Here is a 56249-nt window from a genome sequence, read left to right on the forward strand (position 1 = left end):
GTGCAGAATTCCTAGTTATAAATATATAATTTTTAAATTTTATGATATAAAAATTTATAACAGATTTAAAAAATTTAAATTTATAGATATGTCATATAAAACTTGCTTGCATGAGGATATAATTATCAATAAGCATGAATATCGGTCATATTTATTTATTTTTTAATTAAAATTAAAAGTCAATCTTCCAAAGTCGGGCCACCCAACATGATAAGAACACTCAATTTTTTCCCAATATCTGTTTACTCCTAGATGAACCTTGATATACACACTTCGTTTATGATTGGATACAGGCTTCAGGAACCATTCATCTTTTTATCTTACAGGCGTGGGTGGCCATGGGCTGGTGGGATTTGTGGGGGATGGGGGGCACATTAAAAAAATATGGCATTTAAGGGGGCACCACAAAAATAATTATCTAAATATACAATGTATAAAAAATTTTCCTTTCTTACATAATAGGGGCCATGTAAAAAAAAAATCAGGTTGGGAAGTTGCCATACACTTTTTATTTACAATTCACAAAATCCCATCAGCCACCCCATATGCCTGTAAAAATTAAAACAGTTCCTTAACCGTAACAATAATTATTGCTGCTTGCAAGCATTTAGTCATAGTCTCATTACAAATAGTATTCAGTGGATATATACAAGAATTATTGTTGTTTATAATTAAATTTTTAATTAAAATTGTTTTTAAAAAATTGATCCAGGGTTGGCGAGGGGTATAACTAGTCACCCTCCCCTTAATATTTAAAGATAAAAAATGCGTTTCTATCTGAAACATTGTCAAAAAATACCCTGTAACAGTCAACACCCCCCCCCCCCCCCCCCCCTTCCTCTCCTTTAAAGATCCAGGATCTTGCCCTGACAAGCATGCAATTTGCAAATACCAATCAAATGTGTCCTGGCATGTCATACATCTTTTACCACAGAAAAGTATGGCAGATCTTCTAATGTTACTTTGAATTTTATCCATTTTCCGTCAGGTGTGCTATCAATTATATCCTTTGTTCCAAACTCTTTCTTCCACTTGCCTGCAGGTAGATACACACTGTGTGTGCCTTTGTTTACTGAATACGGATCCAATACTGGTGCAACTAGATACTGTTCACCAACAAGAAACTCAGTGTCTATAGTCAAGCAGGTTTCATCATGAGGAGAAATCCACCAAAGTGGTCTGATTATTGGAGCATTGAAAATTGAAATATTCTTTGCAGCCTGTATGAGCGTTTTGGATATTGTCATGCGAAGATCTATTAAGCTTTTTGCAATTGCAACTGTTTGGTTGTCATAGAGCCATGGAACAAAAGAAAACTGCATGGCAGGAAGAAAAGTATTCATTTGCATCCATCGTATGTACAGTTCTTTGTCAGGCTTGCTAGTATAGTTTACAGATGAACTTATTTCAACCCCATTACCACCTACCATGTCTGGGAGCACAAATGGATAGCCAAGAATACCAAAGGTAAGAGTCGTAGGAATGACAGATTTCAGACCATTCTCTCTGTTCCATGTTGAAGAACGGTCAAGCATTCTGACAAAAATGGGTAAATGTTGAGTGCGAAATCCAACTCGAACCTCAACTAGGCTTCCAAAGTCAGACGCAAGGCATGCATAGTTTGAGGAATAACAGCTTGGGTTATTGTTAGTCATGTTATACAGATTAAAACCCTTTGGTAGATAGGAGACACTGCCTGCATCAAATTTAAATGAATCAATCTTGTACTTAGACTGGAATGCTTTCAATCGATTGGAAAATAATTGAGTTGACTTTGGAGAAGTGGTATCCAGAACTCCACCAATCCCATTCCACCATTTAACTAAGCCTGGAACCTTTTCATCAGGTCCCCTTACCCAATAATCTATTGCTTCGAGGAATGCTTTAGAGTTAGTGTTAGCAAAGGGGTACATCCAGACAGTTACTCGGAAACCTGAGTTGTGCAAACTGTCAATCATCTTAGTTGCATTTGGAAACTTGTTAGTGTTGAAGTCAAAGTCCCCATAAGCCGTGGAGTACATGTCATCAATTTCAATCTGACTGCAGGAGAGGTTAAACTTTTTGATTTGATTGGCAAAGTCTGTTACATCTTTCTGATTGACAGCTTTGCCATACATTGCCCATGTCGACCATATTGGTTCTTTTATCATTCTCTCATCTGGGATTGTCTTAGGCAAACTTAGTATGCTCCCCATGACATACTGATACAATTCTTTTATATTTAATCCAGTGCATATCCTGTATGTTAGATGCAAAGGGCCATTCCCATAACCCTGCAAATCACTTTTGAGCATCAGCATTGACTTAGAGGATATTCCATTGACTCCCACATGGAGAGGAACACTCTCATCAACAATAACCCCAATGCCATTAGAGCTCATCCAGAGACGCTCTAATGCCGGCCCATATACGGTCTTATTGCTATAATACGCAAGGATGGTATCTTGTGGAAGAAAAGGTTGGGTATCAATACTAGCTAGTTCTAAAGGCCATAGCTGTACATAAAGCTCTGATCCACCATATATATGCACATTATTTAAGCTGAAGGAATCTTGTAGAGACGTCAAACCACTTGATCCTTGAAACCATTTTAACTTGAAACATTTTTCAAACTTTGAATCTTTTTCGATAGTCAGATTAGCATTATTTTCCCACTCATAAAAAAGCTCTTGAGATGTGATTCTTCGTTTATAAATCTTACCACCAACGATTCCCTTCCCGAGATAACCTTCCAATGCATTGTCTTTCCCGGCGTTCTTAATGAGAAGCTTTCCAGTATCTTCGTTAAAGGATAGAGAACCGAGATTGTTAAATCTCTCCGTGATAGTTAAAAGGACAGTGGAAGTGATCACCAACGCTATGATAACAAACCCAAGAAATACAACGAAAACTTTCAATGCTGCAGTCATGTATGCTCTTCTTTGAAGCTCAGAGACATTTTTCAATTCATTGATATTGTGTTTGGTTGGCAATTTGCTTTGATTTTTGTTGTTTTGATACTTTACGTCTTCTTCTTGTTTTTTCTCGACCGCCATCTTGACTTCCGCAGTCCCGATCCTGTAGACACAAGATGATCCCGTAGACTGACGAGTTGCGGGAATAGTGCGGGACTGGCACAGGCAACCCAATATTCAAATGAAATAAGATTCAAAAATTTAAAATGCATCCAGTTTCTAAAAATAGCCCAACCTCTCTTATTTATGTTCTCTTGAGGCTAGTAATGAGCTCCATGAGATTCATTCGAGCTGATTGATACCAAGTAATGCAGTTGATAGCACATGATGGGCATTGTAGGATGGTAATGAGATTCATTCAGCTGATTGATACCAAGCAATAGACCTCTTCGGCTCTGATGTAATGCTTTCCCATTTCAGACCACGTCATTCCCACGGTGTTGAAATGGGATAGCATTACCCCAAGCCGAAGAGGTCTATTTGCAGTGTTTATCTGTCATTTTTAACTTGCAGATACTCGAAGTGTAGAAACAAGTTATTAGGTTGGTAATGAGATTCATTCAAGTGATTGATACCAAGCAATAGAATACTCTCTGGTTTATAGCACATGATTGGCAGTTTTTGCCCTTCATCAAAGGTTAGTAATAAAATGTATAATGTTATGCAACTATCATAGTAAGTTGTTTTCATTAGGTATGAATCCCTAACTAGTAATCTTTTATACATACGCCAAAACAAAAAATAAATATTCAGTGAAAAAAATAAATACTCCACTGAATATTTATTTGCCGTTTTGGCGTACGTATAAAAGATTACTAGTTAGGGATTTATACCTAACGAAAACAACTTACTATGATTACAAAATCTTTTGAAGTCTCGGCTAAAACAATTTCAGAAAGATGTTATGCAACTTATTTGGTTCAAAATAATTTATTGAAAACATCCAGACATACAGTAGAACAGAATTCATAGGATTACAAATGGAAAGATTCATTCATTATTCTTAAGACAATGTAACACTTCTATTTAACATATATATAGTACTATTCACATCTACTTGTGCTACTTCAAGTTTACAATAAAGCTTGCTAAAAATAACTCATTCTTTCCTACGCGCATTTATCGCAGGATAAAAATGGCAATTACTTACATAATATTATGCATATATTAGCAAGTAATGAATGCTTATCTATAACATCTATAACAGTATAAAGAGTATTGGAAAACCATTCCTTGTTCAATATTCAGTACTTTTTATATCATGGCATTTAGAAGTCAAACAAGTATTCCTTCAAATTCAGTCTTCAAATTCTATCCAAGTTTGAAAACTTGAAGACTTAAAATTTGAATTCCTAGTTTTCATGAAGAAAATCTGATATCAATATTATCAAGTACCAAAAAGATTTAGTTGTGATTTACATGAAAGCCTGAGCCAAGACAATGTCAATATCTTTATGTTACCTTGCTAGATTACATAAGCAATTCTTATGTTATCTTAAATATGACAACCTAATGAATGGAAACTTTATTCAATCTATTGTTATATTGTTATAATCTAAAGTTAATTTCCAAAAAAATAAAAGTACATTACAGAAATTGAAGCAAGAATTGATTTTGCAGTGTTTGCTTTTTATTTTTCTGAGAAAAAATAAGTGCTATCTTAATTGGAATAGAAGCTTTGCGCCATTGCATGATGGCAGAAGGCACAACAATAGAGTCTTTCTTCCCTGGGAAACTGAATTCTTTCTCAAGTATCTTAATCGGAATTCTTTCTCATGTATCTTAATCGGAATAGAAGCTTTGCACCAATGCATGATGGCAGAAGGCACAACAATAGAGTCTTTCTTCCCTGGGAAACTGAATTCTTTCTCAAGTATGTTAATCAGAATTCTTTCTCATGTATCTTAATTGGAATAGAAGCTTTGCACCAATGCATGATGGCAGAAGGCACAACAATAGTCTTTCTTCCCTGGGAAACTGAATTCTTTCTCAAGTATCTTAATCAGAATTCTTTCTCATGTATCTTAATCGGAATAGAAGCTTTGCACCAATGCATGATGGCAGAAGGCACAATAAAGTCTTTCTTCGCTGGGAAACCGAATTCTTTCTCAAGTATCTTAATCGGAATTCTTTCTCATGTATCTTAATCGGAATAGAAGCTTTGCACCAATGCATGATGGCAGAACGCACAACAATAGAGTCTTTCTTCCCTGGGATACTGAATTCTTTCTCAAGTATCTTAATTGGAATTCTTTCTCATGTATCTTAATCGGAATAGAAGCTTTGCACCAATGCATGATGGCAGAACGCACAACAATAGAGTCTTTCTTCCCTGGGAAACTGAATTCTTTCTCATGTACATTAGATTAGACCAGATTCAATTGTTCCTGCCTTTCAAACATCCTGTCATGGTGCAAAGCCTCTATCATTACTAAATAAACACATAAACACACTTGTATAAATTATCTACAGTACTTCTATATAATAATTAAAACAAAACTTCCTAGACAGATCATAATACTACTCTTTTTACTTTAATTTCTATTAGGGAGTAGGTAATATTACTGTGATTTTTATCTCATTTTTTCCTGATCAAATTTAGAGCCAAAACCTTTGTTGGTTATAAGTTGAGTATATTGTTCACAGGTAATAGCAACAGTTCTAAAATATCCATTGGTCCAAACTTCATCCCCTCTTTACTGTATTATTCTAAGGCTACAGTGTACAAGTGCTGGGGTACGATAATAGTAGGATTTGTTGTTGTTTTTTTTTTTCATTTTTTTTGGTAAAAATCTGAGACCCTTTCTTCAAAGTATGGATATTGTTTTATGAACTGCATATGCACAAAAAGATGAAGCATTCAAACACCAACTCTGACTTATAAAGTTCTGACTCATTGAGAAGGTTGTTATTATTTCACACTTACTCTCTATTCTAAATCCTCAAAACATGTTGAGAATATGCCAAAGAATACACAATTCAAGAGTTCCAATCACATCTCTATCAATACCATTTTCAAAGTTATGATACAAAGTATAAAATATACAGACAGATTTCATTGTTATGTTTCTTCGTTGCCAGAATCTTCACTGTATTCCATGCAGTCATCATCGTCATCATCAAAATCATTCATATCATCGCCATAATCATCATCATAAAAGTCAGCAAAATCGTCACTTTCTGATTTGGTTGGTTTTGTTTTGATGCAATAATCTTGTATCGTTGTTGGGACGTGGATGCCATCTTTTTCAGCATCAAGTCTTGAACGTTGAACTTGTTTTCTTTGAAAAGAGCAAAAAGAGTCAAAGGGGTCCAGATACTGGATTGAATATGAGGTCAAAAGGGTCCAGATACTGAATGAATGGAACATGAGGTCAAAGGGGGTCCAGATACTGAATGAATGGAACATGAGGTCAAAGGGGGTCCAGATACTGAATGAATGGAACATGAGGTCAAAGGGGGTCCAGATACTGAATGAATGGAACATGAGGTCAAAGGGGGTCCATATACTGAATGAATGGAACATGAGGTCAAAGGGGGTCCAGATACTGAATGAATGGAACATGAGGTCAAAGGGGGTCCAGATACTAAATAGATGGCACATATGATTAAAGGACAATGATATACAATTTAAGCAAGCTGCTTATGTGGATGGCACCAGCACTATGTGGTCTGTTTACAATACAGCACAGTTCTTGACCAATTAGAGCCTACATAGCAAGGTTTATGGTACCTAATGATTTTTTCATATTCGCCATCTTTTCCCTTTGAGTCTCTCCACTTCCGGAACATCACTGATGCGTCAACATTAGCGGGAGAAAATGTATTGGGCTCATTCAAAAGTGAAATAACACTGAGTAATATGGTTCTGAAAGTAAAAAAGTGAGGTTAAGAATAGTAGACAAAAAGGTACTCTCAATTGACTGAAATCCTATAATAATAATCCATGATTACAACTCAAACAATATTGAGCAATTCAATCTGGGAGTTAGCCTTGACCTGACTTAGATCAGCCCAGAGGTTGTTTCAGGGTTTGATCTGTGAGTTAGCCATGCCCTGACTTAGATCAGCCCAGAGGTTGTTTCAGGGTTTGATCTGTGAGTTAGCCATGCCCTGACTTAGATCAGCCCAGAGGTTGTTTCAGGGTTCAATCTGTGAGTTAGCCTTGACCTGACTTAGATCAGCCCAGAGGTTGTTTCAGGGTTCAATCTGTGAGTTAGCCTTGCCCTGACTTAGATCAGCCCAGAGGTTGTTTCAGGGTTCAATCTGTGAGTTAGCCGTGCCCTGACTTAGATCAGCCCAGAGGTTGTTTCAGGGTTCAATCTACAAGTTAGCCTTGCCCTGACTTAGATCAGCCAAGAGGTTGTTTCAGGGTTCAATCTGTGAGTTATCTGTGATGGTATTTTGAGTTCTAGTAGCTCAGTGGTTAGATTTATTCATGTTCATTGTTTGTGTATCTCATTAATAGCAGGGACCGCGGAGCATATTTTGTATTAGGGGGGGGGGAGCTATTGACCGATGAAGGCTGGAACAACTAGGGGGTTTGGGGGCATGCCCCCCTGAAAATATTGAAATCACGACTCTCGTAAATGCGATTTCCAGCATTTTGAGGGACATTGGGAACATATTTTTCTGCACTAAATTTATAGAAATATTGTGCCAAATTCAAAATGGCGGCAAAATCATTGGGGGTCTATAGCCCCAAACCCCCTGCTCCATGGTCCCTGAATAGATCTATCCAACTCCAGGAATTACAGCCAAAAGTAATCATTTGAATATTTTGTATAAAGAAATCCTCTAAAGGCAACCTTTGAGCACAATTTATACTTCCCAAACAGTTAGGTAAAAAATGAGAAAAAAATTTTCAATTAAAAAATATTTAAAACAAGATAAATGTTATATTAAAATTTTGAAGAAAGAAAGAAAATAGGAATGAAAACTTATGTTGGAAAAGGTTTTTGGTTATATTTTTATAGGTTATGGTTGAAGAAAGATGGGTTTTATTGTTGATATAACATGAGTATAACATACTGAAGTCACCTGAAAACGTTTACAGTGATTTCAAAAGTTTTTCCTTTTGGGAAAGAAAAAATATTCCATAGATACTAAATGATACTTATAAGCAGTCAACACTGAAGGTTAGAACTTAAGATAAATGGAAGAAATAATGGGTTTTTTACTCAATGATATTCTTAAACATCATAAAATAACTCATGAATAACACATAAGGAATTATTTTTCAATGTTTTATTTATTGTTAGTCAAATGAATCGAGTCTGGCACGTTGTGAGTATATAAGAGAGAAAATTTATATTATATTTTCATGTTTATATATGACGAATTATCTACAAGTTTTTCTAATTTTCTTACTAAAAATAAAAATATACTAAAATTCAAAATAGAGAAAACGGGGAAAAGAGAAGATCTAAGCTTCGATATTCTGCCAATTCTTTGTTGTCACTAATAAAAAAGCCCAAGCGAAAAACTTTGAATTTCAGGGGTTTTAATCAAGAAAAATGAACCCAATTCGAATATTTATGTCAATTTTATCTTATCTTACTTACATTTGGTGTTTTTTTCTAATTGATTATTAGAATTTTTTGTGAAAAGATGGTTTTTTACCTGACATTTTGAGTAGGATTCCATCTTTCTGACGGAAGTTCGCCACTTTGTGGATCGTCAACCGGAGGATGTAAGATAGAAATACAGACATCTCCTGACTAGAAAACACGAAAAACACTTCATTATTCCATGAACTATCCTTTAGATAAAAGAACTTATCAATCAAATCGAATCAATCCACAAACCTCGTATATATTTGGATGGTACATCTTGGTTATAAAGCGAAATGTTGGAGGCGAATATGGATAGTCTTGAGGAAACGACATATGTGCCTAGAAAAAGGAAGAAAAAAAACATATCAAAACGAGGTGAATTTGAAAGAACATTGCGTTAGGTTGTGCTACATGGACTAACCTTGAAGTATCCTCCCTCATAGTGTGTTTTTGGAGGTCCGAATATTGCTACATCCCATTCGAAAAGATTACTCTCATCAGGAACCTTAACTCGAAATCCTTCGACTGGCTCCTCTGTTAGCTTCTTTAACTCTAAATGTAAAGCCCGAACGGCTGAAGAATTAGGCACTGATGCCATTGAACAGCTTGTTATGTTTGTGATGAACAAGATATGAGGTTTTAGGGCCTTACAAAGAGTATTTTAGAGAGAAAATCGAAGAAAATCGAGAGGTTTTTTTTTCTTTTTTTCTGTGAGCAAAACTTAGTTTTGTTGTGTATTTACTCGTCACCAGACCCTACTCCGCTATGTGACGTCACAATCTTGTTACATATTTGGACAAACCACAGGCAATCCACAGCTAGTGAGAATGATATCATCATTGGAAGAAGGTGCAGGCTAAAATCCTTTTTAATGTCATGCATAAAACCCTAAACCACTTTAAAAACCTAAATTTTTGATTGGTTAAAAGTGGCAAATTATGGTGGATTAAAAAAAATTTCCACTTAGTCAAAATTTTCACTGAAAACTAACGAAGAAATATTTTTCTTGCCTAATAAGACTTGCGCACATTTGAGGCTTGTACGCACGCATCTGAAATACAATGTGAATACTGACAAATGGATAGCTGGACGGATGGACGGACGGACGGAAGAATAGATAATAACAATAATAATCAACTTTGATTTATTTAGACACGAAAGCTCTAGTGCTCGGACTAATGGATGGATTTATAAAGAGATGGACAGACAATAGACAAACCCACATGTGCTTAGGCTATTTTTCCCTCAGGCTATATGTGCATCTGACTATTAGCATCAGACGGATATAAAGACTATATGCATAAGGATGACAGATCTAATTGATGTATTTCAAACAATAAGAAACAAATGAGAAAGTTAAAGCGAAACTAACGCGAACATGCACGCATTTGTCTCAGAGAGTGGCTATTGGCGAACGTACAGCACTGAGTAGCCAATAATCAATCTTAGCCCCAAGCACTGATGGATGATTCCTCACTGAGTTTTTAAACCGTCTAATTCTCACCAAACGTTTAACTTAGTCTCATACGTGCCATTTTCTCATTCTATATTGTCTTGTCACGACAGTATACTAGCTCTTGTTCTCGCACAGGGTTTACAAATCTTATCGAAACAACCTGAGATATACATTGTGTAAACAATTAATTAATATTCGCCAGGTCATTATGAGATGTTTTCTCAAATGATATTCTGGTGAAAATAAGTCACTTAGTAAATATATTTTCCAGGCATATCTTAACAAAACACCGGAAAAAATCCGCTTAAATTTTTTCACTTTAATAAACGGTATTAATATTATTTGCAAACCATGTCACTACTTCTAAAACTAAGATTGATGTTATTGGCAGTTAAGGTAAGCGACAAGATGTTATGATTTCGTTAGTGTAATATTGGCTCGTTTATATGTAGAGCTTATGTCTTTTTTGCATTAAATCAATCAATCAACTTTTTAAAAGACCTAACGCTATTAAACATCTTTAATTTCGCCTCCCCATATGTGCTATAAAAAGAACGCACGCTATTGGTTAATGCGTTCATCATTTTAGTGCTTTTCGAAAAAATATTATTAAAACTTCAAGTAATTATTCACAAACAGAGGAAGAACTGATAATACATGGTGAACGTTGGCTTGCATATTAAATGAGTACTCGTTGTTTTAAACAGCGTAAATGAAGTTAGGAAAGAGCTATTTAAGTTTCGTGTTGGCTGTCGGTTTTGTTTTGTCAGGAAACTGGAAGGAAAGTCGTGCAAGGCAAGTCAAACTTGGTGTTTTACTGCCTTGGTCCGGAAGTTGGCCACTTGCTCAGAGAATGGCTGAAGTCATCCCGAGAACTATTGAGGATATTAACAGAAATAAGAGCCTTCTTGGCAACAATAATCTGACTTTTGTATGGAGAGACACGAGGAACCAAGCAAGCCAAGGATTGTGGGCTATGGTGGATTTGTGGAAGAACGAGAATCTTTTGGTAGATGCCTTCATTGGACCGGTGTTCAGTGTTATTTGCGAGCCTTGTGGGCTTTTAGCAGAACGATTAAACCTTCCAATGATTTCCTGGGGATGTTCAAGTCAAAGGCTCTCAAATAAAAATTTGTATCCAACGTTCGCGAGAACGAAGACTTATGGTCGTACTAACCTTTTAAACACATCTCGTGCAATGGCAAGCGTGTTAAGACATTTTAAATGGAAGCGTGTGTCTTTATTTCATTCTTCTGAAAGCGTGTGGACTGATCTGGCCCTAAAGATGAATAGTGAACTTGAAAGGAGCGATATAAAAGCCAATAAGCTGATGTTTTCACCATTTTTGCCACAAACTTATGATTGTCTTTTAAAAGACGCAAGGGAAAAAGCTAGAGGTATTCAAAAGTTCAGAATTCAAAAGTTATCAATTTGGAATATGAGTTGTACTGAGTTCCTTTTGTTTTGTCACTGTTAAACTTTTTTTTTTGTTATTGTCACTGTCATTGCCGTTGTCGTTGTTTTTGTCACTTTTTTCATAGCTCAGTTACAGTTTTTTTCAATTGCTCTTCCCGCATTGCGCCGGCTTTTGTTCTACTATCGTTCTCTTCGCTTGTAGAGGATCATTCCCAGTCCTGCATGTTTAAGTATTCAAGCCCGATCCGACAACACATTTCATTAAGCTAACAAAATAATAGCAAAATCGACAACGCAAAAACCAAAATAGCTATATGACACAGATCAAGCATAAACTATGCAACTTAGCCGATAGCCATTTTTATTGGGAATCCGAGCGACGCGGGTAACGAACTGTGCTCTATGTCGTATCTAGTTGGTCTGTTGGTTCTCTCCTGTTACTAGTGATTTTTTTTCGGTTGCCGTCACCAGTGTTCGTCCCTCCGCAACAGTCAACTTCTAAATTTCAATTGATCATTAAACGAGTGCAAAAAGATTTGTTAGCCCGCCACTGGCGGTTGTGCTACCCACGCAAAACGAGGTGATAACAAAAGATAGATCAGAATATTGCATTATTGTTAGAGTCTAAGCTTACAGCAAACATTCCGGGATTGAAGTCAAACGAAAGCCAGTATCTCCGGTGATGTGGTGCGCCAGGTTTTATTGAATTCTCTGTTGGACGGGAAGTTGGCGATCCTATTTCAATAAGAGTTGTTTGCATTCGCTGGACTAAAAACACTTAGAAATATAATCGTTCTTTTTCCCCAGCTTGTTGTTTTACTGATGTACCAAGATGGTAGGGTCTGAAAAACATGGAATAGCTATAAATAGAGAATAGCAGCAAGTGAATTTGATTATTCGAATTAGGAATGGCCTTTGTGTATAAGCTTCTTAAAACAAAAACAAAAAAACACACACAAAAAAAAAAAAACACAAAAAAAAAGAGAGCTAGGGAAAAGAAATGACGAAGCAAATAGAAACGATAAAAACCAGTACAAAAAAAAAAAAAAAAAAAAAAAGCACACACAATAATATATATAACAAAAAAGGTTTTTTTTACGAAATAATAGAATTATAGATGGAAACCAGAATAATTACCAGCTCAAACAAGTTATATGCTCGACGCATCTCATCGATAATTCGATAGAACATCTTTGAAATTGCTATAATTATGAATATTTCACTAATAAAATTCTTGACTTTAAAGTATTGCGGCCATTTGGGGTGAATGTTTTTTCCTCTAACTCATGTTCTAACCACTAAAACTAATTATTGAACAATACCCTGGGGTACAGAAATTATTTACTATCGCTCCCCAGCGATTGCTGTTTTGACGGGTCGCGCTTGCATCGATCCTTAATTAAACCCCCGAAGCGAAACCAGAGCTTTTGGAGCTCAGAGCAATATTCTAACGTACGAATGTAACATAGCACTTAGAGTTTCTAATTTAGCATTAGAAAGAGGATGTATGGTGGCAGAAAGCCACAGGGTCACCGTAGGGGAGTCTGGCTCAATAACATTTGTCATAATATCGATGAGCTCTAGGAACAATTCATCAGGTGTTGCTGCTGTTACTACTTATCTCTTATTAGAAATGTGGTGGACCTCATTTGATGATAAGGCGAGAGGTTTTATGGTAGTATAAATGAGCACTACACTTGATGCTCGTGAAGTGTTTATAAAGTGTTATCATCTTTCTCATCTTCTTCCCGTTTTTCTTTTTTTTGTTTCATCTTTTAATAATTAATGGTATAATTCAGTGATTAAGACGGCGTAGATTCTAGATAGTTTTGGGGTATTCAAATGTCCCTTAGAAAAACATAGCTTGCATGCAGCCCCTATTAAGAGCAGCATGATGTATGCTGATAAATATCGTAGAAGTTATGAAGATAGATGCTTAATTAGAGAATCCACCCATCCATCCATCCATCCATCCATTCTCATTAATCTTTATTCTCATTTCCCATTTTTCCACCAGTGTTCATTCTGCTATGCTACATGAAACAGGTAAAACAAATCATCATGGCTGCCAAGAATCTCAACATGACCAACGGTGATTACGTATTCGTGACGTCAGACTTCACCATGGATACCACGCATAGCAACCTAAGTGCCTTGGAGTATTACCATGCACACAGTGACGTGTTGGATGGAATCATTGATGTCAGTGTCAATCTAGCAGATAACGTTGAATTTCAGCTGAATGCGCAAGCTATTGAGCGTGCAATGCAAACACCGGGGTCAGCGTTTTACAGTAATGAAACACGTGTCCACGAGGTAAGTTTGTAATAAGCCTTTTCATAGTTTAAGAACCGATTCCACTGCGCATGCGATTTTATCCCGAATTTCTCACCTTCTTTTGTTTAATTAAGAACAAAAGAAGGTTTAGACAAAAGAAGGTAGAAATTCGGGATAAAATCGCATGCGCAGTGGAATCGATTCTTAAACTGTGAAAAGGCTTATTGGTCAAGTACGTGTACCAGAACAAACTGGAGTAATTTCAATTGATCCGTGCAGAAACAAAGTTTCATAGTTTAGAGTGACGAGACGCTCTTAAAACTACTTTCTCATGTGTAATATATAATATACATGGCAGTGCTGTTAACCAGAAAGCAGAAAAGAGTCACGATTTGCACTGCAGTACAAATTCAAATATTGTTTGTACATTGTTCATGTATATTATTAAGTTAATATAAAATTGAAAATAAATTAACTTCGTTTATAGAGGATAAAACTTGACAGTAATTCAACTGATAAACTTGTCGGGTCCTCTGTTAACTCTCTAGTTCATTAGGGACGGGACCGCCATTAACGTGATCATCCGAGCCACGTGAAGGTCTAACCATTTGCAGATGTAATTACAAAGGCAGCACCTTGTCCTCAGTTATTTTAAGACCCTGAGTGTTGGTCCGGCCGAGGCTTGAGCAACGACCTCCCGCACAACAGACCGACGCTCTTACCAACTGAGCTAACCGGGTGGCGGTTTTCGGTTTTGGTTTTGGTTTGATTTGGAATCAATATATATAATTGCTTTTACTAATAATCAAATCAAGTCACAAGTAAAACAGTCCAATTAAGATTTCCTAATTAGCAATTAGTCCACGAGCACGAATGGACTATTGACTCATACGCCTCGAAGGCGAGAGGACTAAATGCTTGAGTCAAATCCAACTAGCCAATCAAATATTTAGATGCAAACAAGTTTTGAATTAAAATTAAATTTAATGTTTTGGTTTTCCCTACTAGTAGGATATAACTTATGGCCTAGTAGTAGCTCATCCAATCAGAGTGCAGCATTGATGATACTGGCCGACACTGGATGTGTTATGCTTACTATTATTATTTCACTGGTCAAGCAAAAGTCCAAAACTAGAAGTAGCAGGTTTTTTTTGCATTTTTGTATACAAACGGGATGGAACGAACCATAAATTCTTTGCAATTTTCCATAAAACGATAAAGTTTCTATTTAGCTTTTTTTTAAAAAAAAAAAAAAAAAGAAAGAAAACTTATTTCCTTAACGGAGGAATACAATCACTCAAAATTACCATATTTATTCCACGATGCTTATGTTTGTAACATAAGTACTTTTTTATGATTTATCAAATTTCTTCCGCAGGTATCGCACTTTTTCGCATATGCCGCTGATGCCATCACTTTGTATGCGTTAGCGTTGAACGACACCCTTGCACAAGGTGGAAATATCACCGATGGACGTCATATCGCTAAAAACATGTTTGGCAAAACATTCAATGGTAAAATATATGCATCGGATATGACTATATAGTCTCTTATCTAAAGAGGATAACGTTTGAAGAGTAATGTTTATCAATTTTCAACCATGTGTCATTCTATTTAGTGACATTCATTTCCGTGTTTTGAAGAAGTCTTAAATTCAATATTAATATGACTCAACAGAATAGTTTATAATACCTAAAGTGGAACCCTCGGGTTCGTTGTTGAATCAATCTTTTAAATTCTCAATTCATTCCATTCTCTTGTATTTTTCTACCCATTTTTATTTTGCATTCTCTTCATTGACGGTTATTTCCGCTTTTGGAAGAAGTAAATACAGATAGGAGTCAACAAAAAAAGTATTCTACCTAAAAGGGTTTATCGTGGTTTTTTGTTGAATAAATCTAGTTAAAGACGTTCTCAATTGATTCTAACTTTACCTATATTTTTCCCTAAAAGAGTTTATCGTGGTTCGTTGGTGGAATAAATCTATTCATATTCTCTTGATCTATTTAAAGACGTTCTCAATTGATTCTAACTTATGACTTTACCTATATTTTTCCCCATTTTAATTTTCTTCTCAATTCATTATCTCTTTTTCATATTTCCCTGTCTATAGGTTTATCAGGTGTAGTGTCAATAGATGATAATGGAGATCGCATTCCATTCTACGAATTGCGTAATTTGAATAACAACTCATTCATTAAAATTGCATCGATTCTGACGAGTGGTTTGCAGGTTGTTGAGGATCGAAAGGTAGTTTGGTTTGGCGGTCAAAAAGAGGTTCCTCTAGATGAGCCTGTGTGTGGATTCAATAATGAACACTGTGGTAAGATTATTATCTTCATCACCAACATCACCATTATACATCATTAGCATCATCATCATCACCATTATCATCATCCCCATTATCATCATCACCATTATCATCATCACCATTACTGTAATTGTAAATGAATTTTTGTCAAAGCCAGTAACTACTGGAGTTGTATGAGCTTTGATATTTTAGCCAAGTAGTTACTGTGACTGTAAATGAATTTTCTTAAGCCAATAACGTTAACTACGATCATAGTTATCATCATCTTTTTCTTCATCATCATCATCATCATCCTCGTCATCATGCATCATCATCATAGTCATCATCATCGTCGCCATTATCAGGAGAGGAATTACTGTCACAATAATAATGGTGTCCAATGATCACATATCTGTTCTATCACATGCTTGTCATGTTTTTATTACAGACGATTCCTCAAAACTCGACAAGAAATTATGGATAGCTATTCCTATCGTTAGTCTTGTCCTTGTACTCGCTATGATTGTTATTCTACTTTCATATAAACGGTAAGTAACAGAATTCTCCTGATCCGATCCAGATTCTACAATTGATCATTTGCTCACACGTGTGTAACAATTAAATGTGAGATTACGTAATCTCACATTTAATACGGATAAAACGCGCAGAGTTTTTTTCAAAGGTGACGTTTTGGCTATAACTATTGATAGCTTTCATCACAATGATGATGAAATTGTGTGAAGCGAGTATGTGCAAACACAGCGTGGGAAGAGGCAATTAAGCGTTGAATGAATCGTTCTGTTTCTCCCTTGATTCGAGGGTTTTTCTCCAGCTTCTCCAATTTTCGTTCCTCTGTAAAAGGTTTCAATCGAACTGTGAATCAGACGAGCCCTTAAATACGCTATGGTTCAAACTGATCTCGTCTGTGAATTTTTACAAAATCAAGATCTTATTTATTTATTTATTTATTTAGCTTCGCCATTCAAACACTCATACATGAACCCACTCACACACACACACACACACACACACACACACACACACACACACACACACACACACACACACACACACACACGAAAATAATTACATGCATACATAACATAATGGCTGGGAAACCACTACAGCATGTGCCAATTACAATGGTCCCTCACATATTAACATTAATTTAAGAAAGGTTCGTTTGAAACAAAGTTATTTAAGTTATCTCAACATCAAATAATCTGTTTCACAGAAGAAACAAGATCAGAAGTCTATCGAGTGTTCTTATCAGATACGAGGATATTGATATGATAGGATGTATTGGGACAGATAACAAGGGAACCTCTTCTATTATGGTAAGTCAGGTAACACTAGGGGGAAACGCTTGCGTATGCGTGCATTTCAGCACGTTTTCTAAGAATTTTGAAGAGTTTGAGTAAGAAAATAAATGTTTGTTTTCTCCAACTATACAAAACATTTCGCGGGTAAACTCTTGTGAGACCAAGATACTGTATTAATGAAGACAATATGAAAGAGGAAGCCTTAAGTTTCAAGCAATGACTCTAAGTTTTGGCATTTTGTGATGTCCGTTTGTCAGACATGTTTGAAAGTTATTCTACTCTACTCTATTTAGCTTTCGCTGTTGTATCACGGGGTGGGCCATGGGATAATCACAGCAGAGCTAGGCTCCAACTAAGTGAAAGCCCAAAGATCGAATTGGAATTTAGAAGTTGATTTTTGAGGAGGGAGGAAAAAAGTCTCGAACCCAGAGTCCTTATTTCTTAATGCGCATTCTCGACAAGCATGCGCAGTAAGAATTAAAGGCCTGGGTACAAGATTGCATGAAGACTTTTCGACTAATTTGGATAGGGACTTGGAACATGCGCATACGTTTCCTCCTCGTGTCAGTCACCGCAATAAGCCTTTTCATAGTTTAAGAATCGATTCCACTGCGCATGCGATTTTATCCAGAATTTCTCACCTTCTTTTGTTTAATTAAGAACAAGAGAAGGTTTAGACAAAAGAAGGTGAGAAATTCGGGATAAAATCGCATGCGCAGTGGAATCGATTCTTAAACTATGAAAAGGCTTATACTCTACCAAGGGGTTGGGAGAATATACCTTCATTACAAAAGATACATACACTCAATTGAAAAATCGTTGTCGGGTTCAGAAACATAGAACATAAAAGCTGAGACCAAAATGGCACATGGGAAATGACATGATTATATTATGATTTATTCATTTGCGCCATCCATGCAGTCGGTTTAGAATGCCAAACGCGTATTAAAAACAGTGGATGATGACACGGATCGCCGGTCACAGCATGCATCTAATTAACGTACTTTCCGTGTGCCATTTCGGTCTCAGCGTCTATGTTTTATGTTTCTGAACCCGACAACGATTCTTCCATTGAGTGTATATCTAAACCTAACTTTTGCACACCAATAGCATAGCCTGGTTGATTTCTCTACTCGATCAGACCGATCTTCACTTCATGTCCCATCAGAAAGCTATGCGTTTATTGGAAGATACAAGGTAGATATTTAGAACACTAGTTATAGTTCTTTTATAAATCCAGGATTTCCCAGGATTTTTCATCATTATTCGGCGTAGTAGAAATCTTTACCCTGGGCGTAATGTTTTCCCATTTCAGGCGCGTGTCATTCTCTAGAGTATCATTTCTTTGTTTAAGGGTTGCGCACGAGAAGAGTTCTGATCTATTCTTACGAGCATGCAGGGATTTGGGGAGGTGGGAGGGCAGGGATGAGGGAAGGGAGTGTTTGCCTTCATGGGCCTTCCCCCTTAGATGAGATCTAACGATAAACACGAAAGATCTTAGCATAATTTTTCTTCTTTTTTTTCTTTCTTCTTCTTCTTTTTTTATTTTCTTTTTTTCTTTTTTTTAGAACAGGCAAGTCTACGTAAGGAAGTTAGCACTGCAGAATCTAAACTTAAATCATCAAATTGTGAAAGAACTTTTCCAGGTAAGTCAAAGAATATTACTATATATTTTCAAGATGATGCGCCCACGAAGGTGGTATAGAACTGAGTGACGGGAATATATCAGTAATATGAATGAGTGAGAGGAGAGGAGCTGAGAGAACCATGGATCTTTAGCACACGGCGCCATCTTTATTCCCATGAGCATCAAACATTTGTTTAGCCACGCGTAAGCCTTATTCTCAAGCGCTTAAATGCGAGGCCAAGCAGGGAAAAGCCTATTGATTCAGTCAACATGGCTGCCCCGTGATTAAGGTCCACATTCAAAATCCCATTTAAAAACATTAAGATTTAATCGAGTTTTTTGGTTTGTTTTTAGGTTCAACGAATACTACACGTTAATATTAATCCTATTCTTGGTGTTTGTATGACAACACCGAACATGTGTATTGTATCCGAGGCTTGCAGCAGAGGAAGTTTACTGGTATGTAAATCTTTCTGGTAATGGCATGGAATGGGAAGGGAGTGAGAAGGAATGGGAAAGGATGAGAAGGGTTGGTATGGGATGGGATGGAATGGGAAGGGAGTGAGAAGGAATGGGAGAGGATGAGAAGGGATGGGAAGGGATGGAATGGAATTGGAAAGGAGTGAGAAGGAATGGAAAAGGATGGGAAGTGATGGGATGGGAAGGGATGGGATGGGAAGGGATGGGAAGGGAATGGATATCATGATCACAGGAAGGGAATGGAGGGAAAACGAATGAAGAGAAGAGATAAAGGCACTCCACACCGGAGATAATGTTATATTTAACAGTAAAAAAAAAGAGGTTTATCGCTCATCCTCACCACGAGTACAGCAGCGGAGCAGCTTACCGGGGTCGAACTGCAAGCATGGGTTGTACAAAACAAGTGTTTTCAGGTGCAAGAATGAGAAGCCAAGCTCAGTAGCTTTGACTCTATTTTATAGGATATTTTGTCCAACGAGGACATCAAGCTCGACTTAACTTTCAAAATGTCTTTTGCTACTGATATAGCATCTGTAAGTATAAGTAGTTATCGATTCATGAAAATTTATAACATGTGAATTGCGCAGTCAAAGATTGCCCTAAAATTGTCAAAAAGGTTATTCAAACTATTTGTTGTTGAATCTTATAGGGAATGAAGGCGTTACACGCCAGCGATATACGTTACCATGGCAGCCTGACGTCATCAAACTGTTTGATAGACCGTACGTGGGGATGTAGGATTGGTGATTACGGGTTACGTCACCTTAGAACACAAGAGAAGAAGTTCGAGGGAAACTATGCATCACCTGAATACAAAGGTATACTTTGAGGGGTAGGGGGGTAGGGGGAAGAGTCATTATCTCCTTGTCCACGACCCCTCCCTACTGCGGGGGCCGTTCTCTTCTGAACTTTGCGTTGTCATTGTAGTTATTCTGTGGACGGCACCTGAACACATCTTGGAAAGAAAGCAAGGCTTCTTTACTGGGTCACAAGCAGGAGACGTGTACAGTTATGGTATAATCTTAAACGAGGTGTTCACTCGAAAAGAACCGTTTGCGCAACTACGCACCCTCGTTTCCATACAGGGTAGGTGACGTGATGATAGTCTGACCCATCCATGCATGCATCTACCCACTCATGCATGCATGCATGTATCCATGCATTTATCCATCCATCCAACCCATCCAATTTCATCGATTCTGTTCCATTCTATTCGACATATCACCCCATCGACTCAATTCCAACCATTCCATTCATCAGTCAATTCAACCCATCCTTCCATCCATTTTCTCATTGTTTTAATCCATTTTTTGCTTCAAGAAATTGTCCGTCGCATCCTATCATCAGAAAAGCCTAATTGTCTACGACCTCCCACAAACAACGACATCTGTGAAAAACTCATTCATCGATGCTGGGAAGGTGACCCATCGACCAGACCACAATTCAGCTCAATAAAAAACACACTGAGAAAACTCAATGGAGGCAGGTGAGAGCAGATCGATGATAAAGATGGACGTCCTAATAAAAATTACTGACGGTGATGATAAGGCTAGACCATAGTGATGACAGATGATGATGATGATAATGCGATTTGATGTGATGATGCCAATGCTGTTCATGAAGATGATGGTAACTGGTGATTATGGTGGTGATGATGATGATGATGTTAATGATGATGATGATAACTGGTTATGACTGATGATAGTAGTGGTGGTGATTATGGTGATGCGGTGATGATGTAACGATGCTGATGCTATTAACGATGATGTTGATGACGACGAATATGTTGGTGATAACTGATGCCGTTAAATAAAACAATGATCAAGAAGATGATGATATTTCAGATCTCATCGTCTAGTCGACACCATGTTACGTAAGATGGAGATATACAGCAACAACCTTGAAGAACTCGTGGAGGAAAGAACACGACAACTCGAAGCAGAAAAAGCCAGAACCGACGAACTTCTATTTGAAATGCTCCCAAGGTAAGTAGTAGAATGACCGTAGGAACACATGCTTCTCGCACTGAACTGTGTGGTAACTAATTCAAACTGGTTTAGCTGTGTTACGGGATCATAAATAGACTGTATAGCAGCTGCCAGAGGCGCCTTCACAAGCTTTCAGTTCCACCCAGTTGAGCTGCGCCATTGCTGCACTTTGCGGTGACAAGATGACAAGTTTTGATGACAATCGTGAACGCTTATCACTTTCAAAATCATCCTCAGACCTGTTGCCGAGCAGCTGAAGGCAGGCAAGAGTGTTCAAGCCGAGTGCTTTGATCAAGTGACGGTCTTCTTCAGCGATATCGTGGGATTTACACAACTCGCTTCTTCAAGCACTGCTTTCGAGGTAAAAGACATGGCCGCCATGTTGGTTCATACTTATAAGCAGATAAATAGTTCCGCGCAGATACTGTTTAGTTACTAGATGATAAATAAGAAACCATTCTAAAGGGCGATTTCCTTTTCGAAAAGTGTTAATCCATATGATATAGGAATAATTATTAAATACTTCGTATTTTAGATTATTTAATTTAATGGGGGAAAATGTGTATGTCCTCTAATTACTACAAGAAAAAGGAGCAACTTTTCCCTCTCTATGCACGGTGAACGTCAAATAATGGATAAAGACGGGGGCAAAACCCTAGAACGATATGTTGCTAAACCATTCCGTTCCTTCAATCATTGTTGGTTGAAACATGGCAAATCTAGATCTATGGTTGAAATGATTATCATGGCGGCTATGACGTCACACCTTCTAAAAGTGATTCAGTCTAACTTCCCATTTCAGGTAGTGACATTCCTCAATGACTTGTACACGTACTTTGATAATATCATCCACCACTATGATGTTTACAAGGTAAGAAGGAAAAAAACAGATACAGAAATGTCTCCAGGCAACGAAAAACGCGTCCCACATGGAAATAAGTGCTCATGCGTAACTACCCGTCATTGACACAAGCGACATATTGGGTCTGCTGGTCATAGCAAGGGGTTAATCATCTACGGTCTAGGGGCCGACTACCCTCTCCCTTAGGCTTCGGGCGAGCTTCCTGATCAGTCTGTAAATCCAGGGATAGCGGTGTCGGGCTCGAAATCTCCGGCGTAGCCGTAAATGCTTCGCGCTGCCATACGAAGCTTCAGCACTCGATGTCTGGAAGTATGGTCCTAAATTTATCAGTCATTCAAAATAAACCAGTCTTCCTTGCAGATAAATTTTCAATTGCGCATACGCATTCATTCTCAGGTGGAAACCATAGGAGATGCTTACATGGTAGTGTCTGGGTTACCAGAAAGAAACCTTGACCGTCACGCTGGTCAAATAGCTACAATGGCGTTACATTTGTTATGTGACATTCGACTCTTTAAGATAAGACATCGACCCGATACTCATCCTGAGATGCGAATCGGTATTCATTCAGGTGATAATTCATTCTTTCCTTCATTTGTTTTTTCATCACTCGATTGCTTACCCTTCAGTTCCCTTTTTCTTTCCTTCGTTCATTCATCAACTCATCATTCAAATCATTCAACGACTTTGTCGTCCTTTATTTTTCAGCTTTCTTTACTCAGTTTCGATTCCACTACACTCATTATCTCACACATTTGTTCTTTCATTTCTTTTCTTTCAATTGTTAACTATTTCGCTCATTACTTTAGTTGCTCATTCTCATTAATCACATTCTTTTATTTAGCTTTTCCTCCATTCATTCATTCGTTCTTTTATTTACTTGTCCATTCCTTCACTTCCTCGCTCATCAAGCCTATCATTCATCCATTCGTTCACTCATTCTTAAAGTAGCTCATTCTTTATCACATCTTCTTACAATATCTCTATTCATTCATTGATTTATTGGTTCTTCTATTTCTTTTATTGACTTATTAATTCCTTCACTCGGTCATTAAGCCTACCATTCATTTTTTTCATTTATTCATCCACTCATTCATAACCTACTTCACAATCATTCTATTCTTCAGGTCCTTGCGTAGCAGGTGTGGTGGGGGTCAAGAAGCCTCGTTACGATATATTCGGGGATACAGTCAACGTGGCATCACGAATGGAATCCAACGGCGTGCGTAAGTACCCTCACAAAAACCTTGAAGCGATTTTACGTACAGCTTTTTTTAAAAAAAAGGTTAATGAAGATTTTTTTACAATCGCGACATTCACTACCGGTGTGAAAGCAATCAGCGAAAGGTCACATCGATATGGAATTTTCCTAAACGTTGCCTTTTCGATAAATGTACGAAAAGTTTGATTATTTTTCTCAGCCAACAGGATACATATCAGTAAAGAATGTCGACAGGTACTGATGAACCTTGGGGGATACCACATCGAACGACGAGGAGAAATTGAACTCAAGGTATTAACTATTTTGAATGATAAATAATTATACAGGCATACAGGCACCAATGATATTGCATCGAAACTTTTCATCTCGTCTAAACAAATTCTTAATTCTTAAAATTTTACGGTCCGACCATCCACTAAACTGAAGTCCAGTCCAATAAATCTGCAATAGGACGACCAATAGGACTTTTCGAAAAAAGTCTGATTGCTAGATTAGACTCAGCCTACGAACTGTCTTATTTTTGTCGTCCTTGGAATCCTTTTCATCCAATTATTTGTTCCAAATAATGTATGTAGTCCTATCACCTATCGTCATTATAATCATCATCATCACTAACATCATCATCACCTGACCATCATTATCATCATCACAAAAGTCATTTCCTTTATATCACCATCATCACAATCATCGTAATCACCACCATCATTATCGTTATAACGATCCTTAATGGAATAGTATTCTTATTGACGGGTTTTTTTTTTCAGGGCAAAGGTAGAGTCATCACGTACTTCCTGAATGGTAAAGACAACTTCAATAAAACAAGACCAGATCACTTAGAATTATTATTGTCTTCTGGAAAAACATTCGGTGAGTGTGGAAGGAAAGGCTAAACAGTGTCCATTTGAAGAGTACCAATTCAGCCGTCAATTGGTCGAGAAAATACTGATTCAGCTGCTGATTGGACGAGAGAATACTGGTTCAGCTGCTGTTTAGTCGAGAGGAATTGATTCAGCTGTTGATTGGTCGAGCGAATACTGGTTCAGCTACTGATTGGTCGAGAGAATACTGATTAAGCTGCTGATTGGTCGAGAGAATACTGATTAAGCTGCTGATTGGTCGAGAGAATACTGATCAAGCTGCTGATTGGTCGAAAGAATACTGATTCAGCTGCTGATTGGTCAAAAGAATGCTGATTCAGCTGCTGATTGGTCGAAAGGAATGCAGAATTAAGTAATTCAGAATAAAAACTGGTACGCAAAATGTTGGCTTGAAGACAGAACGAAAAGTGGGATCGTAAAAAAGATATCTTTGTGGAGCCCACTGAGTGATATATGATAAAGAACGAAGTTCACGATGAATAGAATATGTACAAAGAATATAACTGACGAGTGTGCTGATATGCACTTTTTAATGGCTCAATTAAGCCCTAATTCAACGACATTGGTGTGTCATCATTAATTATATAAATTACATACACTAAAATAAAATTTGAATCATTATCATTTTTATCCAGTTTTATAAATCTACTTATTATTCATCAATCTATTATTAATATTTCTTATCAATTATAAGTAATTATTAATATAATAATTACTTATTACATTATATCTTACATTATACTATGCAAGCTCCCAGTGATACAGGTATCTTCACAGTCAATGGTCTTCTATAACTATGGCTTTCTTGCATTACAATTTGTAAATTTTGGACCTTAATTTCAAAACTTCTGTCCCCATTCAATGTATGAATTAATTAATTAAAATTTATTTGCATAAAAAGAAGAAAATTCACTTTAATATTGGAGTAGTTTTTGATACCAAAGGATGTAAAACAAACTAGTCTAGAGACTACTGGAGGGGGGGTTGGAATGATAGAAATTGAAAAATAATTAGGCTAAAGTGAAATCTAAAACCTTATATGATGCCTTTCTAGGTAACAGTCACCCCTCCCCCTTGATCTAACCCTGAAAAAGGTGGTTGCTATGGCCATGGAAAAGCTGTTGCTAAGGTCTCAAACTGGAATAACCGAGAACGGCATGCATGAAAGAATGTAATGTTTTTACAAACCTACTTTTCTATCACTTCTCTTGTAAACTGCCTGGCTTTCTTGTCTGCAAGAAGAGTAAGAAAAAGAAGGTCAATAACAAGAACGTTTCTGGGCATTTAATGGTTTCAGGAATTTTAGAAGGGGGTGACTATTACAAAGGTTTTACCAGGAATTGAAGGAAAGGCGGGGTGACTGTTACTAATGATATACTGAGAAATTTAAACAAAAGGGGGGTGACTAGTCACCCTTTACCACCTGGATCCACCCCTGGGGTTGAACCTCCTTCATATTCATATGGAATTCATAATAACATAAGTAATATATACAGTATGAGTGGCCGTTTTGTATCAGATATACCAACTCGAGGCATAGCGGAGAGTTTGTATATCGGATACGACAGGGACACAAATACTGTAGATTGCTTGTCAAACGTCTAGGTTAGTTCCTTTGTGTTTCACTAAAATTTTCAAAATTAAAGTGAATCTGACCAAGAAAATCCAACTTAAAGTTTATGCAAATGAACACAATTTCGTATCAGATTTACACTCTTCACGGTCATGATTTCTATTGTGTTTTCCTCATGAATTATTAATGAGTTTGATAATAACATTTATTTAACAATTATTTATTATTATTAAAGCAGTTTTCGTATGAGTGGGAAATGATAGGACAAATCTGTAACCAATACTGCAGCCATATCATATCTTACCAACTTAGTGTTGTGGTTGGATGAATTACTTTAAGACAATTATTGGAAGCTACAGCATGTCCTACCACGTAATTGCTGTAAGTCAGTACAAGTATGTTTCCAACTCATATGGTAACCTTGTTTACAGGAAGACATTTCAATGTTATAGCATGTCGTACCATGTACATGAGCACTGTGAGTAGTACTGTATGTTTTCCCCCTCATACGATAACCATTCTTATGTGAAGCCATTTCAATGTTATAGCATGTCGTACCGTGTACATGAGCACTGTGAGTAGTACTGTATGTTTTCCCCCTCATACGATAACCATTCTTATGTGAAGCCATTTCAATGTTATAGCATGTCGTACCGTGTACATGAGCACTGTGAGTAGTACTGTATGTTTCCCCCTTATACGATAACCATTCTTATGTGAAGCCATTTCAATGTTATGGCATGTCAAATAGTGTTTTCCCACTCATACAAAAACCACTCTACGTATTTACAATAAAACAGAATCAGAACAAGATAGTTAGTTACCTTGTAGTGTTCATCTGGAAGACTTCTCAGTTTTTCAGCAGCCTTCGTAAAAAAGTATAAATGTTCAAGATTACATATCAATTCAATGTGAATTCTTTTCTTAGCTGAGATCTAGTTGAAACCTTCACCAATCATTTCTAAGATATCTGTATTAGACATCATAAGAGGGTAAAGAATCTCACTTGTTCAGATGTCAAGTCCCTTTGTGCTTGCGCAAGCATTTCATATCCCACCATGAACTTCTTGACCTGCAATTAATACAATTACATCATTTTACGACAATATATTACATCCATAGAGGTTTACAGAATAATCAGTTCTAGAAACAATATCCTTTTGCAAGGAGTAAAGAAAATCCTTCTGCACGGAGTAAGGAAAATATCTCAGAAGGGATCACATCTCCAAGTCTTTCTTCTTTGACTCCTGCTTTTGTGGCAGGGAAAGTTTTTCACTAGATATGCTTACACTAGCTGATCGCAGGAGAGATGGGTAGTAATGCGCATGAAGCTGCCAGTGTTGACAGTCTTGATCTTCAGATCCCGTTGGTGCTCCTGCAACAAGAAAGAAATTGATTGAGAAACGTCTGGGCCGATCAAAGTCAGGGAATAACTAATTCACAGAACGAATTGAAATTTAGGATTTTAGGATTCGTGGAAGAAAGAAAGCCAAAGAACCCGGAGAAAAACCCTAAAATCAAGGGAAATTAATGTGGAGATATCAGAAATCAAACCTGAGACCCCAGAGGTGAGAGGTGAGTGATTACTACCCCTATGAGATACATTCATCATTAAACTGGACTGTGACTTACCATGCCAGCCCATAGAGTATGGAAATGATGTTTCATATAAGTTGTCGTATTTAATGAGTAACTTCTTCATTATTTCTGCCAGACCTTCAATGGAACAAACAATAATTGAGGTTTTACTATACTAATCTGATAAAACATTATCAGCTATTAAATATTAAAAAAAATAGAGAGAGGATTGATGGTTTTCTCACTGTGTTGTTCTTGGTCAGTGAGGTCTGATATTCTAAGCACATGACGGCGTGGAAGCAACAAGACTTCATATGGCCACACTGCCCTAAAAGAGAATTGACAAAATATGATCGTCATCATAACCATTGGTGGTTGTGATCATAATAATGATGATGATGACAATAGTGGATTGATGATTGTGGTGATGGTGGTGATGACTGAAATGATGATGATGGCGATGACAGTGTTGAATGGTGATTGTGGTGATGATGATGTTGATAATGATGACAGAGTTGATGATGATGATAGTTGTGAATGATGGTGATGATGAAGATGTCAATGATGACCGATTTGATAATGATGGTGTTGAATGATTGTGATGGTGGTGATTGTGTCGATGATGATAACAGAGTTGATGATGATGATGATATTGCATGATGGTGATAATAGGGGTGATGGTGAACATGTACAATGGATGATAATTATGAAAGATGATTATGACACCAAGTGAATGACCCCATCTGTCATGCTCATATTATTGACATAAACGTCTGTGACTCATTAATGTCATTATTACCAGTATGGAACGACTACCATCCAAGATTCATTCTCCACCACTATTCTGACCTGTAACATCGCAAAGAAAAAAGAAATTTAAATAAATTAACGCTGCTACAAATCCTTGAATTTGGATTACTGCAATTCAATGCATTCAAAACTACTGAGGATTACCTTTTCTTTGGCTTCTAGTTTGACATATTCCACAAGTAATGGGATGCCATGCTGTTGGAAGTACTCTTTCTGCATCCTGTTCTGTGCACCATTAGTACACCAATAAACTGTTAGTCTAAGAGCTGTGCATTCCGAGATGATTTTGTGAAATAAACAAAGCTTTCAAACTTACCTCTTGAGCTGGTTCATTGGGTAAGAATGAACTTGACCAAATCTAGAAAGAATAAAAAACCTAAATGTAGAGCAATGACCAATGGGATGGAAATTTGAAATGGGGAGTCTTAGAGCAACTTCAAAATAATTTTGGGAAGTACTGATGGTGTCGCAGTATAAGAGTGCTCGCCTCTCATGACTGCAACCTGGTCTGAATTCAGAACTCAGTATCATTTCTGAGTAGAATTTCTTGTTGGTTCTCTTTGGGGTTTTTCTTCAGGGTTTTAGGTTTTTGCCCTCCACAAAAATCAACTTCTAAATTCCAAATGGAATTCAGAATTCAGAATCCTATTTTTAAAAAGTGTAGTATATAGAGGTCGAAGGGAGACTAGACTCTCCAATAGCTATATTGTACATAATCTGTACCATGAAAGAATTTGTCCCTTTTCTTTTGTTTCGTTTCATTCTTTTTCTACAATTCTTTTCTGTATTAATTAAGCTATGTTAATTTTGTTTTTCACAAATTGCTACCGCCTTGAATAGTTTTTTATGCTAACTGCGGTTAAGCAATTTTAATTGTAACATTATTATTGAAATGAGAATAAAGTTGTTGTTGTTGTTGTTGTTGTTGTTGTTGTATTAGTAAAGTTCTTATGAGTTATCGCAGTTAACCAACCTGACAGTGAGGGTGGGGGTTCGAACATCCCATTACTGCACCTTTATTTTCAAAGATCTGAAAAAAAAGTTTTAAAATAGATATTATATTCAATGTTTTAGTGTTTTTCAAAAACAAGAAGACAAAGACAGGGCAGCTATGTTGGGGCTGGTAAACTGCCAACTTAGACACAATGACATAACAGATATGTCTCTACCTGGACCCATCGATACATCTGGCTCAATTCAACAAATTGCTTTATCCATTCTTTAATAACTTCTTTGATTTCATCTATCATCATTAATGGAAGAGTAAGATCTGACCAGGGATGAAAACACATGACGCGACTGTCAATCAAAGAGAAACTATTATCATACATTTTACTATTATCATTTATTTTAATTCATGTGTGAAAATTTAATTCTCTACTTCTTTTGTGTGATACTGTAAAGGCATAAGTGGAGAGGTGCCTATCAAATCCAAAGGAATCCCACATAAATCAATTTAAATTTGGTGGGAACCATGAGTGGGTCATGAGAGCACATGCCTCTCACCAATGACATCCAGGCTCTCTTGAAAAGTGGGTAGGGGGGCTCGACGGACAGTTTTGAAAATGACCCCAAAAGGTACGCGTAAATTAACTGAGATGCTGAATTCAGACCCTAAAAGGTACGACCACATTTAAGATGACAACGTTTCCAACCATTATATTCTTGTATGACGTTTGATGTTTTTCAAAACAAACAAATCTGACCCTAAAAGGTACGGAGTCAGCCGGGAGTGAGCCGGAGACCCTAAAAGGTACATGAGGTCTCATTTTCGACTGTAAAAGGTCCGTCAAGCCACCCTACCCACTTTTCAAGAGAGTCCCTTCCCCCGGAGTTTTCTCACGTGCTTCAAGAGTTTTTCTCTGGGTTCTCTGGTTTTCCTCCCTCCACAAAAATCAACTTTTAAATTCCAATTCAATGATGGAACAAGGGCCACAGCTTTGTTCAGTAGCCACTGGCTATTAAGTGCTACCCTCATTAAACAAGGAAGATTTATTTTTCCACATTACTTTACATACCAAGTCCCTTGAGCTGGTTTGCACTGGAGTAAGTGATGGCTTCCTTTACCTTTAATAAATCATTAGATCTCTTTAGTCTTTAGCATGAATAAATCACTCAATTCCTCACTATGTGTGTGTGTGTGTGGGGGGGGGGGGGGGGGGGGAGGGGAGAATTGTAGCATATAGGATATTAGCAACACCCAACTTCTATTATTTTGTATCAAGGAGGATTCAGTGGTGCTTGTGGCCCCCACCCACCCCACCCCACCATTGGCAGACAGTTTACACTGTTAAGTCAATATATTTTAGGGGAGGGAGGGACGGATGATTTATCGTAGTTACACCACAGGTAGCCCAAACAAACCAACGCTCCAAGGGGATGTATGGAAGTCAGTATAAATTGGTTTAAAAAGAAAAACACAAAACACAGGAACCTTGCTTGGGCTGCCAGCGAGCAGACACTCACCTGGAGAAGGAGCGTCGCCCTGTAAAAGGGCTGGGAAATCATTTTCAAAGACATATGTACTGGAATAATCCGGGTTTACCTGCAAGAAAATGAATAAACTACCATGAATAGCAAGTCCGCTAATAATTATATTAATTTAAATAGAACTAGTTATTCTAGTTTTCTTGCCTTCCCGCTGGCACGGACTGCTCTGGGACATAAAGGATTCTTCTCGTTCCACCGGGGAATCTCATCTTCATCCTTCTTCTCAACCTGTCCTTTCCAAGGTCTTTTCATACGGTGTGGAGAAACCAAAACCCATTCTCCTTTTAGTGGATTATATCTGGTGTGCTGATATTCTGTGGGGTCAAAGGCTTGGATTATTGTCTTTTTTTCGCCAAGTTCTTGTTCGTCCGCCATTTTGAATAGCTATATTTTGATTCGACTCGAGTCCCTCACGGTCCTATATGTGATAGCAACCACAGGGAACCCGCGACCAAGTTTATTTTTCAGGTCAGAAGTCCATACGCCGCCTCACCTCTGTGGATGTCTCGGGGTATAGCACAGCGAAAAATATCGCATTTTCGAAAATTTCTTTTGGTAGGTTTGAATCCCGTCTCATATCCATATAAAATTTTTCTATTTTTTAATCCATTTTTTACTAGATTTAAATCTTCAACAATAAGGCAATATTTTAAGTGGAAAATATTTATTCCTATTCGGTTGCTCATTAGCTTGTATTAAGTTCGATCAGACGTTATCAGTCATAAAAGCAATATCGATCCTCGAAAAGTAGACCTATATGCTTTCCTGTCTTTCCTTGCAAAATTTACTGACGAAAATCAGCTTACTGCACTTGGATCACCATATGCCCGCAAAGGACTATTGGGTGGTGCCGTCAAGGATACTCTTAAGTACGGTCATTTGAATAAATGGATATTCTTAAATACGGTCAAGGATACACTTAAATATGGTCATTTGAAAAAGAGGATACTCTTAAATATGGTCAAGGATACTCTTAAATATGGTCAAGGATACTCTTAAGTATGGTCAAGGATACTCTTAAATATGGTCAAGGATACTCCTAAATATGGCCAAGGATACTCTTAAATATTGTCAAGGATACCCTTAAATACGGTCATTCGAAAAAAGGATACTCTTAAATATGTTCAAGGATACTCTTAAATATTGTCAAGGATACCCTTAAATACGGTCATTCGAAAAAAGGATACTCTTAAATATGTTCAAGGATACTCTTAAATATTGTCAAGGATACCCTTAAATACGGTCATTCGAAAAAAGGATACTCTTAAATATGTTCATAGGATACTCTTTAATATGGTCAATTGAAAAAAGGATACTCTTTAAATATGTTCGTTTCAAAAATGAACTTTTCTAAACCAGACTATCTAAAGAAATTCTGTTAAGATGATGTTGAAAATTAAAATCGCAAATACGTGTTGTGACCCTTGTGGCTGTTTATTTTTACAAAAATCCCTTCACATTTACCGTTTTCAAGTTCTATCAGAAGCTATCGAACCTATCAGAAGCTTTCATGCGCACGCCCCTTCGGATAATTTGAACATGCTTTAATTTCTTTCAGTCATGGTTCGTATTCCGTTTCCTCCAATTATCCAGTTTGCATGTGAATTGGACTGATTTTCTCAGCATCACAAGTGAGTATAGTTTATTACATCTCTCGTGATTCGAGGGGTTTTTCCCGGGTCTCCTCCCTCCGCAAAACACAACGCGCCAAATTCCAATACCAGGGTTCAGGGATTTGTTTTTCAGTGTCTACATTGTCGACAACAACCTTATCTTATCAATAATGGTTAAGTCAGACAAAACATACTGTTTATAACCATGATAATAATAATAATAATAATAATAATAATTACATGTTTTACCAGGGTAAGCTCGTCAGCAAACAGCTGTTATCAAGGAGCGCCCTGGGGGCAACAAAAATTATCAACAAAATAATAAGATAATTAAATATATATATACTGTAAAATACTAAAATGTTAGTAAAAATCAATACAATTCATTAAAACATTTAAAAAATATCTTTGAGATTAGACTTAAATAATAATAAAGAATTAATCTCTTTAAGAGAGCTAGGTAGACTATTGTAAATGATAGCTCCAGAATAATAAAACGTTTTCTTGGCTGATTCAGTCCTAACTTTTGGTATGATAATATTTAAACCATTTTGTCTAGTATTATAGCCATGTGAGACATAATTAAAGTAACCATTAAAAATCTCAGGTGCAATGCCATTTAAGCACTTAAAAATAAAAATAAGCTTATGAATTGAACATCTATTTCGAAGACTCTTCCAGCCCAATTTATCTATCACCTTATCATGGTCTAAGCTACAATCCTTTAAAATTATTCGGCCAGCTTTCGTTTGTAAATGATCTAAAGAGACATTAATAGAAGCAGCCAAATTGATATTCCATGTAAAATCACAATAATCTAATTTTGGTAAAACCATAGTGGTATAGATTTTGTTAGCTGCATACGTAGTGAGACTATTTCTCAATCTACTCAGTAAGCCAAGCTGACTTGAAACTTTCTTTATAAGTCTGTGGACATGTTCTTTAAAGGATAGCGATTGGTCTAGGTATACTCCTAAATACTTATAAAAGCTCTTACGTTCAAGAATATCGTTATCTAAATAAACATCAAAGTTTAAATTAGAGTCAATTTGATTAAGTTTCATATGAGTTCCAAATACCACATATTTGGTTTTCTTGGGGTGGATGTAGAGATCATTTAACTTTGACCAATCAGCAAGGTTTTTAAGCTCGTTGTTTAGCTTTTGAGTTAACTGAGCCATGTTTGGGGCAGAGCAGTAAATAACGGTATCATCAGCATTTTAGTGTTTTGTAAACAATTCGGAAGATCTGAAACATAAAGAGAAAACAACAAAGGGCCTAATACGGATCCTTGTGGTACTCCAGAAACCATAACTTGAGGATCTGACAATGAACCACCAAGAAATACTTGGAGAGACCCCCATCTTTTCTTTATTTGTTGCCGTCATGATCGATAAAAATTCAATAATTTTCACCAAAACGGCAGATATTTTTTCGTACAGTCAGAATACATTAATAAAAAGCACGTAAAAAGAGACAATACAATTTTGTGCAGGAAAATAACCAATAACTTGTATTTCCATAGCGTCAGTCATCACAATCGATAACGATTCGTTTTTCCGAACTTCAAACGAAAACTGGTAACGACCTCGTAGTGCAGAGAATCATGGGGAGGTTAACATCAAAGTGATGTTCAGCAGTCTTCTGTAAAGTTCGTAAAGACGAATCATATAAGGATTTTCTTGTGATAAAGTAGGCATCTCATTGTCCATAAAATAGGATGTAGAGTTCGAGCGAAAGGGTTAGAAATTTGTAGACACCTTTTAATTACGCACTAGTAAAACTATATTTCGTTCAACTGATTTAAATCTCACTAGAGTTTCTGACGGGTGAATAAGGATAGTTTTAAATAAATGATTGGCATTTATCAAAACTTGAGAAAAAATTTAGTGTAAGAACAGATTTCAAAACGTTAAGACATGGTCTTGTCTTTCTTGCAGCGTGAATGGTGTTCAGTCATTCCAAAAAATAATTTTCAGAACATTTCTGTTCTAGTTCTTTATTGTAATAAAGGCAGCCACATGTGCAAACGAAACGTTACGTCTTCTATTACTATGTCAGGTATCTATCCCACGTGAAAGCCTCAAAAGTAGTTTTGTTCTAATCGATGCAATGGACCAAATGCACTTGGACGTAATGTTTTCTCATTTCAGACCACGTGCCATTCTCTAGAATATCATTTTTTCATTTAACAGTTGAACATGAGAAGACACATGAATTTAGATACAACTCAAACAGACTCTTATTCTCAAAAGAATGACATGTGGTATGAAATGGAAAAACCTTACGCCCAAGTGGATTTGATCCATTTAAAATCTAGTATCCTTTTTCTTTTATTCTTTTAAAATGACTGAAGACCACCTTTAGCAAAAGAAAATTAAAGGTTTCCTTTGAGATAATACGGTAAATAACTTGAACACATAAGGCATGTGAAGGAAAAACTTTGGAATAAGAATTTTTAAAAGAAGGGTCTAGGGCGAGGACCAGGGAATGGTAGCCTCGGCCTCTGGTCCATATAATGTTCGTCGTATCCTTTAAAAGAATTTCTTCTTGGAGGTGGAAATCTTTCATGAGGGAAAGGATTTTCTTGCTCTATGAATCGAGGGGGTAAATGTTCCTCTCTCTCGTGGAATTCGTTAGGGGGTCTTCCTCTATCTGGGCGTGGTCCTAAATGGGGGTCCCGATGAGGATCCCATGGGTCTCGCTCTCTCCAAACTTCTCGATTTCTGTCCATTGGAACTCTTTCGTCATGTGGAAACCGAACAGGTCTTCCTGGTTCAGGATAAGGCTGAGGATGGCCTTCTTCCATCATTGGTCGTTTCAATGGGGGCTCCCCCATTTCCATTGGTCCACCGTCACTATGGGAACGCTGAAATCCTCTAGGGCGACCATCTTGAGGTGGTGGCAATGGTCCTCTTGGGCCTTCTGGTCCACGCCATCTGGGTTGTGGAGGTCCATCGATTGGAGAATGTCGAGGGGACCCTCCTGGTCTTCCATAGACATCTGGTGGTCCTGGAGGACGAGGGTTTCCATGGGGGCCATCGAAGTGGAAATGAGGCCTCTGATCTTCTCTAGGCATTCCATGGGGTGGTCTTCTGTCTGGAGGCCCTACACCTACAAACGAGCCCCTAGGGGACCTTGGAGGTCCATTCATTGGAGGCTCTTCTGTGCGCACGTTTAGGGGAGGACCTCTCTCCATAGGGTATCCACCAGGACCACCTGGTGATGGTCTGCTTGGAAATGCACCTCTTGGTGAATGTAACTGATGAGGGCTTCTCTCAGGACCCGGTCTGTATTCTTCTCTCATTCCTTCAGAATCCATAAACTCAGCCTGTGATGATGGCCCAAAGGGTCCGCCTGGCGGCCCTTCAAATGGCAGTGGAGGACCAGGAAAACGAGGACTATGACCAGGACCCTTGAGTGGTGATGAAGGAGGTATATGTGGTCGTTCTGGGTACTCTCTAAATGGCGGCCTTGGTGCCCCAGGATGTCCCTTAAATGGCACATTATCCCAAGGCTGTCTGACAGGTCCTTCAGGGGGACGAATACCATAGGGTCTCATTTGTCCTTCTTGAGGATGTCCTGTAGGAGCATGATAATGTCCTTTGAAAGGACCTTTATGTTCAATACTCTTATCTGTTTGTTCTAAAGATCGTCCTTGACCGTGCATTCCTGTATCAGTTTCATGGTCGTTATCATCTTCCATTGAGTTGATCTCAATCTTCTGTTTCGGCGAACCTTCTTCAGATGTTGATGTTGATGTCTCATTGTCCTTTTCTCGCTCACGTAAAGTTTTCAAAGAGTCAGTCAACTTTGGGAACAATGAATCAATAAGAGAGAAAAGTGGTTTTTCTGGTTGAGATTGTGGCGGCAGTTGTTCAATCACTTCTTCTTTAGGAGTAGAGGCCTCGGATGGTGCATCAACGTCTGGTATCTGTTCCTTCAACTTTCTTCCACGACTTATCAGCTGAGCTAAAATATTCACTGCACTAACCGGCTTTGATGACTCATTAGTATGGTTTGGTGTTACAGAACCTGTGGATGCACTACTGCTGCTCTCAGATGGTAAATTAGCTGCTTTGGATGTATTACTCTCTGGCTGACTTGACATAGATGGGAATTCCAGGATCTTGACGTCTGATATTCTCTGTGGAGAGGCTGTCTCAGGTGTTTCATCCCCTCCCAGTTCCAGCTCAGGGGAACCGACAGGTGATGGTGCTGACATTTCAGAGCTTGGTGAATCCATACTCTCTCGTCTACTATCTGTGTTGTCAGATGCATCAGTTGATGGTATATTCGTTGGTAGTGGTCTACTGCCTACTTCAGTCATGGTTGATGGGTGAGTAGTGGTATTGGATACCTGTGGTGCAGCAGATGATACGATGGTGGTGGTGATCTGGCTGACTGTTTGTCCAGGTCTGGCTTGAACTGGTACTTCCTGTACCGAAACCTGAGGTACAGATAAGCTGTGTTGAAGTTGTTGAGGTAAATTTGTCATAAGACCAATATTCTGCCCTGAAAATGAAGCCTGTCCAGGCAGAAGCCCTGGCATGGCTGTCTGCATGCTTCCTGGGAAGGTGCTCATACCACCATGCATGGCCATACCAAATGGTACCATTTGCTGGTGGTATTGAGATTGCATATGCATGAACTGGCCAGTACCATGCATACCAACTGGTACCATTGATATTCCATGTTGACCAGGAATAAACTGCATATTTGGCTGTGGTATTACCATTTGTTGTGGTACTGCTACTTGGACTGACATTGCTGAATCGGTACTGAACGCCACAGATGTATTCGAACTCGGTGTCTGTGAAGCTGCAGTTGTCATGGCAAAATGGGGCTTAACAGTGTTATCTGATTTTACAACCTCTGATGTCTTACTTTCAGTAGAAGGGGTAGAAGCAGCTTCTGAAGGTGTCTCACTTGTTTCGCCATTTTCACTATCGCCGTCCTCCTCAATGTCCATGTCTGCTACCTCAGTATTATCTACCGTTGTATCGGCCACCTGTTCTGTCTTGTCTCCTTCCTCTGTTGTATGTGGTGGTGTTGATGAAGGAGTGGTGCTCGAGATATCAGGTAAGCCAGAAGTAAGAAAAGAAGCCTGAGGAGTAGTGATGGGACCCATTTTCTTCTTTTGTGCCTCAGCATTTATAATTTTAGCAACTTTATGGTCGACTTTTTTCTTGAGAGAGTTAAGACGATTACCAAATGTTTTGTATGCCTGAAATGAATGAAAACAAAATGAGACACAAAAATGTTACAATAAAATTAAGAATAATAAATGTAAAAAATATCTGCTGGAAAACCTACAGGTAAAGATTTATCCTGTCAAGTTTACAAGATATAAGGGATTGGCTGAGGACTCTCGGCCAATGAGAAGCAAGGTATGGAGTAAAATGTATAATGATAGTAGTTATTAGGTAAGCATGGAACAGTAGTACTGTATGCATTGCTAATGCCGCTGCTTCTCACTACCATGACTTAATCTGTGGGCTCACTGTCTTACATACACTCAATTGAAGAATCGTTGTCGGGTTCAGAGACATAGAACATAAAAGCTGAGACCAAAATAGCACATGGGAAATGACATAATCATATTATAATTTATTCATTTGCACCATCCATGCAGTCTGTTTAGAATGCCAAATGCGTATTAAAAACAGTGTGGATGATGCAACGGGTTGTCAGTCACAGCATGCATCTAATTAACGTACTTCCCATGTGCAATTTCGGTCTCAACTTCTATGTTCTATGTTTCTGAACCCGACAACGATTCTTCTTTTTTTTTTTTTTTCCACAGCTTTATTTGGGAAAACTAATATTACAATGTATTGAATAGAAAAAAAAACTAATAGTTACCCAAAAAGGAAAGTCACGAACGGGACACGAGACCCATGCAAGGTGACCACCTCATGAATTGTTGAAATAATTAAACATAAAAAAATATGCAAAAAATATAACATTGTACGTAAAAATAAAAATAAGAATGGAAAAATAACTTCTTTAAGATAAAACTAGTGTACTTTATGAGGTTAACCTCTATGACAGGGACATTCTCGAGAAGCAGACCAGGTACAAGACCTGTCAATATCAAAAACAATTGAGTGTATGTAAAAATCATACATATAAGATGAAAATAGTGTAGAGGGCTATGTTAATATTTTGAATTCAAAATAATTTATTTTGATAAGCAGGTAATTTATCAGGCCAAAGGTTACTGTATATTTGATCTTTTAAAACCCAATAATTTCGAATGGACAGGAAAAAATCAGCTATTATTTAGACTTGTTAAAGTATCATCATCAAATGTGTTGTCCAGACAAAATATAAATCGTTTACCAGTCCATTTGTCATATTTACTGGACATTTTCTTGATGACCAGCACAGATGACCATTCCCAACCTTGACTTAATGTTTAATGGTTACACACGAGAAAACAAATCAATATGGATCTAGAGCTCAATGAAATGAGGAGAATAAAATGTGGTCTGGAATGGGAAAACATTAACTAAAAAAAGCTTTATTTTTAAAGTGCTACTCTGACGAAAATCGCTCAAACTTGGATTCAGCTGGAACTTCCTAAGAATACTCTTTAAAGGTCCAATAAATCACTGTATGAAGTGTTTTCTCGATATTCAGGACGAAAGTATGATATTCTTACGTGAGTCTGTGACCTCATAAACTCAACATCGAACATCGCTCCATACATTTCTTTGTAGTTTATGATCAAAATATCAGTAGTAAAGCCGAGAAAGAAATACCCAAACAACCCAAAATATCAATTATAGTCACAAGTAACGTGAAATAAGCACATTAGCCACCCTTTGGGCTTCATAGGAATAAAATAAATTAAGAATTTATATACAAAGAAATATATGTAGCAATGTTTGATGCACTTCATACAGTGATTATTGGACCTTTAAAGAGTATTCTTAGGAAGTTTCAGCTGAATCCAAGCTTGAGTAATTTTCATCAGAGTAGCACTTTAAAGATAAGTGTTACTTACATGAACAATGACTTTAACTTCACCAAATGCGGAATCATAAAAGGACTTCCCATCATCAAGGAATTGTATCAACTTGCTTATCTCTTCTTTTTCTTGTTTTAGTGTCTCACAAAAGCTTTCAAGCTTTTCTGAAGCTGCTTCATACTCGGATGTAAACTTTGCTCCTGTTGCTCGGTCTAACAATGAAAAGAAAACAAAATACTAAGAATTAGTATTGGAAATACAGTAACACCTTAGTTTCAAATAATTAAAATTAAAATGTCAAATGATACATCTGACATAAAATATGCATTTCTGAATTAAAAAATGATAGCAAATTCCGAATAACACAAGTACAAATTGCCCTATTTCACTATGAGGTCACATCAAAACAATCTATTGTTTAAACGCAAAGGATCATGGTCGTCGGAGGGGGTCAAATCAACGCAAATTCACCAAAAATTGTTCTAAAACCCGTATCAATCCACAAAGAGAAGTAGAATAGCCAGCAAATGCTCAGATTATTTTTTAGTACATATTAACACATATTATATCTGAAAACCAGGCCATTTTAGATTAAACTGTTTCACTAGGAGCAAATTTTGTTGAATTTTCTATTGGGTCCGGTGATTCTATCCCCCACATAAACAAGCAGTGACGTCATAGTGAAATAGGGCAACTGCATAATGCTTTGCATTTCAAACAACAAAATACACTGAAAAGTTCTGGGATGTGTGGATCTAATTAATTGCACAGATTTTGAATAAAGAAAAAAATTCTGGCCAATTAACCAATCAGAAACATGTATTTTATGTAGATGTGGTAATTAAAGGTAAAAAAACCTCCAGCCCCACTTTTACAGGAAATCCAATATGCACAACTAAAAAAATAACAGTCGGTTGAGAAAACATCAAAACAAAAATTCCTACCTGGCCAAACATTTCTTAGACCAGCTCTCTTATTGAACTGACAGATATGTGTGGCCATCATGTTTGGCCATTTAATAGCCATTATATTCAGCCCTAATATGACCGTTCTATACAATAATATGAATATTATTGTATGAAAAGCAAATGTGTGCACTCTGAAAAGTGTAATTGATGTCTGTGTGGCATAGCAATTATACACGTAGCAGTTGCTTTTTGCTGATAGTGGTTAAAGTGATAATCTTGAAGATATTGGTCCTTAAACTACTCTGTAAGTTCCTGTAAATTGTGGGCTGTAAGTCAGGGTATTGCTAACACACAGATCCAACCCTGAAACAATCTCTGGGCTGATCTAAGTCAGGGCATGGCTAACACACAGATTGACTAGGGATTCAGCATGTTCACTAAAGCTCACCATTACCTTTTAGTTGTTTAATGGCTTCCATGTCTGAGGCATCTATTCTCAATGAATTTAGGTGCGATTCTTTTAACGTCACCTCAGCCTGGAAATCCCTCATGGCTTTAAGAGTATCAATCAATTGTTGTGGCTAAAACAAGCAAAAAAACTGACACATCAAATAAAAAACTAAAACAAAACAAAATAAATAAATAAATGTAGGAAATTGCATGATCTCAATTATAATTCGGAATTTATAGGTACGAGTGATGTTATGAATTTTTTTATTAAAATTGGACAAGCCTTTAGGCAAGTTCATTTTGAAAACTTTCAAAACATCACAAGTATCTATAAATTCCAAATAAGCCTAAAGCGAGATGACGTTTTACCCCCGACTCTATACCATAATAGTTTTTAAAATTGTTTCATATTAAGATTTTTGATTCCTTAGAGAATACAGGAACAATAGTCATAATTAAAGAACAAAAGCAGTGTGAAAAGGATTATGGTCTAGAGACGGGGTAAAAAGTCATCTCGCTTCAGGCTTATTGTAAGAGAAGATTGTGCAATTTTTTGTTTATAATACGCTCAAAAAAGTGCGCAAATTAATTGGGACTCTACAGAGTACAATTTGGGATTTAATTGTACTCTTCTTGTCCAATCAGAATCAAGTAATTTTGTTGAGTGTATTATAAATATATAAATTAATTACACACTTAGGGTCAATAAGTGGAGTGGGGTAATACAATATCACTTCGCGGTTAACTAGAAACTGTACATTTTGTTATGGTATTGATCCTAAATGTGAGATTAACAAACTATTACATAGTCTTTTATAACTTCAATAAGTTTAATAAATAAATAAATGCCAACAAAACCAAATTTTCACAACAATAACCAAAAATATTATGACAATTACAGAGAATAAGAAAAATGTAAATAACATCAAACTAAAGAAGTTATTTATCGATTTATTTATTTGTACCTTGAAATCTGCAGGCGGCAATCGTTTTTCAGTTTGATGATGTGATATATGTCTTTCCTGCTCGACTGGTGTTCCCTCACTGTTACTATTACTTCTCTCTCTTCGTTTAGGGATCTTCGAGGGTTTTGACTGTAAAGATTCTAAAACAAAAAGGTTCAAAACTATGAGATAACAGAATCTGTTTATAGTTCTATCTACTTAATCCATCAGTAACCTCGATTTTTCAGAATTCGCGACTTTAAATATCATATTTTTTCGATCCTATCATGAAACTTAATATTACTCACCGAATTTCCTTTGTAAGCTTTCCAGGAAATCCTTTTCAAATACTTTCCTTTCCTGCCAAATCTTCATCACTCGCTGCACGGAGTCAACGATCTTCTTCTCGCTAAAGGAAAATGCGATGTGTTAGAGATGAATTACCACAACGATAGAAGCACAGAACTTGTCAGCTGTGCTCTTACCATAGTAGCGGAATAACCTCTTTCAGAACTGTACTAAACGCATTAGAGAACTCCTTTCCTTTCTTTCTGCTGTTCTGTAGTACATCGTTAGCTAAATATAACATGATTAGCCGGCGATCGGGATTACCTGCGACACATAAACACAACAGATCTATCAGACATAACTTGGTACTATCAAAACATGACCACACAACTCAACCACTTCACTACATGTGACTCCAAACAAAATGCAATTCCTAGCCGTACATCTCTTTAACTGCTCCATCCACACTTTCACGATGTCGTTGGCGTATTTTTTGTGGTGTATGATCCATAGAGACACGGTTTGCACACTGTCTTGGGCAGAAGACATTTGTTGAAGTTTACGTTCAAAACCTTTTTGATTGAGCAGCGCCATTTTGATTCCAGGTGAGCTGCCTGCACAACACTAGTGCGCCTGCTATCTACCATTAACCACTGACCCGTACCAACGCTGTCTCATACCGGCGGTACATTCACCAAAAATACTAAAATTTCAAATTTTATTTCGACTAAAATTTCCTTTCAACTTCGAGATCATTGAGACTTAATTTATTGCTCTTTAAATAAATAAAGTATGATTTCTCTTTTATGAAATTAATTTGGAAATTTGTTGGATTGTCCTTCTAAGTGGCATTAAAAGAGTACCGTCTAGACGGTGGTACATTTGACCAAAAATGCAGTAAAATTACAAAAGAAGTACATTCCTTACGTCAGTGATTTCGGAGTATTCCTTCACCTCATTTAAGAGGATCCCTTAACCTGATTTAGGAGTAACCCTTAACCTGATAAAGGAGTATCCCTTAACCTGATTTAGGAGTAAGGGACAGGTGAAAAATTAGAGTGGGGTAGGGCTGGTGCAAATGGGGGGAGGGTTATTATTTTTCATGCAGGCTAAAAGGGAGGGCCAGAAAGAATTGTGCAAGTCTTAAGAGGAGGGCCAAACTTTTTTGTGCATAAAAATTAGGTCAAAAGAAATGTAAAAAATGAATGATGCTGTCACTGGATCAAGCTGATAGGCGCGTTAGGAGCTTTGTAGAACACTTAAAACTGCTTTACTGAAGAAAGAAAAAAGAAAAGAAGACAAAGCTGAAAAGAAATCTGCAGAGGCAAGAAAAAAAAATAGGAAGACTACAACTGGATTGTTATGGCTTGATGATGGCTCTTTAAGCAAACAAACTGTAGCTGTCCTAGATGAGTATTTAAAGATTCATCAACTGCAGTGCCGTGGTGAAAGGAAGGTTAAACTAAATACAGTTCAGAGGCATATCATACACAATCTGCACTAGTGCAGTGGAACAAAATAGACGGGACAACTACAGAGAGCCTGGCAGTGACACTGACACGGATGGGAGTGCAGAATCTGGATTATCTTCTGAAAATGAGGATTGTGAGGAAGAACAAATATTGGCTGAACTTTGCTCAGATACTGATGGAGAAGAAAAAAGTGGTGATGATAGAGATGACACAGAAGAGTTTGATAGTAGAATGACAACTACTGTGACAACAAGATCAGGAAGACGTGCAACTCGTTTACTGCTATATTAAAAACAAGGTCAGCCTAAATTATGGGGGAGGGGAGGGCAAGAAAAAATTGTGCAAGTATTTAGGGGAGGGCCAAATTTTTTTATATATAAGGAAAGGGAGGGCCACTAAAAACTATACTGGCCAAAAATAAAATACATCCTTTCACTGGATGTGATCTAATTCACGAGGTCCTTTCACTGGATGTGATCTAATTCATGAGGTCCTTTCACTGGATGTGATCTAATTCACGAGGTCCTTTCACTGGATGTGATCTAATTCACGAGGTCCTTTCACTGGATGTGATCTAATTCACGAGGTCCTTTCACTGGATGTGATCTAATGCACGAGGTCCTTTCACTGGATGTGATCTAATTCACGAGGTCCTTTCACTGGATGTGATCTAATTCACGAGGTCCTTTCACTGGATGTGATCTAATTCACGAGGTCCTTTCACTGGATGTGATCTAATTCACGAGGTCCTTTCACTGGATGTGATCTAATTCACGAGGTCCTTTCACTGGATGTGATCTAATTCACGAGGTCCTTTCACTGGATGTGATCTAATTCACGAGGTCCTTTCACTGGATGTGATCTAATTCACGAGGTCCTTTCACTGGATGTGATCTAATTCACGAGGTCCTTTCACTGGATGTGATCTAATTCACGAGGTCCTTTCACTGGATGTGATCTAATTCACGAGGTCCTTTCACTGGATGTGATCTAATTCACGAGGTCCTTTCACTGGATGTGATCTAATTCACGAGGTCCTTTCACTGGATGTGATCTAATTCACGAGGTCCTTTCACTGGATGTGATCTAATTCACGAGGTCCTTTCACTGGATGTGATCTAATTCACGAGGTCCTTTCACTGGATGTGATCTAATTCACGAGGTCCTTTCACTGGATGTGATCTAATTCATGAGGTCCTTTCACTGGATGTGATCTAATTCATGAGGTCCTTTCACTGGATGTGATCTAATTCACGAGGTCCTTTCACTGGATGTGATCTAATTCATGAGGTCCTTTCACTGGATGTGATCTAATTCATGTGGTCCTTTCACTGGATGTGATCTAATCACGAGGTCCTTTCACTGGATGCGATCTTCATGAGAGACCATGTGCATGGGATCGACTTTATCTCATCCATTGAAATGACCTATCTCATGAACCTAAAGCTAGGCGTACTACGTATGGTTTCAGGTCATTTTCCTTTGCTGCTCCCAGATTATGGAATAGGCTCCCTTTTGAGATTCGCTCTTGTACTACTGTTGCTTCCTTTAAAAGTAAGCTTAAAACTTATTTATTTACTTTATTCCTTAATAATAGGAAATATATTTAGATCTCTTTTGTTTGATTCATTTCCTGCTTTTATGCATATTGCCTTTAGGCTTTTAAGATAAGTTTTTCCTTTTATAATTAGATTTACTTATTAATATTTTTAAATACGTAGCATTGTAAATATTGTAAATACATATATATAATTTATGCATATATTCCGGTTGTAAAGCGCCTTGGACATGCTCATGGATATGAGCGCTATATAAATAAACTTTATTATTATTATTATTATTATTATTATTATTATTATTTAAAAGTTATACGTCTTTGGTCAACGCAAAACAGAAAACCAATGAATGAAATAGAAAAAAGATATGGTTCAAGAATTGATTACGACCTTTAAAGATTACTACGATAAATTTTTATTCAATGAAAGTTACGAAAAAAAATCATGCAAAAAAAGTATAGGTATTAGTTTCAGGTCACCCATCCTGGTACTAACTTCGCTCAACCGGACTTGACTCAGTGGAATTCAAGCCCAAGTTTTCCCCACTGGGCCACGGTTACAGGTAAATCAGCATAACAATAGAGCCTTGAAAACAATGCACCAGATAGACTAGACTTTTTAACATTAAATTTTCAACCGATTCCGTGCGTGGCAGAGATGCAAGGGATTAGCCGATATGGTCTGGGGGCCGGCTGGTCTCTCCCCTGATGCTTCGGCTAGAACATTTTCTTGCGTAATTCGTACACCCAAGGGCAGAAGGATTTAATCGCCGTCAGGTCCGAAGTCCATACGCCGCCTCAGCTCTGCGGATGTCTCGGGGGTATGGCAAAGTGGGATCGTTTCTTTTTCTTTTTTATTTGTCGCTGGGTTCGAGCCCCATTGTATACAGATAATGCTTTTTTTTTTTATTATATCATCATGAATTTGGCAATTTGATTTTTTTTATAAACAGCGATTACTTGATTCCTTTTTGCTCATATTCACATCATTTTAACTGTTAAAACAGTTAGACTATAGAACTTTTGAACTCAGTCCTGATTGGCAAACTGTGCGCGCAGTGCTACGAGGTTGTACCGTGAAAGCGGTTTACTAATTAACGTACACCCGGCGTTTGCTCTATTCTAGCATCAGTTTACTTTAGTCAGTATATTTTGACTTACATAGTATCGAAATTCGAATTTTACTATACACCGTTCCCATAATGGCTGACAAGTGCACGAAAACGAGGTCAACCAGTCATTAGTTTACAATAGAAGAAATAAAGGCACATGAAATGCGTTTATAGAAGGAAAGTAAAGAAAAGTAGAGAAATTGACTTTTTGTTTTGGCCTGAATTCGCGCTATCCACCTTTATTTTGTATGAGCAGCCTTGCTCAGGCTTGCAAGATGACTGGGTGGACTCATTTTGGTGCGCTTGTCCGCCATTATGAGAACGATGTATTGGGGAATGAATATAAACGACTGAGTTGGGCCAAAAAACCATTTATTTTGTGCTGTTTTTGTTATAAATTGGGCTTCCTGTGGTCAAGCACCTGTCCAAACTGAAAAAGCCAAGCCCCAGGAAATTACAGAAGTAGTACACCAAGAAGAGTGGGAAAAAAAAAAAAAAAAAAAAAAAATGAATACAAAGAATGATCAATGCCGATTGGCCAAACCAGTCATTCTAACTTGTTCGTATGAAAATAAAGTAAAATTGGAGGATTTTTGTGATAAAGTCATACTACAGCCCAGCAAGCAAGCTGGCTGGGGAGGTTGTATGTTTGCAGTAGGGCCTCCCTGCTTGCAACCAGAATTTTAAAAAACTCCGGCTCACACTAATAGAAAAGTATAAGGGACCATAGCTGAACCTTGTGGTAACCACTGTATGTAGCTAGATGATTGCATCTATGCGTAGAAAATTGAAAATTTTAGTTTTTCTGGTCCCAGTTGCCTTGGTGATCGTCTTTCTTTTCCGTAATGTAAAAATTTCTCTAACGTTGGCTGCAACACTCGACTGTCCTCTTGAAATTCAAGAAACACGTCTCCTGAGGACGAAAGAATGTTGGGGAAAATCTCTCAAGAACCGTTGGAAAAGGTTTTACAACGACACAATATGCAAGGATAATAAGCATCGATATAAGCTGAAAAAACTTCTTAAATTCTGGATTGAATTCGCTGGAAAGCACAGCATCAGATACGCATTAATGTGGGGCACGCTGCTTGGTCTAGAGAGAGTGAACGACATCTTACCATGGGATCATGATATTGATATTATTATTAGCTACGAGGATATGTTGAAACTGGAAAAAAATGCAAACAAGAAGGGAAGTTTTCAGATCAATGATGGTAATGCTCATATCGTTGTCGTTCCTGATATTGCAATGCAGCACAACTTGTCAATGAAGGACCGAGCGCGTAAAGCATGCCGAGGAAAGGTATCTATATTATTGAGTTTTTTCTTTCTAATGTAACCTGACTTATTCTAGACAGGAGGGGTGGGGATACACGAGCGGATTGCTTCAAAAAAGCGTAAGAGTAACTACGGCGTTAGGGGGGTGTCTGTTGCATCGCAGGACACCGCCGTTGATCAGCCCCTGGGATCATCCGCCACACACCATTTCTGAAAGTAGAATCTTGGATTTTGGACTCGAATACTCATCTCCAAAACTGAATTTCAAGTTGCAGTAATAAATGTACTGTCTGTTTAAGCTTTGCTATCCATCTTATCTATGTATAGAAATAGTCACACTACAGACACGGACATAGAGTATTGAGCATTTCAAGCAGCCCATGAGGGAGAGATGAGTACGCTAAATTTGGGTCATTAACCAGGACCAGTCTTGACCTCGTCTCGAAGTTAAGCTTGTGGGAATGGTTAATTCCCGGTACCCACTATTTAAACCAATCAAATTTCATTTAATAATTTATTTTCGCCCAGCATGCCACGAAGACTGAAGATCCATGTTCATTTCAAGAGCCTCTGTCACGTGTTCTCCTCAACTGGCGATTCATCGATATATTCCACTACTATGAAGAAGATGGACAACTTGTGACCACCCCTGAAGGGAAAAGATTTGCTATGAATAAGACAGACGTATTTCCCTTACAAAATTGCTCCATCATGGGATTGGTCAGCCTGTGTCCAAATAATCCAAGCAGACTATTAGAGAACTGGTACGGGGAAGGATATTTAGACAAGAGTCAATATAAATGCATAAATGGGAAATGGCAGGATGAGAACGGCAATTCCCTTGAAAATCCTTTTCATTGTAAAGTCATTTGTATTTTGTTTGTGGTGTTACCTTGTTTTGTTTTAACTCTTGTTTTTTGGTTTATATTTTGCCACACCAAATGATCGAAGATTTCAATTACAAAAAAAAAAAAAAAACAAAAAAAAAAAAAAGGAATTATTAATTAAATAAAATAAAACAATTAAATGAAAGTGTTTGGGCGAGTCAAATGCATGCGCAAGTTTTAGAGCGATTTTTATAGCATTTTCCACGGTTACTAAAAATAGATGTCGCAAAGCCTTGTGGGATCGAAATGGAACAAACATTCAAATAAAGGCTTCGATTATATGAAAAAGAAGAATATCAGTCGAAAAACCATAGTTTTTCCGTGAATTGAAAACAGCAAAACATTTGTAACATATAAAGGCTTTGCACCATCACGTAGAGTGCATTCAGTCAAACTGTTGAATAGTTAGATAAATTTATCTAACTTAGATAACTATTTAGTTGACGTCACCTAAAATAGTAAAAGCGCGCCAAATAACGGTCATGCTAATTCGGGGGGTTGCTTTACCAGAGAATGAGTGAATAGACATTCATTTGTATCATCGTTTCTCCCCCTGATCTCAGTAGCTGTTTACTCGTAGTTTCAAATTTAGGTGACGTCATCTAAAATAGTAATTTACTTATCTAATTTAGGTGACGTACACTATTCAACAGTTTGACTGAATGCACTCTACGGCAGCCATGTTAGATGGCAAGAAACGATACAATCGTTTTACATGAGAAAGAATTCAATTCCCAAGAGCAAAGTTAATTCTGCCGTCTAACCACAGGCAGTCCAAGCTGTATTATGGGCGCCGGTACGAGATGGTGGAAAGCCTATTACTGGTCCGTTGTGTTTGGCTTGTCCGCATTCCAATCCCGTGACGTCATACGAGGAAAACGCTCAGGCAAATATTCAGTAATGATAAAAGATAAATTCTACACCGTGAAAAGATGAAAAAACTTACTGACGTTAAACGTTAGGCAGATTAAAGATTCTCGTTTTTCCTTCCCGCAAACGGCAAACGTGACCACGTTGTTATCGTTTTCTTACATTTTACTTTACCTTTTGAAAACCTTCTCGACAAAGACAAGTATTCTTTTGTTTATCTACTACTTGGAGATTTTTGCGATTCCTTTTCACTAATTTTAAAGAATTTTTTAATGGTCAACTGACGTTTCACGTTTGCCGTAAACGAGAATCTTAAATTCTCTATTGTTTCATTAGAAACACCGACGCAGCTCACCGAATAGTTCTTAGCTAGCGGTCTCTTCTAGTCCAATATTCAAACCAGAAACTATAGAATCAGTGCTATCTCCCTGGAAAAATGAAAGCACTCTAAATTTTACCATTTATGATTCAACAACTGCCAAAACTTGACTCTAACTTTGGCTTATTATGGATTTAAGTTGGGGTCCCTGTGGTCCAAGGTGAACAAAGGAAGCCCAACAGGTAGCAAACATTCAGAGCATGTTTGAAAAAGCGAGATACTTTCACATTTTGAAGCATACTTTATTGAAGCACATTTTCGCATTATTTATAAATAAATATTTTGCAGTCAGATACAATGTTTTTCATCAATTTAAGAGTAAAAATAACCTAATATATATTTTTTTCTAATTTTGAAAGATTTGTATAATCAACTTTAGCTTTTTTAATCTTACACCAATATGGCTTTTTACAGCTGCTTATCTTAAATAGAAACATTAAAAAACTTTGAAACATTTTTACAATTTTTTTCTAATTTTAAAACAAAGTGTTACCCGCAAAGAGAAGAATTTTAGGTACATTTTCAAAATGTGTTAAGCATTTGAAACATAAATCAAAATGCGACAAAAACTTAAACACAAAACACATTTTGATTGTAGCATAATAACAAGATTAAGAATAATATTAATAACAGCTTTTCAATAGAGCAGAAAACATTTTTCCATATGTTTACTTGTGAATACATTTTTTGCTTGGAAAGTCATTTAAAGACGTGAACTGTATTTCAAAAGCACATTTTTCTCAGAAGCAATTCCAAGATCCACGTGGGATTCAAAATTTGCTGAAGCTGAAGAAATACAGTTAACATCTTTAATATTTTATATTGTTGTCTATTATAGTACATATATATATATAATTTTTCCCATGGAGTTTGTGAGAAAAGAATAATGTTTTAAACGACCTATTAAAAAAATTATAATTCTTTAAAATAAATTTTTTTTTCACTTGAATAAACCTAGGATGCTTGTAACAAATAAATATATATGATAAAAAAGATCTGTTTAAAAAGTCAATGGCAGATAAGTTCCATCTAAATCCCAATGTCTGGATTTGGATATTATATGAAATTCTCAATTCTTATATTTTGTTTTGTCATAAGTAACACAGGCCAAATGGGCCAGTGATTGCATTTGTCTTTTTACATGAAAATCCTAAATTCATTTGATATTCTCTACCAAGAAAAGTTTCCACGACTTGTGTAATCCCAGCTTTCTGCTGGGATTTGAAGTTTTTTGCTTCATCTGTGTCAGCTCTGTTACTTGTATCTTCATCAAGTGTCATGGACACCTTCATCGCTGCAGCCAGAGTATCTCTTGCCTCTTTGGTATTCTGAACTCCAAATGATTCACTCAACTCAGGATGAAGTTTGAAGGAACTAATGTTCATCTCACAAGCACTCCCACTAATGATGTGATCAACTATGACAGGTTCTTCATTGTCGTTCATGATATCTTTCAAGGACAAAATATCATGTTCACTGCTGTCTTCAGTTTCTGATATACTATCCTTTAGCTTTGGCTCGTCAGAGTTTTGCCAAGAAACACATTCAGAATATAACATATCCTTAAGAATGTCTTCAGGAAAGTCGTCAACTTCATCCTCAATGTTCAAAGGCTGTAGAGATATTGGTTCATCAGAAGGCAGGGAGTAAGATTGTAGATAAGGATGTGCTAGAGCTTCCTCTGCTGTTATACGATTCTTGGGGGAAAACTTGAGCATTTTTTCTAGTAGATCAAGAGCTGTGAAAAGAAAAAGAAAAATTTATGCACATTTTCAAAACTGAAGTACACCTTATTTTAGTTTCTTAAAAAAATAGATTAAAAAAATAGATTTTTTAACATGGCTTTTAAAAATGTCTAATTACATATAGAACTGATAGAAATGCCCAGAAATTATTGATCACAAATACGGCCTTGGCCTTCACCTTACAAATTCAAATTACAGTTTGCAAATAATTCATTTATTTTTCATCCAATGAGAAACACGTATTTTTGTACTAATCAATTCCATAGTCAAACACAACTCCGCAAGGAAATGAAGCCGCTTTATTGAATTTTCTTTAAATATGAATTATTTTCTTTCGGTAATCTGAATTAATTCTGAACTAATGTATTCTCCAAAACCTGCCTAACATTAAAAAAAAAATTGTGGATTTTTTCGCGCGGTACGAGAGGCTTTTTTTGGATATCTTAAAATAGAAAGAATATTAATTTTGGGTCTAAGCGCGTCACATCAATCAAATTTTTATGAGCGTCTATTCCTGTTTCTTAATTTGGATAAATTCAAAATTCTGGTCGAAGAAACCCATAAGATGGTCAAACAATAGGAGACTCTGACACGGCTGGTCGTCAATATAAACAAACTTTTTCTGACTCAGTATTCGTGTACACGAAATAATGGCGCAGCGGGGTTAGTCAAAACTGGTTTTAGCGATCCCGCAAATTCAAAGCCCGTTGTATATTTGTAACGCAGATCACGAAATTAAAAAAAAAGTTGCGGAAACTCGAAGATTTTCGTAGGGCTTAAATAGCACTGACGCGATGGTTCATAGCTTAAATGTTATGTCATCGCGTGGGTTGATTTTTTTGTGCGTTTTCACATTCCAGGAATCTCGAAAAATTCAATATAAAGCTGGAAAAAAACAGTGTATGGAGAGCGGAGAGATTAAGGCAAATCCTATAATGTTAAGGAAATGTAAAAACCTAAAAAGAAACGCTCATTAATCTCCTGGTTTGAGTAGGCGGACTGTCAACAACGCGTTTTGCGTAACGGCCAAGTTCATGTCAATCAACTATAACAATAGTAAAACTACAATTTCCTGTGACTAAGAACAACCGACTTTCCCTTCTGTACAGCCTTACAAAATCCCCCTCCGGGAAATTCCCATATCGAAATGAAAAAACAAACACACATTTTTTCCCGAAAGTAAAATAAGACATGTAAATCAGTTCCTATAAATAGAATATTGTTCATGCTTTTTCATCGCTGATTCCGCTTTTTCTGTGAATTCGGTAAGGAAATAAAACCGCGCATTTTTAGTTTCATACGGAATGACTTTCATATCTTACGTTTTACAATGCTTAATGTTGTTCGAAATGTTTCAAATTTGCGGTCAAATTGAGATTTTCGTCCCCAGACGTCGGGGAAAATTCCAAAAATTGTATGAATTTTGTTTCGCGACGACTATGTTAATCACCGCCTGCAGTAGGCCGAATAGAACACCCATTCATCGCGGGAAAAAACCTTCTTCGAAAAGGGAAATTAAGAGATAGTAAATAAACGCGGAAAATGATACTGACGAAGGAAATAGCTTCCTGAAATTCTAATTCCTCGTTAGAAAGGAAATAGCTAAAATATTCTTACGTTACGTCACGAAAGCCAATTCGTAACTACCGCAATATTAATCACAATCAACAAAGAACGATTCTTACCTTTGGCGTCCAAATCTGGAAGTTTACTCGCTAGAGATGAATTTGGTCCTTCAGTAATGGACTTGAGTAGCTCTTCAGGAGCATCAGAATTGATTTTAAAGAATTCTTTGTCGTCTGTCCCCACAGTATCGAGAATCATTTGAACTTGTTCAATTTCGTGTCTTCCTTCGAAGAGGGGTTTGCCCAGTAAGAGCTCGGCAAAAACGCAACCAACTCCCCAAATGTCCATGGCATTAGAATAAGAATCAGGCTCAAGAATTAACTCAGGAGCTCTGTACCATAGAGTAGAAGGACAATGAGTTAAAAAACCTTTGTGTTCGTAGTCTGGGTCTACAACTCGTGTCAGTCCAAAGTCCCCGATTTTCAAAAGAAGCGTTTCTGTGTCCACTAGAATATTACTAGGCTTGATGTCCCTGTGAATAACGTTAGCAGAATGTACATATTTCAACCCACGAAGTAGCTGATATATAAATAGTTTAATGTAGTCTTCAGACATAGTTTTATTGCTTTGAAGAATTCTGTGCAAGTCCGCGTCAACGAGTTCTTGGACGAGGAATACATATTGAAATTCCTTAAAATTAGTTGAGCTGTCCAGCGTTTGTCCGTCAGGTCCAACAACTTTTTCTAAAGAAACTATATTTTCATGCTGTAGTCTTTTGTAGACAGATATCTGCCGTAATGCTCCTTTACAACTAAGTTGGTCCAGTAGATTCGCCCTTTTCAAAGCCACTCGTTTGTCCGTTTTAACATCAATCGCTGAGTAGACCGCGCCACTTCCACCGATCCCAACGAGCTTTAGGTTAGTAAAATAAGGTCTTAGAAATTCTATGCTTTCCTCTTCAGATGTACTAGAAGACATTTTCCGAGATTACTTGGGAATTCTAGAGGGCAAGTAGTAGTTTTATAACACTCCCTTTCTTATACCGCCCTTGAGTGGCTACCAGCGCTTCAACCGGCTGATATATTGAATTTTGAATTTTCTACCAAGGGAAACCTCGAGTTCGAATTTATACATTGCGTCAACAATGTAATCTTACACGTGATTGGTCTAATTGTCAAGAGGGTGATTCTAACGCGCGCTCTGATTGGTGCACGCGCACTGGCATTGACACATTATTCAGGTGACCTTCATGTGAAATCATTACATAAGCAGTGTTTTTTGTTTCGTAACTGGGATCTGATTCGGTCGCTATAGAATTATGATAATCAACCTCCCTTTGTTACTTCGTGGAAGTGAGAAAAATCTAGACTTCAACCCTTCCAGAGTCCATACTGAGCTTGGTACCCCACATTCGTAAGATTAATTTAAACAAACTTAATAATAAATCTGTTTCTTCCTTTTCTGGAAGAAAGTTATGCTAAGTTACTAGAATCTTCAAAATGTTGCAAGACTTTAAATTAAAATCGTCTCTTTGTTCGACCGGTTGTGATGTTTTGAATTAAGGAAAATTCACACCGTTCTTTATTCACAATATTTATTATATTTGAATCTCGCAAACAATGGTTTTCATATAGCATCCCGAGAATAGCGCAAAATCTGCCGTGCACCTATCTAACTAACCGCATTCACATCTGGTTAGCTCTTAAACAATGTTATCGAGGGCAATAATATAATTACTATCAAATCACGCACTAAACTTTTGAAAATCGCTAGAGTTTTTTCTCCCTCGTCAACAGATAGCAAAGAGAAAATTATAAGAACAAACTTTTTAAGTATTTTTACTTTTTATATTTTTCTTTTTTCTCGACAGCTTTTGACTGATATGTCTGTGACACAGTCGGTGTCAGAGAAAACTACGACAGTCACGCAACGAAATTCTTTGTTTCGCTGAGTGATAGTATTATTTACACGTGAGACACAAACGAAAAATATCCACAGAGCTATTCTCGTTTCAGGACTTCCATAATCTTTCAAGCATACCAGGAAGTAGCAGCGTTTCAGATCTACAAGGGAATGAGGAACACCCTACGAATGACCACCACTTGATATTCCGTCTGCGTGACAAGCATAGTTTGACTGACCACGTACGTGCTGAATAGCATGAAACAGTTGATAGCATAAATACAAAAAAAAAAAAAGAAAAAACCGTATTCCCAGCCAAAAGAAAAAAACAAAATAAAAAGAGAGAAAGCGAGAGATATAATGTAAAATAGAAAACGAGTTTTCTAACATACATTTTAGTAAAAAACAGCGACACAGGCAAACCAAATGTGTTTTATCAATTTCTTCTGTAAAAATTAATGATATGAATTATTTGATATATATATATATATATATATATATATATATATATATATATATATTTAAAAAGATGAATGATACAGAAAAGAGAAAGAAGGAGAGTTCCGTGATTTTCCGTGATGCCACGTTAGCGTAAAACTACGTGCTGCCGCGTGTCGAGCGTTGGCGATATAAAACCCACAACTTTTAATACTATAATGGCAGCTCATTCGTCAGCTATCTTTAGCATTGAAAACTACTTAACACACAGCTATTATACAATTGAGTACATTTTCGTTTACGACTGGCATCTGGCATTACCAATACAATCCCCGACTCCCACATACTCTCCTTTACAATGCAATACAAAACCTGTTTTCAAACTGGGTATGTTTACAGATATAATTTTGCCTAATACGAGTTTTTCCAAGGTGATGATATTCAATACGGAAAAATTTGTGACAAGTCATAAATGGGTCGTAGGAGTCATTCCTGCCCACCTGAAGACTCATACAGCTGTTGCCGATAAGATACCGAACATGATCGGAGACTATTCGTAGGTGTTATTCCTTCCCACTTGAAGTCTCAGCTGTTGGCGATGTTATACCGAACATGATCGGAGACTATCCGTAGGTGTTATTCCTGCCCACTAACCCACCCGAAGACTCACACAGCTGTTGCCGATGTGATGCCGATCATGTTCGGGGACCATTCGTCATAATGACGTCCTATCAATATCAATTTTATAAAGTTTCCTTTAGCGTTGTGCGTATTTCGAAAAAAACATCGAAATATGTCATGGGTTACTTTGTAGACTCTGTACACTACACTGGTTTCCGAAAGCCATTCAGATTTAAAAGCCACGGTAAAATAGCTGCCAATGTGACGTCACATGACGTCATGATAAGGGCAATTATCCACTGTTCTGTATTACAACGCCATCAAAATGTTTTAAAAAACGACTTAGAGCTTGATCAGACTTCGTACTTTATTTCTAGCATTTTCTTTCGAATGGCGATTACACGTTGTTCATTTAGTCTAAATCTAAATATCGGCATTAGTCCCGAATGGTCAGTTGACGTATAATA

General features: G+C 37.2%; 6 protein-coding genes and 1 long non-coding RNA gene across 7 annotated transcripts; 2 read left to right on the forward strand and 5 right to left on the reverse strand.

Moving 5' to 3' along the window:
- Positions 1-822: 822 nt before the first annotated feature.
- LOC116290806 (alpha-galactosidase MYORG) lies at positions 823-3052 on the reverse strand. Its single transcript, XM_031697915.2, has one exon. It carries the CDS (start codon positions 3033-3035, stop codon positions 915-917), a length of 2121 nt encoding a protein of 706 aa, XP_031553775.1. The 5' UTR covers positions 3036-3052; the 3' UTR covers positions 823-914.
- A 2655-nt stretch (positions 3053-5707) lies between these two features.
- Positions 5708-9252, reverse strand: LOC116290790 (ubiquitin-conjugating enzyme E2 R2). Its single transcript, XM_089037918.1, has 5 exons — positions 8931-9252; positions 8762-8848; positions 8577-8674; positions 6688-6822; positions 5708-6235 (listed from the first exon to the last, which is right to left on the reverse strand). The coding sequence occupies exons 1-5, from the start codon at positions 9105-9107 to the stop codon at positions 6016-6018; spliced, it is 717 nt and encodes a 238-aa protein (XP_088894044.1). The 5' UTR covers positions 9108-9252; the 3' UTR covers positions 5708-6015.
- Positions 9253-10646: 1394 nt separating this feature from the next.
- LOC116290788 (guanylate cyclase 32E) lies at positions 10647-24515 on the forward strand. Its single transcript, XM_031697893.2, has 20 exons — positions 10647-11362; positions 13399-13697; positions 15037-15172; positions 15772-15981; positions 16397-16496; positions 17183-17285; positions 18381-18467; positions 18839-18916; positions 19252-19356; positions 19839-19910; positions 20027-20195; positions 20305-20463; positions 20698-20863; positions 21222-21362; positions 21603-21726; positions 22168-22236; positions 22624-22798; positions 23355-23453; positions 23649-23740; positions 24214-24515. The coding sequence occupies exons 1-20, from the start codon at positions 10678-10680 to the stop codon at positions 24337-24339; spliced, it is 3195 nt and encodes a 1064-aa protein (XP_031553753.1). The 5' UTR covers positions 10647-10677; the 3' UTR covers positions 24340-24515.
- Positions 24516-24958: 443 nt separating this feature from the next.
- On the reverse strand, positions 24959-31157 carry LOC116290789 (galactose-1-phosphate uridylyltransferase). The gene is made up of 14 exons (XM_031697894.2): positions 30923-31157; positions 30755-30833; positions 30307-30355; positions 29458-29587; positions 29262-29318; positions 28605-28646; positions 28433-28513; positions 28278-28327; positions 27724-27806; positions 27533-27616; positions 27190-27275; positions 26907-26972; positions 26725-26766; positions 24959-25559 (listed from the first exon to the last, which is right to left on the reverse strand). The coding sequence occupies exons 1-14, from the start codon at positions 31151-31153 to the stop codon at positions 25527-25529; spliced, it is 1113 nt and encodes a 370-aa protein (XP_031553754.1). The 5' UTR covers positions 31154-31157; the 3' UTR covers positions 24959-25526.
- Positions 31158-33036: 1879 nt separating this feature from the next.
- LOC116290792 (uncharacterized) lies at positions 33037-42566 on the reverse strand. Its single transcript, XM_031697897.2, has 7 exons — positions 42401-42566; positions 42155-42281; positions 41978-42078; positions 41691-41830; positions 40730-40856; positions 39404-39579; positions 33037-37618 (listed from the first exon to the last, which is right to left on the reverse strand). Exons 1-7 carry the CDS (start codon positions 42549-42551, stop codon positions 34850-34852), a joined length of 3591 nt encoding a protein of 1196 aa, XP_031553757.1. The 5' UTR covers positions 42552-42566; the 3' UTR covers positions 33037-34849.
- A 7165-nt stretch (positions 42567-49731) lies between these two features.
- Positions 49732-53927, reverse strand: LOC116290793 (mitogen-activated protein kinase 4). Its single transcript, XM_031697898.2, has 2 exons — positions 52941-53927; positions 49732-51248 (listed from the first exon to the last, which is right to left on the reverse strand). The coding sequence occupies exons 1-2, from the start codon at positions 53797-53799 to the stop codon at positions 50602-50604; spliced, it is 1506 nt and encodes a 501-aa protein (XP_031553758.1). The 5' UTR covers positions 53800-53927; the 3' UTR covers positions 49732-50601.
- Positions 53928-54100: 173 nt separating this feature from the next.
- On the forward strand, positions 54101-55231 carry LOC116290794 (uncharacterized). Its single transcript, XR_004196504.2, has 2 exons — positions 54101-54234; positions 54692-55231. It is a non-coding gene; the product is annotated as an uncharacterized LOC116290794 (long non-coding RNA).
- Positions 55232-56249: the final 1018 nt, after the last annotated feature.

Source organism: Actinia tenebrosa, unplaced genomic scaffold (genome assembly GCF_029948245.1).
Source record: "Actinia tenebrosa isolate PJP-AT-01 unplaced genomic scaffold, QUT_ActTen_1.0 PGA_scaffold5__44_contigs__length_20552954, whole genome shotgun sequence".
Taxonomy (NCBI): domain Eukaryota; kingdom Metazoa; phylum Cnidaria; class Anthozoa; order Actiniaria; family Actiniidae; genus Actinia; species Actinia tenebrosa.

What these genes read in the sequence shown, in the direction of transcription:
- LOC116290806 (XM_031697915.2), bottom strand. Translation starts at nt 3,035, where the DNA reads ATGGCGGTCGAGAAAAAACAAGAAGAAGACGTAAAGTATCAAAACAAC.
- LOC116290790 (XM_089037918.1), bottom strand. Translation starts at nt 9,107, where the DNA reads ATGGCATCAGTGCCTAATTCTTCAGCCGTTCGGGCTTTACATTTAGAG. An exon ending in ACCATCCAAATATATACGAG is followed by an intron (nt 8,675 to 8,761) that starts GTTTGTGGATTG and finishes CGTGTTTTCTAG; the next exon opens with TCAGGAGATGTCTGTATTTC. An exon ending in AATCCTACTCAAAATGTCAG is followed by an intron (nt 6,823 to 8,576) that starts GTAAAAAACCAT and finishes TTTTACTTTCAG; the next exon opens with AACCATATTACTCAGTGTTA.
- LOC116290788 (XM_031697893.2), top strand. Translation starts at nt 10,678, where the DNA reads ATGAAGTTAGGAAAGAGCTATTTAAGTTTCGTGTTGGCTGTCGGTTTT. An exon ending in GCAGCAGAGGAAGTTTACTG is followed by an intron (nt 19,357 to 19,838) that starts GTATGTAAATCT and finishes TCTATTTTATAG; the next exon opens with GATATTTTGTCCAACGAGGA. An exon ending in TGCATCACCTGAATACAAAG is followed by an intron (nt 20,196 to 20,304) that starts GTATACTTTGAG and finishes TTGTCATTGTAG; the next exon opens with TTATTCTGTGGACGGCACCT.
- LOC116290789 (XM_031697894.2), bottom strand. Translation starts at nt 31,153, where the DNA reads ATGGCGGACGAACAAGAACTTGGCGAAAAAAAGACAATAATCCAAGCC. An exon ending in ACCCCCACCCTCACTGTCAG is followed by an intron (nt 28,647 to 29,261) that starts GTTGGTTAACTG and finishes TATTCTTTCTAG; the next exon opens with ATTTGGTCAAGTTCATTCTT. An exon ending in AACTAGAAGCCAAAGAAAAG is followed by an intron (nt 28,328 to 28,432) that starts GTAATCCTCAGT and finishes GCGATGTTACAG; the next exon opens with GTCAGAATAGTGGTGGAGAA.
- LOC116290792 (XM_031697897.2), bottom strand. Translation starts at nt 42,551, where the DNA reads ATGGCGCTGCTCAATCAAAAAGGTTTTGAACGTAAACTTCAACAAATG. An exon ending in AGCCATTAAACAACTAAAAG is followed by an intron (nt 39,580 to 40,729) that starts GTAATGGTGAGC and finishes TTTCATTGTTAG; the next exon opens with ACCGAGCAACAGGAGCAAAG. An exon ending in AAGTTAAAGTCATTGTTCAT is followed by an intron (nt 37,619 to 39,403) that starts GTAAGTAACACT and finishes CATTCATTTCAG; the next exon opens with GCATACAAAACATTTGGTAA.
- LOC116290793 (XM_031697898.2), bottom strand. Translation starts at nt 53,799, where the DNA reads ATGTCTTCTAGTACATCTGAAGAGGAAAGCATAGAATTTCTAAGACCT. An exon ending in TCCAGATTTGGACGCCAAAG is followed by an intron (nt 51,249 to 52,940) that starts GTAAGAATCGTT and finishes TTCTTTTCACAG; the next exon opens with CTCTTGATCTACTAGAAAAA.